The 72,089-nt window shown below is 38.3% G+C and overlaps 4 protein-coding genes across 4 annotated transcripts; 3 read left to right on the top strand and 1 right to left on the bottom strand.

Moving 5' to 3' along the window:
- Window positions 1-7,262: 7,262 nt before the first annotated feature.
- Window positions 7,263-12,408, top strand: LOC111906591 (uncharacterized). Its single transcript, XM_023902346.3, has 10 exons — window positions 7,263-7,652; window positions 8,307-8,350; window positions 8,448-8,565; window positions 8,657-8,777; window positions 9,380-9,921; window positions 10,102-10,387; window positions 10,580-10,844; window positions 10,937-11,083; window positions 11,158-11,637; window positions 11,729-12,408. The coding sequence occupies exons 1-10, from the start codon at window positions 7,466-7,468 to the stop codon at window positions 12,044-12,046; spliced, it is 2,508 nt and encodes an 835-aa protein (XP_023758114.1). The 5' UTR covers window positions 7,263-7,465; the 3' UTR covers window positions 12,047-12,408.
- A 1,158-nt stretch (window positions 12,409-13,566) lies between these two features.
- LOC111906590 (coatomer subunit zeta-1) lies at window positions 13,567-15,870 on the bottom strand. Its single transcript, XM_023902344.3, has 7 exons — window positions 15,712-15,870; window positions 15,023-15,182; window positions 14,770-14,917; window positions 14,623-14,700; window positions 14,173-14,257; window positions 13,891-13,946; window positions 13,567-13,797 (listed from the first exon to the last, which is right to left on the bottom strand). Exons 1-7 carry the CDS (start codon window positions 15,712-15,714, stop codon window positions 13,791-13,793), a joined length of 537 nt encoding a protein of 178 aa, XP_023758112.1. The 5' UTR covers window positions 15,715-15,870; the 3' UTR covers window positions 13,567-13,790.
- A 14,810-nt stretch (window positions 15,871-30,680) lies between these two features.
- LOC111906588 (NAC domain-containing protein 78) lies at window positions 30,681-54,160 on the top strand. Its single transcript, XM_052765535.1, has 4 exons — window positions 30,681-30,754; window positions 52,594-52,764; window positions 53,064-53,338; window positions 53,410-54,160. Exons 2-4 carry the CDS (start codon window positions 52,608-52,610, stop codon window positions 53,962-53,964), a joined length of 987 nt encoding a protein of 328 aa, XP_052621495.1. The 5' UTR covers window positions 30,681-30,754; window positions 52,594-52,607; the 3' UTR covers window positions 53,965-54,160.
- On the top strand, window positions 31,901-33,267 carry LOC111906589 (NAC domain-containing protein 82). Its single transcript, XM_023902343.3, has 2 exons — window positions 31,901-32,460; window positions 32,532-33,267. Exons 1-2 carry the CDS (start codon window positions 32,263-32,265, stop codon window positions 33,039-33,041), a joined length of 708 nt encoding a protein of 235 aa, XP_023758111.2. The 5' UTR covers window positions 31,901-32,262; the 3' UTR covers window positions 33,042-33,267.
- Window positions 54,161-72,089: the final 17,929 nt, after the last annotated feature.

The following is a 72,089-nucleotide window of genomic DNA, read 5'->3' on the forward strand; positions in this document are numbered from 1 at the left end:
CTCGCGTAACCAGAACTCGCACTTGGAGAACTTAGTGAACAGTCTCTCCCTCCTCAAAGTCTCCAACACCTCCCGCAGGTGCCCCTCGTGCTGTCCCTGCGTCTTGGAATACACCAAGATGTCATCGATGAACACTATCACTGACCGATCCAGCATCGGTCTGCACACGCGGTTCATGAGATCCATGAACGCGGCTGGGGCATTGGTGAGCCCAAATGGCATCACCACAAACTCATAATGGCCATACCGGGTCCTGAAAGCAGTCTTCTGAACATCCTCATCCCTGACCCTCATCTGGTGGTAACCGGAGCGTAGGTCGATCTTGGAGAACCAAGACGCTCCCTGGAGCTGATCAAACAAGTCATCTATCCTCGGAAGTGGGTAACGGTTCTTCACCGTTACCTTGTTCAACTCCCGGTAATCAATACACATCCGATGCGACCCGTCTTTCTTCCTCACAAATAAGATCGGCGCTCCCCAAGGCGAACTGCTCGGTCTAATGAAACCCTTGTCTAACAGCTCCTGAAGCTGTGTAGACAACTCCTGCATCTCAGGGGGAGCAAGTCGATATGGTGCTTTGGCTATCGGAGCCGCACCAGGAACCATGTCGATCCTGAACTCAACCTGCCTCTCAGGAGGTATCCCCGGCAAATCCTCGGGAAACACATCCGGGTAATCTCGAACAATAGGAACATCATCGATCGTCGTCTTGCCCTTATCCCGGGCATCCAAGACGTAGGCTACATAACCGGCGCAACCCTGCTGAACGTAGCGCCTCGCCCTAGCGGCAGAGCAGAAGGTCAATCCTCGCTGGGGCCTCTCGCCCTGAACCACTATCTCTCCCCCACTGGGAGCGCGAACCCTCACTAGCTGAAGCTCATAATCAATCACCGCCCCATTGGGGCTTAGCCAATCCATTCCCACAATAACTTTATTCCCGCGCAGGGGAATCGGAACCAAATCCACTGAAAACTGCTCCTCAAATATCTGAAGGGAACACCCTCTATATACTTTGTCGACCCTCACGGTCCTATCATCTGCTATCTCAACCTCTAACGGACAATCCAGTTCCCCCGGAGCTCTGCTAAATCTCTTGCTAAGCGCAAGCGATACAAATGATCGGGTGGCCCCCGAGTCAAACAATACCAAAGCAGGGATGCCGTTCACCGAGAACGACCCCGTCACCACATCAGGAGTCGCTCGCGCCTCCTCTGCTGTCATCTGAAATGCCCTGCTCTTCGCCACCGGCGCATCAGCTCGGCCCTGACGGCCATCTGTGATCCTCAAAGTAGCAGGGGCGGGTGCATGCACCTTCCCTGCTGCAGCTAAACTGGGACACTGGGACCTTTTGTGTCCCCTCTGATTGCACTGAAAGCAAATCAGATCCGATGTTGTAACTGTAGTGGCAGGGGCCGTACAATCCCTACTCATATGCCCGGTTCGACCGCACTTGTAGCAGCCGGAACTCCCTGCCTTGCACGCCCCCTCGTGCAACCTCCCACACCTGCCACATCGACCGTGGCTCTGCCGACCCCTGGACCTGTGATCTGAAACCTTGGGCTTTTTGCCCACACTGCCTGCACCCGAAACCGCCTCCGGTTTCCTCTTCCTCTCCATCTCGAGATCAATCTCCCTCTCTCTGGCTCTAGCAATCATATCGTCCAGTGTTTTGCAACTGGACCGGCTCACAAACATACGAATGTCGCTCCGCAACATCTCGTGATAACGGGCCTTCTTCATCTCCTCGTCTGCTGCATACTGAGGAACAAGAAGGGCCCGCTCCCTGAACTTGGCGGTGATCTCCGCCACTGTCTCGGTAGTCTGGGTAAGATCCTGGAATTCCCTGGCTAACTGTTGCACCTCAATGACCGGTGCGAACTCCGCTCTGAACCTGGTAGAGAAATCAGCCCAGGTCATGGCATCCAATGCCGCATCATTCCCGATGGTATGTCCTACCTCCTCCCACCAGTCACGTGCCCTGTCCTTCAGGAGACAGGACGCCAATCTGACCTTGTCCCCCTCGGGACATTTGCTAGTGCGGAATGCGTTGGCCACATCCGCCAACCACCTGGTACTCGCTATGGGGTCCCGTGCCCCGTGATAGTCAGGAGCCCCGCATGCCCTGAACTCCCTGAAAGTGAGTGTGCGCGACCCCATCACGGCCTCCATCTCAGTACGGAAGGTACTCAGTCTCTCATCCATCATCTCCAAAATGCCCTCCTTGATCGAACCGAAGATCACAGGAGTCTGCTCAAGTATGATGCGAGTAATCTCAGAAGAAAGGAACTCTCTGGTCTGCTCATCGATCTGTCCGACCTCCGGGTCGGATCCCGATCCTGATCCCCCTCCGGCATCTGAACTGCCGGCTGCTGGCCTCGGGCGCAAAACTACCATTCTGAAACACCACATAACACATCAGAACACTGGAATATTTCAAGGGGTCATGAAACGACTACTAGCTTCCTGGTTTAATCTTGGCCTTCCTTGATTCGAGTACGGATCCTCTGCTTCCAGTAGTATGGGCCCCTACTACCTTCCACATCTATCCGTACTTTCCTCAAGAACCGCCTTGACTTCCCCAAGTCACTTCTACCGCTGCTATCCTCTGCTACTCTCGTCCTAGGCTTGCCCTAGGGAAACTCGAGCTCAATACGACTGGTCCTCAGCTGCTGTAGGTCTCCTCGCACTGCCAGTTAGCCATCACCTGAACACCATCACATGTGATGAGGATCGGATAATCCTTCAAGTAAAAGATCCGTCCCTACAACGGTTGGACTCAAACAAGAGCTGCGCAGTAGGGCCAGTTCCAGCACTCTAAGATTATTCAAACCTGATTACATGTGGTGTGACGTGTTCACCTAATGGCTAACTCCCATTACTCGGAATCCCACTAAGCACTAAGCAAGCAGCATTTGAACAAGGGAAACAACTCACGCAAGCTATTCTTATAACAAGAAACTGCACTAGCATAGGATGCTAAGCTCATACTATCAGGCATAACCTAAACAGGCTATCCTACTGCTGTCTACTCAATTCTAGCATACAATATTCATAGAGCTGTAACACATAAGCAGGCACATAAGGCGTTCTCCTACACCCTTAGTCCTATTCTAGCATGCTGTTCTACTAAACTGAAATTGAACAAATACTTGTATGGGTAATTTGGGAGTACTTACTTGAGCTCGGTTGACCGCATGCACACACCTTTTTCTTAAAACAATTCTTTTCCTTCTAAGTGTTTTCAAAAAATTTCTTTTGTAAAAACATTTTATTGAAAATCTTTTATTTCCCTTTAGTTTGAGTTCAGATACACCCGAGAGTGTATCCGAATCCCTCAAACCAGGGCTCTGATACCAACTTGAAACGACCAAAAAAAATACGACCCAAAAATTTCGTTTTTAATACCATCAAAACTATAATCAGAGTATCATATAATAAACCATGCGTGATATGTCCCCAAAAATAACAAAGTACTGTGCGGAAAACGTAACATGCTATATCCAAAACAACAACTAGATCAAATCCAAACTAAAGCTGAAACGGTGGGGTGTGCGATGCCGTCATCCAGAGCTCTTCCCTTTGCTTACGGAAGTACCTGAAACCAAAACTGAAACTGTAAGCATGAAGCTTAGTGAGCTCCCCCAACTTACCACATACCATACAACAACATATAGACACATATTGGGCCTTGCCCACTGCATCGGGTCGGGACCCGGAAAACTGCATCGGACCGAAGTCCGGAACTGACTGGGACCTTGTCCCCTGCATCGGACCGAAGTCCGGAACCGACTGCATCGGACCGAAGTCCGGAACCGACTGCATCGGACCGAAGTCCGGAACTAACTGGGACCATGTCCCCTGCATCGGACCGAGGTCCGGGACTGACTGCACATAGCATAGCATATCATAACAATTTATACTGCATACTGCATCGGGCCGTGGCCCGGAACATAAACACATACACATAGCACATAAAACATGTCTGAACCACGAAGGCATCAAACGTACTAACTACTACATCGGACCGAAGTCCGGAAACTACTATTAACTGGACGGGCCGGCATTGTGGCCTTAGACCCGCCCCTACGGGAAGGAAACTCACCTCGTAAGCTAGCGGATGAGAGTGCGGCTCGGAAAGCTAACGGCTGCTGCTCCTGAATCTCCTCGGCTACAAATCCATAACACACTCAATCAATCACTAGCACTACACTCAGGGTAAAATGACTCTTTTACCCTTGGTCAAAGTTGACTTACTCAGGGCTGACTCGCCGAGTCGGGATACCCGACTCGCCGAGTCCTAGACTCTCCGTTCAACTCTTACCTGCTATTACTCGTCGAGTGTGGCATCGACTCGACGAGTACCCTCTGGATCCAAGAACTCAGATGATCTTCATCCGACTCGCCGAGTCAGATGAACAGACTCGACGAGTTGTTCTTAATCCTCAAGGAGATTGCCTTGGACTCGCCGAGTTGTATGAACAAACTCGCCGAGTCCCTCCATTACTGAGTCTACTCTTAACTCGCTGAGTCCACTCCCTAACTCACCTCGTACACTCGACACTGAAGAAACTGAAGAACTCGGGACTCGCGACCTGACTCGTCGAGTCGTTCCTCCGACTCGCCGAGTCGCCGCCATGCAACATATTTTTACTCGATTTCTCTTGAATCCAACACATGCAAAAGATAGATCTAGGTCCATTAAGCTGTTTTACCACGTAAAGTTTCCAACTTTACGTGCACAACCACATGAATGGGGGAAATAAGACTAAAATATGCACAATAAGGGTAGATCCATGGCTAATAAGCAATGTAACTCCAAAAAGACAGTGGATCTGGACTCTTCAACACCCCAACACTCAGATCCAAAGGTATTTCGGCTCAATAACACAATCAAGCAAGCATAAAGCTTGGAACAAGCATCAAATAGCCCTTAAAAGAGCTCTAATGGAAGTTTAAGCATGAAACCAGAAGGGAACTCCGAAAATACCTCAATAAGTTCACCCTTGACCTTGGATCTTGGCACTAGAACACGTTTCCTTGCTTCCTTCTTCTTCTCCTTCTTCACTCCTTCACAAAATGGGACAAGATCACATATAAGCTCACAAGAGGAAGGTTTAGGGTTTCTCACAGTGCTCTCAGGGGGAAAGTGACGAGATGGAGGCTATAATGGGGTTTAAATAGTGAGCAAACCCGGGGAGTTAGGGTTTCACCCAGACGGACGGACTCGCCGAGTCCAGGATATGGACTCGCCGAGTCGCCGGCTCCCGCGTGCACAAGATGCGCGACCCGACTCGGCGAGTCAGGCTAGAACTCGCCGAGTCCCTCTTGAAAACTTAGCCCAAAACAAATTAATTAACATACCGGAAACGGGTCGTTACACTCTGGACTCTAGATTTGCTTGAATCTCACATCCTCCTTGCTCTTGTCACCCTCTTCTTGCTAAACAAAGGATACAAAGATCCAAAAGTGACTTCTTCTCTCTCAAAGCGATTTAGCTCTCTTAGGGTTCTCTCAAGGGACTGGTAGCCGCAATAGGAGGCTATAAGTGCCCTTAAATAGGCTCCAAACCCGGGGAATTAGGGTTTCATTAAACAGCGTGGACTCGCCGAGTCCAGACGCGAACCCGTGCCCAAAACCACGATCCTACTCGGCGAGTTTGGGCTCCAACTCGCCGAGTCTCCTCACAAACCACCAAAAATACAAGAATAAATAATACCTGGGAATCCGGGGTGTTACATGAGGAATATGAAAGTGTTTCCTGTGACCAAGATTGGAGTTTATTCTTTATTGCTTAGTAGTGAGTTAAATTTAGAGTTGAATAATTGTTGCTACTCATCGGATATGGCGAGAAACATTATTTCCTTTCATGGTCTGTATAAACAAGGTTTTAGATTTTCATGTGATAATGAAATTGGTTCTATTAATGCTTTCTATAATGGTGTATTTTATTTTAAAGCATTGCCTTGTAATGGTAAATATGAAACTGTGATGGTTGTATATAACTTAGGAAATAATGTGTTGAATATTGATTCGTCCAATGGTTTGGACAAGGCATGCTTGTGACATTGTCATCTTAGACATATCAACAAGAAACACATAACTCAACTCCAAAAGGATGGAGTCTTGGAGTCATTCGACTTAAAGTCGGATGACACTTGGTAATCTTGTTTGCTTGGAAAGATGATTAAGTCAACCTTCACCGGTACTTGTGAAAGGGGTGGGGGCTGTTGGATCTCATACACACCGATGTGTGTGGACCCTTCAGATCCACCATAAGGGATGCTTCAATTTTTTTTGATGATGCTGACAATCCATTGTATACTTACGTTAAACAATACTAACCAAATTTCCAATCTCATTAGAAGTGGCATAAAAATTCATTACTAAATTCAACATTTTAAAGTTATTCCAATTTCTCTAGGTATTGAACCAATGATTTTGCTTCTATATAAAATTCTAATAGAATCTATGAATTTTATCATGTTCATGAAAGTAAAGTAAGATGTTAAAAAACATACAACTATTGTAAGGTCGAAACTTAAAAAAGAATAAACCCTTTTTAGATGACCCATAAATGTTCCTGAAAGATAAAAACCCACACTATTATGGTATTTGTCATATTGATTCTCCACCTTTTTTTTATCAACAAAATAGTTACCAAGACCATTAATGGGAAAAACTTATTTTTTTGTAGTTCTTTTTATTTATGACAATGTTGCATTACTCTTACATTATAGCATTGTATTTTTATTTTTTTAAATTTTTATTTGCGATAAAAATGTTGGACATTGATCATTTTACTATGTATTATTTTTACTATTTTAAGTTCTTAACCAGTGACAAACAAACGTTTTCAAATTTATTATTAAATGTTATGTTTTTTTTTTGTAATTTTATATTTTTTTTAGATTTGATAATCGTATAGTACACGAGTTATAACATAGTAAAAAATAACAACTATATAATATTTTTACGGTTGTCTCATATTTTTTTTACCAAACACCTGCGTCACATTTTATTTTATTTTAGGTTAATTCACTTTTTTATTTATGTTATCTTATTCAATTCCATTCCTCTAGCATACAAGATATCCTTGGCTCCATATCATATTTGAGCAGAATAATTTATATTTGGCGATTATCATTTAAAATAAATTTTGCTGTTTTTTACCAATAATATTTATCTAAATCAACTCCCCAAAACAGACCTTACTAAAAATAAGAAAAATAAATTAAAAATTAAAATAAATAGAGGGGAGGAGTGGGCGAGTGGAGGGTTTTCGAAAGCTTCTTATATCTCTTCTTCTGGTCGCGGCGGATTCCATCGCCACTAGTACTCATCACTCTCCTTCGAACTGTGTGTAACTGTGTTAAACACGAACGGATTCACAGATTCTTGCTTTGTTGGGAGTGGAATCGCTGGTGGTGCGGCGGCGGCAGCGTCGAGTTTAGATCTGATAAGAACTATGGGTAGCAGAGGCGGCGGCGGAGGTAATAATGGCGGAGGAGTACAAGGAATACCGGCGGCGTCTAGGAAGATGGTACAGAGTCTCAAGGAGATTGTAAACGGAGTCTCGGAAGCTGAGATCTACTCTGCGCTTAAAGATTGTAATATGGACCCTAACGAAGCCGTTAATCGGCTCCTCTCTCAAGGTGAAAAAGAAATTGCTTTTCGTGCTTTTGAATTTCTCATATCTTGTTTTATTTGTTACGATGATAATCTCTAGAGATTTCACAATAGTTGTCTATTTTTTTATTTGTGTCGTTCTCGCACTACAAAGTTTGAAGCAGTTTCTCTTGTCATACAAGCAAAAGATTATTGCTTTTGTGGGATTTAGGGTGTCTATCACTGCAAAAAAATAAAATTTAGAGGGTACTCAAAGAAACTGGAACTCTCTATGTGTAGAAATATTCAACTACATATATTCTTTAAAATTTCCTTTTCATGAGTTGATCATGGAGATTTAGAGCATTGTATGTCTTTTAAGTGGGTTTTGTTTTGCTGTTTCAAAATATGAGAAAAACTAGATTGATTTATTAATTATTATAGCTCTTTTCCTATACTTTTTTTTCCTAGAAATTCAGTAGCAAGACTTTTAATTTGGAGGTTCTTCTTAATGTATCATGGTAATGAAAGTTTTAAAACCAACATATGGCTCTGGATTTTAGTGGCAATTTCCAGAGTGTGTTTATGTTTTCTTTTCAATGGAAAACAATAAGTAGTACCATATGCAAAGTCCATATTGTATATGCATATTAAGTTTAAAACATCACTCCTAACATGAAATTTCTATTTTCATATTTTAGATCCTTTTCATGAGGTGAAGAGCAAGCGAGAAAAGAAAAAGGAGGTGTGTGGAGTTGCATCAAGTCCTATCCCATTAACTCCATTATATGTTATTCAATTTCTCATTTAATTATTTAATTATCACTTTTGTTTTTGTTTAGTTTAAGGATACCACAGAATCCAGGCCTCGTGGTGGTGGTAGCACTTCAAGCCGTGGTGGCAGAAGTGGTGCAGATCGTTATTCTGCACGTGGTGGTTCAACACAATTTAGCTCTTCTGGTATAAAAGTTGATATATATTTGTATGGTTTCATGTTAACTTGAATATATATAATTCTGCTTTAATTCTTATATAATGTGCTCTGTTTTAGAATCTGGTGGCCTACATGGGAAACCTAGGAGGGAAAATGGGACAAGTTCTTATACAAGCTCATCTGCTCCAACTTATGGGGTTTCTGCAACTAACACAAATCGGAATCCACCAACTTTCAGGTAACAATGTTATAGATATGAATAATGTTTAAATATTATTTGATAAAAGCAACACTACAATTGAGGACAAATTGTAAAAAGGTTGGACTTTATGGGGAAAGCTTCTTTTTCCATTACTTTCTCTATTCAGTCGTTCTTTTTGTATTTAGTTAAAAAGAAACACTCATATATAGATCATGTGATGCCATGAAGATTTTACTTTTTCTAAACCGAATCAAACCAAAAAGTTATATTTTGAGTTTCAAAAACCGTTTTCTTCGGTTTTTATTTTGTGTTTCTTAATCAACCATGTTGATAAAATTGAACAACAAAACTAATTTACTAAATTATAATAGAAGACAACTTTAACACATCTTCACTATTCTCTATTTTTCAATGAAACAGTAAATGTGTTTTACCTTTTTTAATCTTTAACGTACTTAATCAGTTAAAACTTATACATAAAGCGAACATCCTTTATCTATTTTTTGTTGGGTTGCTTTTCATACAATACAAAACCAAACTTAATCTCAATATTTTATATCCCAAAAACCAAAACGTTTTATATAAACCAATTTGTGTTTTTTTTGCACACCCTAATGTTTTTGGCTTTGCTAATGTAGTGGTTCTATTGGCTATGAAAATAAAGCATCAACTTTCAGTGCACCCGAGGGTCCCACAACCGTTTCACAACAACCTTCCACTGGATATCAATCTGCATGGATGGGTGGCGTCCCTGGTCAAAAGTCAATGGCTGACATTGTGAAAATGGGTAGACCACAAAACAAGACATATAACACTAACACCTCTGTTACACAGCCTCCATCAACACATTATGAGTTTGAAGATTATGGTTCTAAAGCTCCTGAAATCCATCAAGAACATGTTTCTGTTTCTCCTGTTGATGATTGGCCCTCAATTGAGCAACCACAAACAGTTGGGATACAAACAGTGGAGCCTCATGTAGAGCCTGAAAATGTGGGACATTTGGATTTGCAATATGAGAGAAATGATCATACGGATGAGGTTCAGGGTGAAGATGAAGGTGGTTTTGAAGATCATACTACAAATCATGTTGAGGATACATCTGGGAGTGTGCCTGTTTATGAGAATTATCCTCATGATTCTTTTCATCATGAGGATAATTCTTTCGAGCACAATGAAGGTATGTTTTACATTCTAGAAAAGAAACATACTATATGAATACAACACTTTCTCCAAACAGACATTATTAACCTTTCAACTACTTTCCTACAAACTAATCTTGAGTTGGTTTTATTGGTGGAATACATGTTTTTTGTTTTTTTTGTGTTTTTTTAACAAAAATCATCTTTGACTTATTCAGTTGAAGAAGGTGATGTGTCAGCAGCTTCAGTGAGTGCAAACATGCAACAACTTAACATACAAGAAGAGAGCCACGTGGATGAACAAGAAGAGGATATTCCTTCTGTAGTAATCCCAAATCACCTTCAAGTCCAAACTGCTGATTGCTCACATTTAAGTTTTGGAAGCTTTGGTGCCACAATGAACACTGGATTCCCAGGATCTTTCACATCCAGACAGATGAGAAGCAAAATAGAAGAGACACCTGTCGAACCAGATACTCAATCTGTTGGACCTTCTGAAACCAGGTAAATATAAAAATATACTGCAATAGACGTAAACGCCCTTCTCGTCCTCATCAGAGTTGTTCAACATGAGTGGATTGTGACTAATGTGACAAAAATTTTGTTTTTTTGTCCAACTTCTAAAGTTAGTTGGATAAGTACTTGCTTTAGATTTTTACTAAAAGACGTAAATGCCCTTTTGATTTCCATCTACAGAAATCCTGAGTACTACAATGATGAGTCTATAATGACATCGGAAAGCAATCAAGTCCGATCAAATTATGATTTACCTTCTGCCTCACAAACAGAGGTGCTAAAGCAAGAAAATCCTGAAGTGACACATGGCAATCAATATAGTTTCCCTTCATCGACACCTGGACAGGGTTATACCTTTGATACCACTCAGCTATTGAACCCTTCTTTCCCTCAATCTCAGACACTTACACAGATGCAAACTCCAACTCCTTTCTCTAATGTCATGGTAATAAATAATAATAAACTAATAATACAGATGAAATTTTTTTTTATCTACTTTTACTATTTTTACACCTTTTGTATATATTTCTGATCCAGCAAGCTGCATATACAAACTCATTACCAAGCACATTGTTAGCAGCAAATGGTCATCCTGTTGGAGAATCTGATCTTTCATACTCACAATTTCCTATTAGTCAACAGATGCCTACTAAATATGGTAGCTCAACTATTTCAATGGCAGAGGTATTTCACTATTTTACTCAATTATCATTTATCATTTATCATACATAAAATTACAAATTTACGATTTTGTCCAGGCTTTGAAAACGGGTGTTTTCTCATCATCTCAACCAACACAACAACAACAACAACAACAGACGCCACCTGGAAACACAATCCCAACGGGCCCCGCTCTCCCGCAACAACACCTTACAGTGCACCCCTACTCTCAACCTACTCTTCCATTAGGACCTTTTGCAAACATGATTGGCTACCCTTTTCTTCCTCAAAGCTACACCTACATGCCATCTGGTTTTCAACAAGCTTTTGCTGGAAATAGCACATATCATCAACAGCTGGCAGCTGTTCTTCCTCAATATAAAAACAGTGTTTCAGTCAGCAGTTTGCCACAGTCTGCAGCTGTTCCTTCTGGTTATGGTTCGTTTGGAAACTCAACTGCAATTCCTGGGAATTATCAAGTTAATCAGGCTGCGGGTCCCGCTGGATCCACTTTAAGTTATGATGATGTGTTAAATGCTCATTATAAAGAGAATAGTCAGTTGCTTTCTCTTCAACAGGTATTTATTTCTCTTTTGCAGTTTTTCTTACCCTGTTTCTGTTTAAAAAGACGTAAACGCCCTTACAATTTATGTACATGTATTTTTTCAGAACGACAACTCAGGAATGTGGGTACACGGGGCCGGGTCCCGGACCATGTCAGCTGTCCCCGCCAGCACATACTACAGTTTCCAGGGTCAAAACCAGCAGCCAACGGGATTCCGGCAAGCTCAGCAGCAGCCATCCCAGACATACGGTGGTGCCGCCTTAAACTACCCAAACTACTACCACTCCCAGGCGGGGATCTCGCCGGAGCACCAACTCCAGCAAAACCCGCGTGATGGTTCTCTTGTGGGCGTGGGTGGGTCCCAGGGACAAGCAAAACCACAGCAGCAGTCACAGCAGCAACTATGGCAAAACAGCTACTAATGGATGGATGGATGAATGAGAATACCTGACTCAAAGGGTTTTTCAGGGTCTTGTAATGAGTTTGAAAGTGGGGTTAATTCTTCAAGTATGAAATAATTGAATGAAGTAAGAGAGTGTATTACTACACACTTGGTTTTAGCTGCTGCTGCCCTGTGCCTTGTTGCCTTGAGAGAGGTTGTATTCTATTCGGTTAGTTTGATGTAGGGACGTGCGTGCTAATTCTCGTTAGTTTTGACTTTTTGTTTTTTGCTTTTTTTTGTTTTATTGTTGGTTTTTTTTAAAATGTTTGTTTTGTGGGTTTTTAATTCCTCGTTCATCGTCAAGTGATTTATAGTATTTGATGGTGATTTAGCTGTCTTAAATATGGTTTTAATATCGTGCTGGTTTTTTTTTTTTTTTTTTATAAGAAAATGTAGTCTTTTCCTTATTTATGTTGATTGTTGTGCGTCTATAAAGGCTGGCTAGAACCTGTTAAGAGTTTAAGGGTGTTAATGTCTTAATGGGATGTGATTTAATAGGCTAGGCTAAGTGTCTGTTGGATAGTTTCTTAATGGTTCAGTTAAAAGACGGCCTTTGAATTAATCTGTACAGTTTGAATCTCTGAATCTGAACCGTGCAGCTAAAAGTGGGTTTGAAACTAGTCATTGGAGTATTTATGGAAATGTGCTACTGGGATTTAGTTTTTTTGATAGTTAACTGTTATTGGAGTAAGAGATTTGTAGATTAAAGGTTAAAATAATAAATTTTCTCAACATATCTTGTAGCCTTAAAAAATAGCATTGAATCAGCTCTTTTAATGGTTTAGTAATGAATCATTTAGTTTCTACCAAACAATGATGTAGGGTTTCCATCATGTTTCTCACTTCTTTCTACCACTTGTAGTATCAATGCTATATTAGCTTTTTCTTTTCTTATCTCATTTTACTCATTCCATCTCACAACATAGGAACTCATATTTCTCATTCCTCGTGACCTGTTCAATTTTTTATTTTAAAATAAACACAAACTAATTAAAATCATACAAAACTAATTCATAAAATATTAACTCGTCGAAACACATTTATGGGAGGTACCTACATCTCCATGGTGGGAGTAGGTATCTCCCCTATCTTTCTAATGTCCACCTTAAGTGATCATGTGATGTTTATGTTTCTTTTTGACTTAACGAGAATATGATTAATATAGGAAGAAGCTAATGACTTTGATGAGATTTTTCCTAACACTTTGTAATGTGCACTACTAAGATGCTTTGTCGGATCAATGAAAATTTTCATGTGTGTTGTCTGCACAATTTTAAACAATGTATAGACCGCTAATATAGTTTTAGTGAGTTTAGTCCATTTCAATGAAATCCCAACTACTTATAAAAACCAAATAAGTAACCTTGATCATTTAATATCCAATGTTGTCCCCAAAAGCTGTGCTTATCTTATTAATCTATAGCCTCATTTATTCAATCAATTGTGTCGTTATGACTATTTAAACCATAGACTCAAAGAGCTTACATGGAAAAAAAAAAAAGAAAAAACATGTTCATCTTTTCTCACTATAAACAATAAACAACATTCATAGAATAATATTCAAATTCAGCAAAATGGTGTACTCAATACAAAAACCAATTTTATACCCTATAAGAAACACAACAAGAAGAATAACGATTAACATGCATGTCTAACTCTCAACAAACCACTGCATTTGATTTCCATATTCTTCCCAAACTCTATCATCATCATCATCATCATCTTCATACACTGAAATTAAGTAATTCATTTAAAGTCAGAATCTTTCAGTAATAATTAAAAAAGTTACAGTATATATTCCCATTAAGTTCAAGATCTTATTACTTAAGAAGAGATCTTGTAAGATGTTCCCGTGCAGTTGCCAATGCTTGACTTATTGTCTGCAAAAATAAAAATAGTAATATAATCAGTTAAGCTATTTCACTTAATACAGAAAGAGCGTCTTAATAGAGAAAGACATGGAATTAAGGCTCTCCCATTACATCCTAACTTTTTACATATTTGTCCTTATTTATTTTTCCTTCAATATCCCATAATTTTCTCATATATTTTTTGAACATCATTTATCCAAACAAGACTTAATAAAGAAAACACAAAAAAATGTACCTGTTCAGATAGAGGAGCTCCAGAATCTACACTGTGGCTTGCAACCTTTCCAGCAATAACACTTGCATCTGTTTCCAGGATGATTCTACAAAGCATAGTAGCAAGATACTTACATGTTTGTACTCATAATAGCAACATACTTACATTTCTTTACCAATAATAGCAATATGTGACATGAAAAATTATAAAGTGTACTTCACTTCTTACCCATAATAGTATCAAACTTTCTTTACCAATTATAGCAACATTCTTACATTTCTTTACCAATTACAGCAACATACTTAAATTTCTTTACCAATAATAGCAATATGTAATTCTAACAAATGTAAACAGTTTACATGTTTCAGGTTAAATGTTGCTATTATAGGTAAAAAATAGTAAAGTACATTGCTATTTTCCACAATTTGTAATCATATCTGTCAATTAAATTTAAGATCTTTAATCGCTCACCCGCCATCAACAATTTCATCAAGGCACAATAAAATGAGATCTAGATTTTCAAGAGCCTCCTTTTTATCCACATTTCCCCTGTAAAATAAAATTTTATTAACTTTACTAATAATTTTTTTTTATCAAAAAAGTTGATTTCAAAAATACCTAAGTAAAAGACCAACTGCATCAAAGAAACCTTGAAGAACTGTGGATATAATGAGCTCATTTTCCTCATCACCTCCAGTAACAAAAAAGTGAAGGTCTTGAGCAAATTTGTAGATGATAATGTTGTTCTCAAACATTGTTATTTCCGCTGCATTTAAATCCAAGATAAATCTTTCATTTTTTCCATTTGACTTTATATATATGTAGAATATAAACTGTAAGTACATACAGCAACAGACACTTTAATACATACATTCTGTTCGTGCATTTGTCTTCTGAGTCTTGGTAAACACAGACTTTTCAAATGCTTCCTTAGAGCTATTAGTTGGCCAGTCATCTGTATAATACTTCACAGCTACACGCAATCCTTCTGAATCCAAAAGTAAAATGTTCTTCACAGAAGGGCAAGACTCCTACAACAAGACGCATCAAACATAAAGATATCTGAAGCCCCATCAATAATTCGTAGCAATGCAGCATATATACATCATGTAAAAGTTCTACATTTTGCAACCACGAAATCTGTAAACAGATTAAGACTTTCCCTTAATAGGAGTGGATCTAAAATTTATTTTGACAATGCCATCGTTAGAATTGAAGTAATTAGAACTCTTATTTTGAAAAGAAAGATTGCATTAGTGCAGATCTGAGCCCCACAAATCTTAGAATTCCTAGAACTCAACAACCAATTGATCACAGATATGAAACAGCAAAACCCGATAACAGATCTTAGAACTAATTCGGATCTTCAACTGACAAAATAGCTAGTTGATCGCTAAATTTGGATAAATCCATCTTTCTAATTCACAGATTTATATTGAGGATAATTGAAAATGGCAAATGCAGTTATGATCGAAGAGAAACGAAAAAAAGGTAAAATGAATCGACCAATATAATGGCAACAATGTGTAATATAGTAATCAGATCTGATCATTCACTTACCATTGGAGAGAGATTCTCGCGTCAAGATTTATCGGCTTTAGTTTCTCGTGGCAGATTCAGATGGACAGACTACAAAGGCGACGGATGAAGAAAGCGAAGAGTATTTGTAGGGGGAGAAAGTTGAGTGGACATCTCAAAATGACCACCATATTTTACGTATTTGACGTATTCACCCCTTCTAGTTATTTTTCTTTGCATTTCTCCAATTTTAAAGCACCATCGAGGTTTTGCACATTTGATTCGGTGTGACGGGTGTTTATGAGGGTGATCCATGATGTAAAATTACTTAAGAGTAAATTACACGAATGGTCCCTATAGTTTAAGATAATTTATATGTTTGGTCCCTAACTTATTTTTTTAACTCGGAAGGTCTCTATTGTTTGTTTTTGTTACGCGTTTGGTCCCTGTCTTAGCTAAAAAGACTATTTTGCCCTTGATTTTTTAATTTATTTAGATAAACACACTCCCAACCCCACCCCCACCCCCTTCACCTTACCTTACCTACCCCATCATTTTTTTCCTATTTAAATAATATTATTTTTAGGTAAGATAGGGACCAAACGCGTAACAAAAACAAACAGTAGGGACCAAACACGTAATAAAAGCAAACAGTAGGGACTTTCCGAGTTAAAAAAATAAATTAGGGACCAAACGTGCAAATTACCCCAAACCATAAGGACCATTCGTGTAATTTACTCAATTATTTAAACAAATTTGATATTGTGAGCATTAATTTTAGGATTCACTCATTTCTGTTTTATTCTTTAATATTATTTAGTTGTAGTTAGCTTTTCCTTGGCACATTAGTTTTGTAGATCGACGAATAAACCATAAAAAAAGAACAAGATTGCTTTATGAATGAAGAAAAAACCATAAAAAAAGAACAAGGTTGCTTTATGAATGAATAAAAAGCAAAAAAAAAAAACGATATTTGACCTTATTGATGACCGAGTGGAAAGGTTGTTCAAAGGGTAATATAGTATTCTTGTATGATTAATTATAAGGAGATTAATAAACAGACTATTATAAATAAGTTTTTTTAAGAAAATATTTTTTTTAGTTTTTTGAAAAATGACCATTTCTTTTAAATGTTTCATTCCAAACTTTTCTTTTTGGAGTGTTTAATATTACTATTTTTTAATCAAATATTTGGTTTTAATCCATATCATTGCACATATTTCCTATTGATTATGTTTATTTAACGTTTTAATAAAACAAATTTCAAACCATATCATTCAAGCAGAACAAGATAATAATCTCACTCCCCCTAATTTTACACTTTTTATGGTAGAAGAGTGGCTTTTTGATGTCACAAATGGTTTGGTTTTGATTTTAAGTTTTTTAACAAAACAAAATTTACACTTTTTATGGTAGAAGAGTGGCTTTTTGATGTTACAAATGGTTTGGTTTTGATTTTAAGTTTTTTTGACAAAACAATTAGTGTGTAAGGTCAGGGTAGGATTTAGGCCCAAGGAACTTAGGGTTTAGACATTTCTATATATTTCTATGTAATTGTCATGTAAGCAATCAAACAAGTTATTATCTATCAATATCAGAGCTTTAGGTTAAACATTTTGCTGCTGACTACAACCGTTGGTTGTTGACCTCCACCTCCAATAACCTTATCTAGTATTCGCCAGAGGTGTCTTTCTTGTTCAATTATTCTCCCCCTCTTAAATCTTCTTACCTCTTTCTCATAAAGAAAATATCTTTCATAAATAATTGTTGTAACCTATATTTCATTCTCCGATGTTTTTCGGTGTCGACTTTTTCGGACCATCAATTCTTTCCCACCATTGATGTATCTAGTTTTAACTGATAAAGCTATAGCCATCGACATTGCCTCAAGTTCTAGCCGCCGCCTGCAGATGCGATCGTCGTCATCGCTAACGTTGATGCTTCCGGTTCTTGATCTCTGTCGGCCTCCTTCTTCTGCCCATAAGATTCGATGTAGTCAATATCAGCATAACCCTATCGTCTTCGGTGTCGATTTCGCCAAAGCTCTCTCTCTCTCTCTCTCTCTCTCTCTATATATATATATATATATATATATATATATATATATATATATATATATATTATGTTTTATGTTTTTCCAGTTAAATCGTCTCTTCCCAATCAAACTGTAGGGGATTTTAGTGTATAGGTTAGGGTTTAGGCCTAAGATCCTTAGGGTTTGGGTATTTCTTTATATTCATATGTAATTCATATTTAATTAATCAAACAAGTTATTATCTATCAAAGATGTAACGCCCCATTTCTGGTATGTAATCTAAACATAACATTTTTCCTTTTCTTAAGTTGTATTCGACGAGTCAGAAGCTCGACTTGTCGAATAGAGATGGGTTTTGCACGCGAGTATAGCCGGCGACTCGACGAGTCTATATTCTTGGACTCGGCAAGCCTGCCAGTCTGGATGAAACCCTAATTTCAAGGTTTGCACCCTATTTAAATAACCTTATGAGCCCTAAACCAGCCTCCATCACCTTTAGAACGTCCCTTGTCAAACCTTAGCATTTCCTTTAGCATTTTTGAAGTATTTTTCACCTTGTGAAGGATTTTGGTGCATTTTGGGGTTAGAAGAAGAAGAGAGAAAAGGGGTATTCAAAGAGAGCAAAGAGGATCCGAGTTTTTGGTCACATTTTAGTTCCCATTGAGGTATGAAACTCAAATCTTTACTTCCTAGCATTTAGATATCCTTAAAAGCTTGCTATTGTTAATTTGAGTCAAATCTTGACTTTGTTGTCGATTTGAGAAGTAGTTGAGATGAATGGGCTTCAGATCTAGGCATTTCAGAGTTCCATGAGCTCAAGGTTGCCACCTTTATTGAGCCAAGTTCCCATTCCAAACCTAGAACTCCACTTTTAGCTTATTTTGGATATTTAAGCTCTATTTGATCTTGCATGCACGTAAAGTTGGAAACTTTACGTGTAAAACCAACCATAGGGACCCAGATTTATGGATTGGATGCACTGAAATCGATTGTATATGAAACGACCCAAAAATACGACCCAAAAATTTCATTTTACAATATAACCAAAAACCATAATCTGAGTGTCATATCATAAAACCATACGTGATGTATCCCAAACAAAATAAAAACACTGTGCGGAAAACTGTATCATACTATGTCATATCAAATCAAAACTAAATCAACTCCCAGGATAAAAGCTGAAGTTGTGGTGTGTGCGATGCCATCATCTCGAGCTCTTCCCTCTGCTTGCGGAAGTACCTGAAACCAAAACTGAAACTGTAAGCACGAAGCTTAGTGAGCTCCCCCAAACTACCACATACCATACAATATATAAATAAAGCACATACTGGGCCTTGCCCACTGCATCAAACCGAAGTCTGGAACTAGCTGCATCGGACCGAAGTCCGGAACTGACTGGGACCTTGTCCCCTGCATCGGACCAGAGTCTGGAACTAACTGCATCGGACCGAAATCCGGAACTGACTGCATCGGACCGAAGTCCGGAACTAACTGCATCGGACCGAAGTCCGGAACTGACTGCATCGGACCGAAGTCCGGGACTGACTGATCATGGCATAGCATAAAACATAACAACTATTATAATCACATATACTGCGTACTGCATCGGAACAGAGTCCGGAACACATAACACAAACATGCTTGTATCACAAAGACATCAAGCACTATAACTACTGCATCAGACCAAAGTCCGGAACTACTAATAATTAAACGGGCCGGCATTGTGGCCGTAGACCCGTTCCTACTGGAAGGAAACTCACCTCGTGAACTGGCTGCTGTGCGTATGGCTCTGGAAGCTAACTGCTGCTGCTCCGGTATCTCCCCGGCTACAAGTCCATAAACACACTCAATCAAATACTAAACACTGCACTGGGTAAAATGACTCTTTTACCCTTGGTCAAAGTCAACTCTCGGTCAAGGTCAACTCTCGGTCAAAGTCAACTCTCGGTCAAAGTCAACTCTAGGTCAAAGTCAACCCACAGTTGACCTGACTCGCCAAGTTGGGCCGCCAACTCGCCGAGTCTCTAACCTCACTTCTCAATCCTACTCGTGGCTACTCGTCGAGTATGACATCGACTCGACGAGTACCCTCTCGAACCAAGGACTCAGACAATCTTCATCCGACTCGCCGAGTCATATGAACAACTCGACGAGTTGTTCTTGAGCTTAAGAAGATTGTCTTGGACTCGCCGAGTTGTATGAACAACTCGCCGAGTCCCTCCATTACTGAGTCTACCCTCAAACTCGCTGAGTCCACTCCACTACTCACTGGACCCACTCGACACCGCTCAAAAGGAAGAAATCGGGGACTCGCGACTCGACTCGCCGAGTCGTTCTTCCGACTCGCCGAGTCACCGCCATGCAACTATTCTACACTCGATTCTGCTCGAATCCAAAACATACACAAGATAGATATGAGTCCAATAAGCTGATTTACCACGTAAAGTTTCCAACTTTACGTGTACAAACACATGATCAAGGGAATAAAGGCTAAAAGATGCTTAAAAGGGGTAGATCTAGGGTTAATATGCAAAATAGCTCCATAAAGGCAATAGATCTGGGTGTTACAACTCCTAAATAAACAGATCTAAGGATATCTTGACATAAAAGGGCTTCCATATCAACATAAGGCTTGAGAAAAGCATCAACTAGATCTAGAGGGGGTTTTAAAGCATAAAAGGGAAGGAAATCTGAAGAATACCTCAAAGAGCTCTTGCTTTCCCTTGATCCCTGCTCCACAATCCTTCTCCTTGCTCCTTTCTTATTCTCCTTCTTCAAGCCTTCACAATTGCACACAAAATCACTTAGAATCACTCAAGAACGAATTAGGGTTTTCTCACAGCTTCTGAGGGTGAAGGAGGCGAGAATGGAGGCCATAAGGTGGCTTAAATAGTGGGCAACCCGGGGATTTAGGGTTTCTCCCAGACGGACAGACTCGCCGAGTCCAGAATATGGACTCGCCGAGTCGCCAGCTAACACGTGCTCGAAATCCCGTCCCTACTCGGCGAGTCAGGCTATAAACTCGCCGAGTCCCTCTTGCAAAACTTCAAAATAAAGGCCAAGGAATCATCATACCGGAGACGGGTCGTTACAATTCTCTCCCACTTATCTCAGACTTCGTCCTCGAAGTCTGCTACGGCTGAATCTGCAAATATCTCTGGGTAGTGCTCTCTCATCTCCTCCTCAGCCTCCCACGTCCATTCCGATCCCTTTCGGTGCTGCCACTGCACCTTCACTAACTGAATTTCCTTGTTCCTCAAGGTCTTGGTCTTCCGGTCCAGAATCGCGACCGGCCTCTCAATATAATTCAGGCTGCTATCAACCTGAATATCCTCTAGGGGAACGACTGCCGACTCATCTACCAAACACTTCCTCAACTGAGACACATGGAAAGTGTTGTGGATCTGACTAAGCTCCTCAGGAAGATCTAACCGATAAGCAACTCGACCCACCCGGGCCAAAACCCTGAAAGGACCAATAAATCTGGGGCCCAACTTGCCCCTCTTCCGGAATCTGATGACACCCTTCCAAGGTGAGACCTTCAGAAGGACCATATCCCCCACCTGGAACTCCAAGTCCGAACGCCTCCTGTCGGCGTAGCTCTTCTGCCGACTCTGCGCAGTCTGCAGTCTACTACGGACCTGCTGGATCAACTCGGTCGTCTTGAGCACCACCTCTGTGCTCCCGATGACCCGCTGACCGACCTCGACCCAACAAATCGGGGTCCTACACTTCCTCCCATACAGCATCTCAAAGGGAGGTCGATCAATGCTCGCATGATAACTGTTGTTATACGAAAATTCCGCCAACGGAAGATACGTATCCCAATTGCCACCGAAATCTAGAACACATGCCCTAAGCATGTCCTCGAGAGTCTGAATCGTCCTCTCGCTCTGCCCGTCCGTCTGAGGGTGGAAAGCGGTGCTGAAATGGAGACGAGTACCCATCTCGTCGTGGAACCGCTTCCTGAATCTGGATGTGAAACGGACATCTCGGTCTGAAACCATCGATACCGGCACTCCATGACGTGCCACAATCTCTCGCACATAGATATCGGCTAACTTCTCTGCCGATATACTCTCCTGGATCGGGATAAAATGGGCACTCTTCGTCAACCGATCCACTACTACCCAAATCGAATCCACTCCTCGTGCGGTCCTGGGAAGCTTGGTGACAAAATCCATGGTGATGTCCTCCCATTTCCACACGGGAATGTCTAACGGCTGCATCTTGCCGTGAGGTCTCTGGTGCTCCGCCTTGACCTTCTGGCAGGTCAGACATCTCTCAACATACCAGGCGACGTCCCGCTTCATGCAGGGCCACCAATAATCAGGTCGAAGATCTCGATACATCTTCGTCGCCCCTGGGTGGATAGAAAATCGAGACTTATGAGCCTCGTCCATCAACACTTGCCGTACTCCACCCCAGTACGGTACCCACACCCTCCCGTGCAGCGTCAGCAATCCCCGACTATCATAATCAAACGAGGCTACTTGGCCCACGATCCTCTCACACTTTTGTCTCTCCTCCTTGAGGCCCTCCACCTGAGCCTCCTTGATCCGCTCCAACAACGGAGTGATCACTGTCATCCTCAAACACAGATCTCTGATAGGGGTCGCCGACACTTTGCGGCTTAGGGCGTCGGCCACCAGGTTGGCCTTCCCTGGATGGTAAAGGATCTCACAATCGTAATCCTTTAGCACATCCAACCACCTCCTCTGCCTCATGTTCAGACTCGGCTGATCCATAAGGTACCTCAAACTCTTGTGATCCGTGTAAATAGTACAATGGACCCCATAAAGGTAATGCCTCCAAATCTTGAGGGCAAACACAACTGCCCCCAGCTCCAAATCATGGGTAGGATAATTAGCCTCGTGAGGCTTCAACTGTCTCGAGGCATACGCTATCACATGGCCTCGCTGCATCAATACTGCTCCCATACCTGTGATCGAGGCATCACAGTAGACTACGAAGTCCTCTACTCCCTCTGGCAGGGTAAGAATCGGGGCCTCGCACAATCTCTGTCTGAGGGTCTCGAACGCTGCCTGCTGCTCAGGCCCCCAACGAAATACCACCGACTTCTTGGTCAGTCGGGTGAGCGGCACTGCTATCTTGGAGAAGTCCTGAATAAATCTCCGATAATACCCTGCCAACCCTAGGAAGCTCCGAATCTCAGATGGAGACTTTGGGACCTCCCACTGCATCACGGCCTCTATCTTGGCCGGATCTACCAAAATACCCTTCTGGTTGACGAGGTGACCAAGGAACTGCACCTCGCGCAACCAGAACTCACATTTGGAGAACTTTGCGAAAAGTCTCTCCCTCCTCAAAGCCTCCAGCACCTCCCGCAGGTGCTCCTCGTGCTGCTCCTGCGTCTTGGAATATACCAAGATATCATCTATGAATACTATCACTGACCGATCCAGCATCAGCCTGCACACGCGGTTCATGAGATCCATGAACGCGGCTGGAGCATTGGTGAGCCCAAATGGCATCACCACAAACTCATAATGACCATACCTGGTCCTGAAAGCAGTCTTCTGTACATCCTCATCTCTAACCCGCATCTGATGATAACCGGAGCGTAGATCGATCTTGGAGAACCAAGACGCTCCCTGAAGCTGATCAAACAAATCGTCTATCCTCGGAAGTGGGTAACGGTTCTTCACCGTTACCTTATTCAACTCCCGATAATCAATACACATACGATGCGACCCATCCTTCTTCCTCACAAACAGGATCGGCGCTCCCCAAGGCGAACTGCTCGGCCGAATGAAACCCTTGTCTAACAGCTCCTGCAGCTGTGTAGACAACTCCTGCATCTCAGGGGGAGCTAGTCGATACGGTGCTTTGGCTATCGGAGCCGCACCAGGAATTAGGTCGATCCTGAACTCAACCTGTCTCTCAGGAGGTATCCCCGGCAAATCCTCGGGAAACACATCCGGGTAGTCTCGAACAATAGGAACATCATCAACTGTCGTCTTGCCCTTCTCCCGGGCATCCAAGACGTAAGCTACAAAACCGGCGCAACCCTGCTGAACATAGCGCCTCGCCCTTGCGGCGGAACAAAAGGTCGGTCCTCGCTGTGGCCTCTCGCCCTGAATCACTAACTCTCCCCCACTGGGAGTGCGAATCCTCACTAGCTGAAGCTCACAATCAATCACCGCCCCATTGGGGCTTAGCCAATCCATGCCCACAATAACCTTATTCCCTCGCAGGGGAATAGGTACCAGGTCCACTGAAAACTGCTCATCAAACAACTGAAGGGAACACCCTCTATGCACTTTGCCGACCCTCACGGTCCTATCATCTGCTATCTCAACCTCTAATGGACAATCCAGCTCCCCAGGAGCTCTACTAAATCTCTTGCTAAGCGCAAGCGATACGAATGATCGGGTAGCCCCCGAATCGAACAATACCATAGCAGAAATGCCGTTCACAGAGAACGACCCTAAATAAAACATACAATCATAAGCAATATTCAAACGATAATAATAATAATAAAGAGATGAAGGGAAGATACATACCCGTCACCACATCAGGAGTCGCTAGCGCCTCCTCTGCTGTCATCTGAAACGCCCTACTCTTCGCCACTGGCGCATCAGCTCGGCCCTGCCGGCCATCTGTAATCCTCAAGGTAGCAGGGGCAGGTGCAGCCACCTTCCCTGCTGCGGCTAAGCTTGGACACTGGGACTTTTTATGTCCCCTTTGATTGCACTGAAAGCAAATCAGATCTGATGCTGCAACGGCAGTAGCAGGAGCCGTACAATCCCTACTCAAATGTCCAATTCGACCGCACTTGTAGCAGCCGGAACTCCCTGCCTTGCACGCCCCCTCGTGCAATCTCCCACACTTGCCACATCGACCGTGGCTCTGCTGACTCCTAGATCTGTGATCTGAAACCCTGGGCTTTTTGCCCGAACCGCCTGAACCCAAAACCGCCTCCGGTTTCCTCTTCTTCTCCATCTCGAGATCAATCTCCCTCTCCCGAGCCCTAGCAATCATATCTTCCAGCGTTTTACAGCTGGACCGGCTCACAAACTGGCGGATATCGCTCCACAACATCGCATGATAACGGACCTTCTTCATTTCCTCATCAGCTACGTACTGAGGAACGAGAAGAGCCCTCTCCCTGAACTTGGCGGTGATCTCCGCCACTGTCTCTGTAGTCTGGGTGAGGTCCTGAAACTCCCTAGCTAACTGCTGCACCTCAATGACCGGTGCAAACTCCGCCCTGAACCTGGTAGAGAAATCAGCCCAGGTCATGGCGTCCAATGCTGCATCATCCCCAATGGCATGTCCGACCTCCTCCCACCAATCCCGTGCCCTGTCCTTCAGAAGACAGGACGCCAATCTGACCTTGTCCCCCTCGGGACACCTGCTAGTGCGGAAAGCGTTGGCCACATCCGCCAACCATCTGGTACTCGCTATGGGGTCCCGCGCCCCATGATAGTCCGGAGCTCCACATGCCCTGAACTCCCTGAAAGTAAGGGTGCGCGACCCCATCATGGCCGCCACCTCGGCACGGAAGGTGCCCAATCTCTCATCCATCAGCTCCAGAATCCCCTCCTTGATCGAACCGAAGATCACAGGAGTCTGCTCTAAAATGATGCGCGTAATCTCCGAAGAAAGAAACTCTCGGGTCTGCTCATCTATGCACTCGTCCCCCGAGCCTGAACCTGATCCCTCCCCGGCACCTCCACTGCCGGCTGCTGGTCTGGAACGCAAAACCACCATTCTGAAACACATCACAACTACATCAGAAAACTGAAATATCTCAAGGGATCATTGATACTACAACTAGCTCCCTGGTCTTGTCTCAGCCTTTCTTGATTCGAGTACGGATCCTCTGCTTTCAGTAGTACGGGCCCATACTACCTTCCACATCTATCCGTACTTTCTTCAAGAACTGCCTTGACTTCACCAAGTCACTTCTACTACTACAGATCTCTGCTACTCTCATCCTAGGCTTGCCCTAGGGAAACCTCAGACTCAACTCAACTAGTCCTCAGCTGCTGAAGGTCTCCTTATAATGCTAATTAGCCACCACCTGAACACCATCACATGTGACGAGGATCAGATAATCCTTCAAGTAAAAGACCCGTCCCTATAACGGTTGGACTCAAACAAGAGCTGCGCAATAGGGCCAGTTCCAGCACTCTGGGATTATTCAACCCTGATCACATGTGGTGTGACGTGTTCACCTACTGGCTAACTCCCATCACTCAGAACCCCACAAAGCACGAAGCAAGCAGCATTCGGATAAAGGAAACATACTCAGGCAAAACTATTCTCATAACGAGAAACTGTACTAGCATATAATGCTAAGCTCATACTATCAGGCATAACCTAAACAGGCTATCCTACTGCTGTCTACTCAATACTAGCATGCAATACTCATAAAGCTGTAACACATAAAGCAGGCACATAAGGCATCCTCCTAGATCCTTAGTCCTATACTAGCATGCTGTTCTACTGAAACTGAAACTAAACAAATAACTTGTATGGGTAATTTGGGAGTACTTACTTGAGCTCGGCTGATCGCATGCACCACACCCTTATCTCGTTTTAAAAATTTTCTTTCTTTCTAAGTGCTTTCAAAATTCTTTAGAAAATATTTTCCTTTTTTAAAAATCATTTTATCTTCCCCTTAGTTTGAGTTCAGATACACCCGGAAGTGTATCCGAATCCCTCAAACCAAGGCTCTGATACCAATTTGAAACGACCCAAAAATTTCGTTTTTCAATATAACCAAAAACCATAATCTGAGTGTCATATCATAAAACCATACGTGATGTATCCCAAACAAAATAAAAACACTGTGCGGAAAACTGTATCATACTATGTCATATCAAATCAAAACTAAATCAACTCCCAGGATAAAAGCTGAAGCTGTGGTGTGTGCGATGCCATCATCCCGAGCTCTTCCCTCTGCTTGCGGAAGTACCTGAAACCAAAACTGAAACTGTAAGCACGAAGCTTAGTGAGCTCGCCCAAACTACCACATACCATACAATATATAAATAAAGCACATACTGGGCCTTGCCCACTGCATCAGACCGAAGTCTGGAACTAGCTGCATCGGACCGAAGTCCGGAACTGACTGGCCGACTGGGACCTTGTCCCCTGCATCGGACTAGAGTCCGGAACTAACTGCATCGGACCAAAATCCGGAACTGACTGCATCGGACCGAAGTCCGGAACTAACTGCATCGGACCGAAGTCCGGAATTGACTGCATCGGACCGAAGTCCGGGACTGACTGATCATGGCATAGCATAAAACATAACAACTATTATAATCACATATACTGCGTACTGCATCGGAACAGAGTCCGGAACACATAACACAAACATGCTTGTATCACAAAGACATCAAGCACTCTAACTACTGCATCAGACCAAAGTCCGGAACTACTAATAATTAAACGGGCCGGCATTGTGGCCGTAGACCCGTTCCTACTGGAAGGAAACTCACCTCGTGAACTGGCTGCTGTGTGTATGGCTCTGGAAGCTAACTGCTGCTGCTCCGGTATCTCCCCGGCTACAAGTCCATAAACACACTCAATCAAATACTAAACACTGCACTGGGTAAAATGACTCTTTTACCCTTGGTCAAAGTCAACTCTCGGTCAAGGTCAACTCTCGGTCAAAGTCAACTCTCGGTCAAAGTCAACTCTAGGTCAAAGTCAACCCACAGTTGACCTGACTCGCCAAGTTGGGCCGCCAACTCGCCGAGTCTCTAACCTCACTTCTCAATCCTACTCGTGGCTACTCGTCGAGTATGACATCGACTCAACGAGTACCCTCTCGAACCAAGGACTCAGACAATCTTCATCCGACTCGCTGAGTCATATGAACAACTCGACGAGTTGTTCTTGAGCTTAAGAAGATTGTCTTGGACTCGCCGAGTTGTATGAACAACTCGCCGAGTCCCTCCATTACTGAGTCTACCCTCAAACTCGCTGAGTCCACTCCACTACTCACTGGACCCACTCGACACCGCTCAAAAGGAAGAAATCGGGGACTCACGACTCGACTCGCCGAGTCGTTCTTCCGACTCGCCGAGTCACCGCCATGCAACTATTCTACACTCGATTCTGCTCGAATCCAAAACATACACAAGATAGATATGAGTCCAATAAGCTGATTTACCACGTAAAGTTTCCAACTTTACGTGTACAAACACATGATCAAGGGAATAAAGGCTAAAAGATGCTTAAAAGGGGTAGATCTAGGGTTAATATGCAAAATAGCTCCATAAAGGCAATAGATCTGGGTGTTACAACTCCTAAATAAACAGATCTAAGGATATCTTGACATAAAAGGGCTTCCATATCAACATAAGGCTTGAGAAAAGCATCAACTAGATCTAGAGGGGGTTTTAAAGCATAAAAGGGAAGGAAATCTGAAGAATACCTCAAAGAGCTCTTGCTTTCCCTTGAATCCCTGCTCCACAATCCTTCTCCTTGCTCCTTTCTTCTTCTCCTTCTTCAAGCCTTCACAATTGCACACAAAATCACTTAGAATCACTCAAGAACGAATTAGGGTTTTCTCACAGCTTCTGAGGGTGAAGGAGGCGAGAATGGAGGCCATAAGGTGGCTTAAATAGTGGGCAACCCGGGGATTTAGGGTTTCTCCCAGACGGACAGACTCGCCGAGTCCAGAATATGGACTCGCCGAGTCGCCAGCTAACACGTGCTCGAAATCCCGTCCCTACTCGGCGAGTCAGGCTATAAACTCGCCGAGTCCCTCTTGCAAAACTTCAAAATAAAGGCCAAGGAATCATCATACCGGAGACGGGTCGTTACAGTATAGTATTAACATGTATGAGACTCGGTGAGTCATTCTTAGGACTCGATGAGTCGGTTCGTGATCCCCAAATTACTTTCCCATTTTTGTGCTACAAGTTGGATGAATGAAGATTAGACTCGGTGAGTTAGGAAGCAGAATTAGAAATGGAGGGACTCGGTGAGTCTACGCCATGACTCGGCGAGTCCAAGGCAATCTTCTTGCCTCGAGAACAGACTCGACGAGTTGTTCATACAACTCGGCGAGTCACAGACAGACGTGTTCATATGATGAAAGAGCACTTGATGAGGTTTTCATACAACTCGGCGAGTCGGATGAAGTTAGACTCGATGTTAGTATCGAAGAAGAACTCGTCGAGTCTTTGCCAAACTCGACGAGTAGATGATTAGAAAGAATGATAGGGACTCGCCGAGTTGGCGGCCCAACTCGGCGAGTCCGGTCAACTGATAGTTGACTTTGACCAGGGGTAAATAGTCATTTTACCCTGAGATTAGTTATCAATATTTGATTTAGTGTTTATGGGATTTGTAGCCGTGGAGTTCCGGAGCAGCAGTCAGACAGTTTCAGATTTAGCATCTCAGCAACCAGCGTTACGAGGTGAGTTTTCCTTCCAGTAGGAATGGGTCTACGACCATAATGTCGACCCGTTTAGTCAGCAGTAGTTCCGGACTTCGGTCCGATGCAGTGGTTCAATGTGCTTGATGTCTTTGTGATTCAAGCATGTCATTGTGTTATGTGTTCCGGACTTCGGTCCGATGTAGTATGCAATTTATATGTTATGTTAGTAGATATGATTATGTTATGCTATGTTCAGTCAGTTTTCGGACTTTGGTCCGATGCAGTTTCCGGACTTCGGTCTGATGCAGAGGGCAAGGCCCTGGTTAGTTTCGGACTTCGGTCCGATGTAGTTTCCGGACCTCGGTCCGATGCAGAGGGCAAGGCCCTGGTTAGTTTCTGGACTTCGGTTCGATGCAGTTTTTGGATTTCGGTCCGATGCAGTGGGCAAGACCTAGTATGTGCTTTATATGTTATGTGGTAGTTTGGGGGAGCTCACTAAGCTTTGTGCTTACAGTTTCAGCTTTGGTTTCAGGTACTCCTGCTAGCAAGGGGAAGAGCTCGGGATGATGACATGACACACACCACAGTTATAGTTTTATCATGGGAGTTTTGTTCAGATATTTTGATATTAATTTGACTTCAGTTTTGATTTGATACATTTACCATGACATTTTGAGACATACGATATATGGTTTTATTATATAACATTTGATGTTGTGGCTTTGTAATGTTGAAACAAAAATTTTTGGGTTGAACTTTTGGGATGTTTCAAAAGACTAGTCGGTGATTAGAGCCTCAAAACATTATTTTGTCAAGTATCGATTATCGGGGTTTATCGTATAACCTGTCATTTTCTATCAAATAAAAACATAAAGACTTTTTCCGTAATTTGAACAAAATATTAAGGTTGCGTTTGATTATGAAAAATTATTTTCATTTTTCTAAAAACATTTTTAGAAAGTAGAGTTAAGTTTTCATTTTTTGTTTTCAATGAAAGTTTTAGAAAACACGTTTATTTGTAACCGATGTAGTTTTCCTTTTCCATTACAGAAATTTTAAAAACTGTAAAAATCATTTTCTAATTACATACAATTTACAATTTGAAAAATAGAAACATTTTTATCTTGAAATATTTTTGAAAACTTAATCAATAAAATACATTTTCAAAATTTTTATTTTCATTTAAAATTTTCTTTTATAAAAAACTAAAAAAATTCTATAACAAAAGGCACCATAAATAATCTTTTATTTTTCTATTCAAATAATAAAAATTGAAATTTTAATTAAATAAATCAAAATAATGATCCATAAATATTGGTGGATTTGACGAAAACAAATATATATATAACTGGATATGAAATAGAAAAAGACTGCCGACATCACATCGTCTGAGAATCATACCTCGTAGGCTCGTATGACAGTGTCAACGGCTTATAACTGAGTTTCAACTTTCCACTTTCATCCTTCAACTACTTTAAACCTCCATTTTCAAATACTTTCGTTTTTAACAAGGACTAAAAGTGTTAGTTATTATAATATTGAGGGCATTTGTAAATTTCTTTTCATGATATAAATTCTTACATCGTACCACTCCGTTTCTAGCTAGTTACACTCCATAATCGGACCACCGCATTCTCCGGTTACCGGTTCCCGCCACCATCGACAGTCTCTCATTTCTACCGGTAAACGATCGAATTTTGTTTCTTTTATTGTTCTAATCTTGTTTTATTGTTTTTTATTCAATCTAACGCGGTTCGATCGATAGTGTTTCTACGTAGTGTTGGTTTCGTTTTTGCTGTTTTTATACTTCATTTTAGGTTTTATTAATCGCCTAATTTGGAACACCTGATACAGTGATTTAGCTAGGGTTTACCTTGATAATCTTGGAATCGCTTTGATTTCCGTTTACTAATCTCGAACACCCAATACAGGGATCGTATGTGAACGTAAATGTCATAAATAATGTAACTATTTACTAAATTAGAAGCTCTAATTTTAGAATGTAATTCTGACTTTAAATTTAAATGCATTTAATTTCGTAGATCAAGTAAGCAATCATAACTTAATAACTCCATTAAACAATCTCGTAATTGAATATTCCTCATCGGTTTTTGTCTGTATATCAATATTAAGCCTAGTACTTTTAGAATTTGAAACTAATATCAGTTTGAGACGCAATAGGTTAAACACTGGTTCCTGAATCTGTTAGATGTTCGAAAAGTGACTTTGCAAGTTCGCTGAAAAGTCTGCATAATATTCTAAGGCATGGAATATGGATTCTGTTATGTCCCAGGCAACCACCAGTGGCACTGGTCCACGCTGTTGATAGATCAACACTTAGAATATTTTCCATGTTTTGTAAACTTGTTCTGTTTTACGTTTTGTAATGCATTTGATTTAATATTTCCTTTATATACAGATCTAAACAATCTTGATCTTTGTTAATGTAAATATAATTTCAATCCATCTCTGTGTTGAGTCTTTTCATCTATAATTCGTTCATGATTCCGTATTTTGCTGCTTAATTGATTGAATCTGAAACTCTTCAGAACCAAAAATAGTCTTGGAAGCGTTTGGAGTTTCTATTAGTTTTCACATGAGATATTGTTTTATTTCTTAGAAATTTACATTTGGTGGACACTAGATTTTTCGTCTTCATGGGGAAATCATTGAAGTATCCAGGATTCAGTTTTAAACCTACTGATGTTCATCTGGTGATGTATTACCTCAAGAACAAGTTATTAGGGAAAAAGCTTGATCCAGAATTTATTGCAGAGATTAATATAAACGATTTCAGCCCATGGGATCTTCCAGGTATTAATATATTCATGAACATATGTCATTGTTATAATTGATTAGAGTTTCCAAGTATTTGTTATACTTTACCTATGTTAAAAGAGAGAGTTGACTAGAAGGGTTTAATGAGTTGACTTGTTATTGTCTTAATGCTTTGTAATAAATAAGCATCTAGGGGCTTTTATGTCATTTCCCTAGATTAGGTCGGTGGAGGAAGAAATGAAAGTAAGATGCTATAATAAGCCAATCAATGAAAGTACATTGCTATTTGTTGCATCTGACATTGGAAACATTTATGATATCTTAAATCTTACCAGCCAAATCCATCTTGAGTGGCGATCTAGAGTGGTACTTCTTCTCTTCAAATTCTAAAAAATATTTAAGTGGGCCCAGAATGAATCGTGTAACTAAAACTGGATTTTGGAAAGGCACTGGGAAAGATAAAGAAGTCAAATACAAAGGAAGAACTGTGGCAATGAGAAAAACACTGATTTTCCATGTGGGTCATCGAGAAAAGCGGACAATAACAAATTGGGTTATGCATGAGTACCGGATGACAGACGAGGATTTAGCTAACCAAGGGGTTGCTCAGGTACTCTGTGGTCTAATTGTTAAATTACTTTTCTAAACTTTGTAACAAGGTTGGGATGATGTGTATTTCAGGAGGCATATGTAATCTGTAGAGTTTTTGAGAAAAGTGGTCTTGGGCCGAAGAACGGGGCACAATATGGCGCACCATTTGAGGAAAAAGACTGGGATGGTGATGGTGATGATGATGATGATGATAAGTCTACTGTAACATCTTTAATGATGGTTGGTGTGTTGGTGAATCCTAATAATGCAAGTTGTTTAACATCAACATGTCCATCTACAAAAACGTCTGATCCGAATAATGCAAGCAGTTTGGGTCCCTCTGGTATCACATCTTGGGAAGATGAGAGAGTGACATATGTTCCTATTAATGATGATGTCATGCTTACCCATGGTGACCTTGCTTCACTCCTTCAAAATAACAACACACAGGAGGAGGTAGAAGATCGCAATGGGAAGAATGTGATGATTGATGATGGTATTGATATCTTAAATGAGTTGCTGGATGCGAGCAACCCACACGATTTGGGTCAAGATATGTTTAACATGGATACATTCCTGGGTGATGATTTTTGGAAGTAGTGGAGGACCGAGTCAACGTGGATACATTTCCACATACAATTTTGTATTACTCATAGATTTATACAATTATATGTTTAGGAATTAGGAATATGGCAAATTTGTGTTATAGTAGATATATATTTATAAAAAATACGATGTTTAGGATATAGTAGTGGAACATTTATGTTGTACTATTATTGTGTGTTATTTTAGTTTTACTATAGTAAATTATGATGTTGTGGTTAAAGTATTTTTTAATATATAAATTTAGAGACAAGTATCAAAATGGGAGGAAGAAAGAGAAGTGGTGCATTTGCAGGAGGATGAAATAGGAAAGATAAAATAGAAAGAAATTTTATTTTCCATAAATTTATTCCACAAATCCTCTTGATATTTACTTGTGCACTAGACTAGTTGCTTTGTCAATACTCATTTACTTAATCAGTTCTTCTTTTCATGCCACATTCGACTGGGCTTTGACTAAATTGGATTTTTCGGGTACGGTGACTGTGTTCCATGACTCGATGTTCAATTAAATAAAGTCAATATATCATCACCAAATAATACGTACACACTTTCAACCACTAATGGCATACTCGTTATTTGTACAAAATATATAAATTCACTACTCGCATTTTTTTATAAATAGGGTAAATTAAAAAAAAAAAAGGTTAGATTTGATTTTTTAGGATAAGTTATGACTTTAGTCTTCAAATTTATATTATATTTTCGGTTTATATTTTTTTTTGAACGGCGGGTTAGTATATGCATGAGATTGAACCCATGACCTCTTTATTAGACACCTTGTTAGCCAAGTGGCTAGCCCAAACTTGTCGGTTTATATCTTTTAATCTAAAATTTTTAGCTTTTTTATTTCATTTTATTTTTATACCAACTCTGTATTAAATTTTGAGTTATAACCTCTAAAACTCAAATATTTAGTCTGTTAAATTATAATATTTTTTTATTTGTATCTTGTACATTTTAAATTCATTAATTTATCCTTAACATAGAAACTACTCGATCTAATAGAAAGTAAAAATTAAAATGATCAGAAGAATTTATATGTTACTTAGAATAACTTTTATATAATTATAATTTATACCAATATTGAATATTAGTTTTTAAAAAAAATTGAATTGCTATTTCAACAGAAAAACAAGAAATCTATTGCAAAAGAAAAATAAAAAGTGATGTCATTATCTCAATAATAATAATAAAAAAATTGACTCGATGAATTATCAAATCATATCATTTTCCTTTCATTTTTACTCTATAAATTCAACTAATTGAATGGAATTTCATTTAATACTTTCTTCACAATCACTCGTCATTATCTCTTCTCTTCATTATCACTTCTTTCATCTTTCATTCACCTTTGCATCTACAACAATCCATGTTCCTTAACTATAAGGTATGCATTTTTGTCTAAAAGTCTTTACATATACCTGGTTTTAAATATTATATATGAGATAATAATTTATGTGCAACATTATTTTCGTACATTTTATCATTATAGCTCTATATCGTCCATTTTTTTTATCAACTTATATTGGGATGGTAAATAAAACAAATAGCAATATACTTTCATATACTTGTCTATCAATAGCATTACACTTTCATTTCATTCTATTACATCGTTGTATTTTTAATTCTTTTTGGATAACTGGTGGTTGTCGAGGCCAACAAAATTAATAACCCTAAATCTTGCATACTAAAATAGTGTATAATGGTAAAAGGATTGTATCCACGGAGAATGATTCAATTTTATAACTCTATGAAAATCTCTTTGTAAAAATACTTATAAAAATAACAATAAATTAAAGGGGGGGGGGGGGGGGGGGTCCTTTGAAATACTTGAAATAAACTAGGATTAAACTAAGATTTAAATAAACAATTTCACAAAAACAAGAATTTGATGTAAAATCAATAAGAGAAAGATGGTTGACTTGAGGTTTCCTCACTTTGACTTTTTGATGAACATATCATTAGAATCTAATGGTGCAATACTTGTTTTAAATCCTTAATTTGGCTATAGTAATCCAAGGAGCTTGAGATTACCTAGACTTTTCTTAATTGTTGAAATGGTTAGATAAGCTCATAACAATTTCCTTAGTCAAAGTCACCAATTCCATTAAGCATGTAATTAATGAAAGTCAACTAGCATTAAGAATTTAAAAGTCACCAAAGCCAAGAGGAGGCAAAAGCTTCCACTATCATGTTGGAGAAAATGTTTTTATGATTGTATGAAGTAAAACTAACACAAAAATCACTTGTTGCTTGCTAATTTGAAGATCCCTAACTTAATCAAGAAATTAGCCAACTAATCACCACAAACACATTTAAACTCATGAATAAAAACATATAAGTAATGATAAGATGTTAAAACACAAAACATTTTCATAAAGATTCAAACACAAGTTCATGGAGTCTTCAACATTCAACAATTAGTCAAAGGATTCCACAAAAGTCAACTACAATTAGTTTAGCCAAGCATGGCTAAACTTTAGAAAACAAAGTTAATAAAGATTGTACCAAAAATTTAAGAAGAATCAAGAGGTGAAATGATGAAGTTCTTGAGGGTTCTTGGCCTTCAAAGTGCTCCAAAACTCCAGATAGAATGTGTCAAAATCAGATGTTCAAGATAAGGCTAAAGAGGCACACTAACTTTCCCAATATAGAGCTCAAAACAAAATCCCGAAATTACCATTTCAGGAATCCACGCGGGCCGCATGAATATGATGAATTTTTGGGCTTCTTCAAGTCTTGGGCCCCCACAACTATTCCATTGGCCCAGTTCGAGTCTAAACACCTTCTAGCCCATTTTTCTTCAAGATTTCTTTAATTTGAGCCCAATTTGCCTTCTCCAAATCACTCATAGCTTCTGCACACTCTAAAATTCTCCCGCGCCTTGCAAATTTAAAGTTCAAATCTTCCAAGCCTTCAAGAAATTGACAAGCCCACTCCATGAATCACCTCCATAGCTATCAAGCCCAAAGTTCTCGTTATCCTCCAAGTCCAATCGCCTCCCGTAGATTCCCCTTCGCTAGTCTCCAAAAAGATCTGCAATTATGCTCAGGAAACTAGAAAGTCCCCAAAATGGTCATAAAATAACAAAAAGGAAAATATGCACGCAAATTTACTAAAATGCGAATGAAATGTGCTAAAATAAAGTATAAAAAGAAGTAAATAAAATGAAACTATCAATAACATTGTTATAAGTGAGTAGAAGGGTTTAATTAGTTGACTAGAAGGGTTTAATGAGTTGACTTGGTATTGTCTTAATGATTTGTAATAAAATAAGCATCTAGGGGCTTTTATGTCACTTTCCTCGATTTGGTCGTTGGAGGCTAAGTATAAGTTAAAGATCTGTGTTAGGTTGGGGAGATATTCATTTCATATTAGAAGTCAGTTGTGGAGAGTTACCGGTCTCTCGAATACCCAATTAATTGTCTGTAGTCATTTTTTTTTATTCATACAAGATTATACAAATACTGCAATAGAATGTTGTAATATGAATAAATGGAATTAAGATGCTACAATAACCCCAACTATGAAAGTACATTGTAATTTCTTGACTCCAACATTGGAAACATTTATGATATCTTATCAGCCAAATCCATCATAAGTAGCGATCTAGAGTGATACTGTTACACCCTCGAACCAGACGGCGGAAACGTCTAAGGGATCGTTTGACTATAAATTAAAATATCATCACAATGAATATACATGAAGCATAACACAATCACCACCAAACATTACATAATACAACTGGTATTGTTCACATCAAGTACATTGTTTTACATTACATATTCCAAAACATAAATTGTACGATGATTGCAATTGCATAAAGGAAATTGCAAAATACTCTTGATGATTCTTCAGCTTATCGATTACCTGAGAATGCAAGTTATTTTGAAAATGGTCAACATATATAATGTTGGTGAGTTCATAAGAATGTTTGATTGAAAGAATTTGTATTGCTCGTGAAACCCAGAAAATCCGATATTTTCTGTAAATTCTCTGAAAATGATGTAATGATCAAGTATAAATGTATGTGTGATTTCCATTTGCAAAAAAAAGGTTTAAGTAAACGATCCAAAATTTCCTTGTATTATATCTGTTGTAAGTAGAAGGTAATGAATAATAATATTTCCCTCAGAAAATCCGATATTTTCTGATTTATAAAAATGTTGTAATCCTTGCATTTTCGTATGAATTGTTTCGTATTAATATGATTTAAGAACTTGGATTCCCTTAATGTATTGATGGTAATGGATCTCTATGTGAGTCATTATAACCATGCATGATAGTGACTAATTTGTCTGTCTTGACATTTTTCCAAACGCTGGTTTTGATCAAGGTTTTGTCACCCTAGACTGGCCTAGTCTAACTGTAGCGAACAACTCAGGTGTGGGGGAGTCACCCCCATATAGATCTATACACAAACTCTCGCTCTCCCTCCATGAGACTATGATTATAACTACATGCTACGACTATACACTCAATGGTGTCAACCGACAAGTTTCACTAGATCCCATTTATTGCCACATGAATATGTATAACATTATATGTATTTAGAATTACGAACACCAGATGATACATGAATGTGAAAGGATAAGGCCCAACAAACATGAAAATGACAATTGTAGCCCATTAGACATGTAAGTTATTTCCAGGCTTGTTAAGTATGCACATGGACACGTTAAAGCCCATTAAGCATACGATGAATTATTCCAGGCTAAATTAGCATGTAAGTGGGCCACTAAGACCCAATAACACGTGAAGGCTAATTTAGGCTCATTAAGCATGTAATTGGATCGCTAAGGCCCAATAGACATGAAATGATTATATTGGTCTAAATAAACATGCAAATGGATTACGAGGGCCCATTAAGCATGTATAGTGAGTACTAGGCCCAATAGTCTTACCGTTGTTGTATTTCGTTTGTTTGTTATAGTATATTTCTTTTAGTCGAAACATTTATCCATAATGTTATAAAAAGTCTAATGTTTTGTTATAATGATATTTTTAATTCATTACGTCAAAATTATATAATTTGAACTTATTTTTAATAAAAATTTGAAGGCTTAAGGGTTTATTGGTGATTTAGGGATCTATTATGAAAGAAATTTATGGGATCAATGTTTAAAAGGTAAGTTTTGGATGCAGTTTATAAACATTTCTGAGGGCAGGGTCTATTTGGTATGTTTTGGATTTAGATTGAAAATAAATTGGGGTGGAGGGGCTGAAGTTGAATAATTCGATCATATGTTTGAAATAAGATACGGGATATACCCGTATCCCTTCCCCACGTCGCTTCCTACAACCCAAAACCTAAGAGACCATTTCTTTTACTCCAGCCGCCATCACCATGTGTTACTCTTTCAGCCGCTACCTTCCTCTTGTTCTTCAGACCAGTCAAGAGCGTCGCATGCTGCCTCACCGACGAGTACTACCACATCGCTGCCACAGGAGGAGCCACCGAGACCCACGAAGGAGGCGGTGAACGTTGATGTCGAGTATGAACAACCGAACTTCCGGTTAGTCCATCGTAAACCACCCACCTATCCTTCTTCTTCGTTCTTTCTGTGATTGGGTATTGTGTACTTCAGGTGCTGCTGCTAGCAACCCTATGGTCACCGTTTAGGGCCGCCGCCGCTGTGGGTCGTCATCTCTAGGGTTCCGTTCGTTGCCTGCCACCCAAAGTGGCTGAGTCGAAGGTGCCTCGGTCTTCAGGCCATGTTTTTGAGTCTGTATGTGCGTTGTTTGAGTGGGGTACAAGAGAACCGCTACCACCACCGTGAGGTGGTGGCTGTTATCGTAAAATCCGCCGCTGCTGCTGCCTTTTTAGTGATGTTGTCGCCACCGTGAGCCACCAAGGGAGGGTAGCTGGACCTTTGTGCAAATAGAAATCTTGTAGGTGTGTGTATGTGTGTGTTTTATTGTAGAAGGTATTAATGGCCGGAAAACGGAATAGATGCCTACCATGGTCGCCAGCCATGGTGGCTGCCGCCGTGAGCCACTGCCGGCCACCACTAGGGTGGTTGTGTACATGTGTATGTTAGTTAGTGTGTGTGTCGTTATTTTGAATTAAAGTAATGTAATTGTAATTAGCAAGATTAATAATAAAAAGAAACTCAAAACCACCACTATAGGGTGGTGGCCGCCGCCGTGAGCCGCCATTGACCACCACTACCCGAGGTGGTAGTGGGTAGTGCCCTACTAGCAAAACCTAATGGGCTTAGAGATTGGTTTTAGGCATATTGGGTCGTGTTTGGGTAGAAAAACCTAATTGTTAGCATTTGGGCCTTGGACTTAATTGGACCCACTTTGGGGCCATTGGGATTGGATTGTGTATTAAGCCCAATTATTCCATATAACTTATCTAGTAGAGTAAAGGAATTAATGGATTAAGCCCTTAATGGGTTAAGTAAGAAACACTTAACCCTAATTATCACGTTATGAGAAACCCTAATTTCACTTGGGCTTTGTGTTGGGCCATCCAAGAACAAGCAAATAGACTAGAATAATTTAATGGGCTTTAGGGTAAGGCCCATAGGAGGGTTTGGGCCCAATTTGGAAAATTGGGCCATAGTTTGGGCCTGGGCCCTTAGAATGAGACATATTGGATTGGATTGAACAATTGGGCCTTAAGGGAAGTCCATGTAGAGGTTGGGCCTAATTTGGAAAATTAGGCCATATTTAGGCCTTGGTCCATTATTAGACTTTTAGGCCTTTGGTTTGGGCCTTGGGCTGGAGTCAAGCTAAGATAGGGGTAAAGTAGTCTTTTACCCCAAGTAAGGACTTATGGTTATGAGTTGGAACCTAATTATTAATTGGGTGTTATTTTGATATTGACAGATCGGGAATCTATCATCCAGCAACTATGGTTTTGTTAGCAGGACTTCAGCTGTGTGAGGTGAGTTTCCTTCCAGTAGGAACGAGTCTACGACCACAATGCCGACCCGTTAAGTTAGTAGTAGTTTCGGACTTCGGTCCGATGCAGTAGTTCAGTGTGCTTGATGTCTTTGTGATTCAAGCATGTCTTTGTGTTATGTGTGCGGTATATGTGTTTATGCTAATAGATATGATTATGATATGCTATGTTCAGTCAGTTTCCGGACTTTGGTCCGATGCAGAGGGTGAGGCCCTGGCTAGTTCCGGACTTCGGTCCGATGCAGTTTTCGGACTTCGGTCCGATGTAGAGGGCAAGACCCTGGTTAGTTCCAGACTTCGGTCCGATGTAGTTTCCGGACTTCGGTCTGATGCAGTGGGCAAGGCCCAATATGTGTTTATATGTTATTGTATGGTATGTGGTAGTTTGGGGGAGCTCACTAAGCTTTGTGCTTACAGTTTTCAGTTTTGGTTTCAGGTACTCAGTTTTCAAAATAGGAGCTCGAGATGATTGCAGTGCACACACCATTTGTTCAGCCTGGGATGTTTATACTCTGATATACTTAATAGTTGGTATAATATTTTGAGATACATTGCTTATGATTTTTATATGAGGTTTATCGACGATGGTGTTTATTATTAAATTAAATGAAATTTTCAGACTGTGTTTTGAGGATGTTACAAGTTGGTATCAGAGCCTTGGTTTGAGGGATTCAGGCACACTTTTGGGTGTGTCTGAACTCAAACTAAGGAATTGGTATAGAAATTTTCAAAAGGAAAACCAGTTTTTGTAAAAAGGGAGTTTTGAGAAAAGAAAAGAGTTTTAGAAAAAGCGAAAAGAATTTTTAGAAAGAAAAGAACTTTGAAAAGAGAAAAGGGTGTTGTGCATGCAATCATCCGAGCTCAAGTAAGTACTCCCAAATTAACCATACAAGTTTATGTTATGATATGAGTATCAGCTTTATGAGAACCGCATGCTAGTTTATGACTAAGGATCTAAGGAAGATGCCTTATGTGCATGTTATATGTATCTCATCTATATGAACCGCATGCTAGTACAGATCAGACAATGTGATAACCAGAGTAGTATGTGCTTGATTATGTGTACTCAATGCCCGAATGCTGCTTGCTTTGTGCTTTTAGGAGTTCTGGACGTCTTTCACTAACTAGTAAACGAATATGTTAAGTTACGTATTGCAAGCACTAAATAATTTCAGAAGGTTAGGTCTAGCTCTATTTCGCAGCTCTTGTTTGAGTCCAACCGTTGTAGGGTAGGATCTCTCATTCGAAGAATTATCTAGTCTGAGTAATATGTAATAGTGTTCGCGAGTTAGTTAGGGGAAGAAAGCAGGGATTCCTTATGCATCTGATGGCGAAGAGTGGGATGGTGATTACCCTAGGGAAAGCCTAGGATGAAAGTAGCAGAGAGCAGTAGCAGTAAAAGGGACTTGGTGGAGTCAAAGCAGTTCTTGAGGAAAGTATGGATAGATGTGGAAGGTAGTATGGGCCCGTACTACTGAAAGCAGAGGATCCGTACTCGAATAAAGGAAGGTTGAGTTAAGACCAGGGAACTTGTAGTGTGTGAAGATCCCTCGAGTTTTGATAAGTATTATGATGTTAGTGATGGTATATTGCCGAGTATAGTGACGCTACGTGGTAGACCAGATAGTTGTTCTGGTGTCAACGAGGGATCAGGCTCGGACTCTGTTGTCGGGCAACTCGATGATAAGATGAGGGAGTTCATTCCATCTGAGATTATGTGTAGTATCACTGACTAGACTCCTGTGATCCTCAGTATGATCAAGGAGGGCATTATAGAGATTTGTGATGAGAGGTCGAGTGCTTTCGGCACTGAGGTTGCAGTCATGATAGGGACTCGTACGTTGATGTTTCGGAAATTCGGATTTTGTGAAGCTACAGATTGTCATGCGGGTTAGGGACCCCATTGTTAGCAGCAGATGGTTGGTAGATGTCGCCAACACTTTTCGTACTAGACATCTCGAAAGGAGATAAGATCTGACTTGCTTCCTGTCTCCTGAGGGACAGAGCACGATATTGATAGGAAGAGGTTGGTAGAAGGTGGAGTGATGATGCGATTGATGCTATGTCATGGGATGACTTTAAGACCAGATTCGGGACAGAGTGTGCCCAGGCGATTGAGGTGCAGCAGTTGGCGCAAGAGTCATTAGATCTCCACCAAACGACTGAGACTGTGGCAGAGCTCAATGGCAAGTCTCGGGAAAGAGCTTATATGGTACCACAGTATGCAGCAGAAGAGGAAATGAAGAAGGTAAGTTATCAAAACATACTGTAGAGTGATAGCAGGGAGATCGTGAGTATCTCGGGGGTGCAAGACCCAGAATGATATGATTCTAGAGCTTGAGAACGAGATATGGACTTGGAGCACATTGGTGAGAGGGAATCAGATCAGTTGCTTATATTGAGGGGTCTCAGGAGGAGACCCTAGATTTTGGATCAACTTTTGAGAGACCAGTAGGGTTAGATTCAGTATAACACTTGCGGGAAACTGCACAAGGGAGCCTTTCGTTCCAAGGGTTTGAGTAAGTGTGACTCTGGGTTATCCTCTATTTGTGTTTGAAATATATTTTCAAGAGATATCATATGGAAATTGCATGTCGAGAAGCATTAGCGAATAGTGATAGAGCAATTCCCTAGATTACGGGATTGGGAAAGTACAACGTCATCTTGGTTTATTCCAAGACTGAGGAACAGCACGAGAAGCAACTAAGGAAGGTGCTAGAGACTTTGAGGAGGGAGAGAATTTTTGAAAGGTTCTTCAATTGTGAGTTCTGGTTGCGCGGGGTGCAATTTCTTAGGCACTTTGTCAATCAGAAGGATATTCTAGTTGACCCAGCCAAGATAGAGGCCGTGATGCAGTAGGAAATTCCGAGGTCTCTAATTGAGATTCAAAGCTTCTTGGGTCTAGCAGGTTATTATCGGAGATTTATTCGGGTTCTTGAAGGTGGTGTGACCTTTTGGACTGACTAGTATTGAAACACTAGCAATGGTAAACGTGGTTTTTAGTAGATTGGGCATAGAATGGTATTGGATTGAGAATCATTCCAGTACTGTGTGCTGAAAGATGTTAGTTGAAGCAAAGTGGGGGAGAATCATCCAAGGATTCAGAAGTAGGAGAAGTTTTGAAACTGGGATAAGTTTCGCATCCTTGTTTGGAAGGAAGACAGCCTAAGCGGTTGTATGGTTTGAGGATAGTGTGAGATGGAAGTTCAGAAAAACTTGCCAATAAGGAGATCGTTGTCCCATAATGTTTGCTAGCAAGCCTTAGGGAATTAGGTTAGGGATTCCAATCAGGACATGAGTTCAGCTGAGTGCGGGTCAAGGGCGTGTTCGATCCAGTATGGAAAGTGTTGTAAGTCTGCGGGTGTAGCCGTAGCATTCACTTGCAGCCAGATAGTGTTAGAGTGTTGTAAGTCTGCGGGTGTAGCCGTATCATTCACTAGCAGTCAGATAGTGTTAGAGTGTTGTAAGTCTGCGGGTGTAGCCGTAGCATTCACTAGCATTTAGATAGTGTTAGAGTGTTGTAAGTCTGCGGGTGTAGCCGTAGCATTCACTAGCAGCCATATAGTATTAGAGTGTTGTAAGTCTGCGGGAGTAGCCGTAGTATTCACTAGCAGTCAGATAGTGTTAGAGTGTTGTAAGTCTGCGGGTGTAGCCGTAGCATTCACTAGCAGCCAGATAACATTAGAGTGTTGTAATTCTGTGGGAGTAGCCGTAGCATTCACTAGCAGCCAGTCAGTGATAGAGTGTTGTAAGTCTACGGGTGTAGCCGTAACATTCACGAGGTTGGTAGATAGCGTGAGTGCGTTGTTAGGACGTAGGAAGGACAGTAGCACCCACCAGTTTGGGTGTAGCAGTGAAGAGATGGAAATCCACAGTTTGGATTTCAGAATTACCCAAACGGGTTAGATCTGGTTAAGCTAGAGATAAGACTATAGAAGCGCCCCTACATCTATGAGAGCAAGGAAGCAGTGGACTGCTTAAGGTCATTTATGACATAAGGCTACCAATGGTCATGTAGCAATCACTTTTAGCCTTGGGTTTGGTGATGTCAGGATTCGACACATGGAACCAATCAGTTAGATCAGAAGGCTGTTAGGGCCATAATGACAAGATAGCCAGTAGCAACTAGTTCCAGAGAAGGATTTCGTTCAGAAGTCGTGTGAGGCGATTAAGTAGGGAGTCCTTTGGCTCCGCAGTCGAGCTGGAACCAGGTACTTCAGATGATTGGCGAATAAGTTGAGACCAGGAATGTCTCGATAGATGTTGGAAAGCAGCCATGTAGCAGCATGCTGTTTCAGGCAGTTCTCTATTTTAGGCAGTTCAGTAATTCAGGCAGTTCCGTGTTTCAGGCAGTTCAATAATTCAGGCGGTTCCGTGTTTCAGGCAGTTCAGTATTTCAGACAGTTCAGTATTTCAGGCAGTTCCGTGTTTCAGGCAGTTCAGTGTTCAGACAGTAAATGTTTCAGGCAGTTCAGTGTTTCAGAAATTTCAATGCTTCAAACAGTCAGTGTCTTAAGCGGTAATGGTATTTGGGGATTTCATGTATGGTTAGAGTCATAGATAGCTTGGGTTATGCTAAGTCACTTACAGCAGGATTATATGAGTTTTGGCTACATATAAGTGAATCGCAGGGATAGGGGGTCTATGATTCTGTTTTTTAGTGGGAGCCTAGAGTTATCAGAAGATAAGTAGGCAACTGAGAGACAAGTGGATTGGAGTCAGCAATAATGATTCAGTATGGGCGGTCAGTTAGAGGGTCAGATCATCCTGAGACTACAAATTTCAGAGTGAGTAATGTGATCGTAATGCAAGAAATTCGTTTATCTTTGGGTTCTAGGACCTTGCGAGGGATAATTTTGGTTGCCCTGGGAAAGCTTCGGTGTGCCCAGGATTGTGGTCATGATACTTGAGCAGTTGGGCATATAAGGAATGGTAAGAAATGATTTCGAGGACGAAATCTAATTTAAGTGGGGGAGAGTTGTAACGTCCTGTTTATTTAAATAAATTAATAAATGTAAGTCCCGGACTAAGTTGTGAAGAATTTTGAAAGTCGAGGGCTAAAAGTGTATGTTCGGGACTTAAATTGAAAAGATTTGAAGGCTTAAGGGTTTATTGGAAATTTATGTCACACCCCCGAACCAGACAGCGGAAACGTCCGAGGGCTTGTGTTACTTAAATTGAATATCATCACAATGATTATACATGAATCATAACATAAACATCACCATGCATCAATACATTACAACTGAAATTGTTCACATCAAGTACATTGTTTAATCATTACATATCCATAATATAAATTGTTTGATAGTTTTTCCAAAAGTGTAACATCCTAACATACTCGGTGTTACTCCTCGACTTACCTATTACCTGAGAATACAAGTTATTTTGAAAATGATCAACATATGAAATGTTGGTGAGTTCATAAGCATGGTTGTTTTGAAAATGTTTGTATAGTTTATAAAACCCAGAAAATCCGATATTTTCTGAAAAAGACAATTGTTCATACCAAAGTGTGAACATCCATCAGTTTATGCATGAATGATTTCAAAGCGTATATAAATGAAAAGTTTTGCATTATAGTTATTGTAAAATACAAATGAATGATGTTGATTTCATCGAAAAACCCGATGCTTTCCGATAAAGAAAAAAATATATAATTGTTTCAAATTGTTATACCGTCAAGACGAATAATTTTTAATTTTCCCTGATTACTCGGATAGTGTTAGATTTGTTTAATTGTGAGTCGTTAGAACCATACATAATAATGACTAGTTCGTCTGTCTTGACATTCTAACGAACGCCGGAATTGATCTTAAGATTTTGTCACCCTAGACTGGCCGAGTCTAACTGTAGCGAACAGCTGAGGTGTGGGGGAGTCACCCCCGTATAGATCTATACACAAACTCTCGCTCTCCCTCCAGGAGACTTTGATTATAACTACAGACTACAGACGACCCATAGAGGTGCCGCCCACTATTACTCACTAAATCTAACATGAATTTGATTACCATTGATTAACGACTTGTATATGTTTACTGAATTGAAGGTAGGCCTAATAAACGAGGAGAAGAGTTAGGTCCTACTAATCCCACGTATTATTTATGGCTATTGGGTATACGAAGGACACGTTGACCCATTTCATATTTGATTTACTTGGACCTTACTAGCAATGCTAATGAGCCACTAAGGCCCAATAGCACTTAAAAACCATTGAGGGTCCATTAAATATGAAATTGGGTCATTGAAGGCCCAATAACATTTATTATTATCCCTTGGGCCCAAAAATCATGTTACTGGGTCACAAAGGCCCAACAAGCATGATTGGTATGGTATAATTGTTGGAAAGTTTTGAATGTTTACTTGTTTTAGGTATGATATAATTGTTGGAAAGTTTGATTGGGTAATTGTTAATTTCGCACTGGAACGAGGCCGGTCGGTTATTTATAACGATGTTTGAAGTTCTACGTATTTTCATCTTTCCATTTTTATGATTTGTAGTTTGGTATTTTTTTTTACTTTTAACTCAAATATCTTAAAAATAAAATAATTGACAAAAAAAAAAAATTGTTTTGAACCCCTTTCAGCCCTTCTTTGGCAAAATTGACAATTTTAGTCCTTTATAAAAAAAGACATTTTTGGGCCCTTAAAACATTTTCTTGACATTCTTGATCCCTAGACTTGTTTAGATGATGTTTTTGGTTCAAAATTTACTCTTTGGTAGTTTCAGCCCCTCCAGAAAAGAATCTTTCAGTTTAGGCCCAAACTTTTCGTAATTTTTACAATTTTGGCCCAAAATCCAAAAAGTTTACAATTTTGATCCTTGTTTGGAAAATACATCATTTGAACCCCTGAATTTGTTTTATTCACCATTTTACCCCCTGTTTTTGTGAAGTTTATCATTTCAACCCCTTGAAAGTTGTAATTTTCGCATGTTTTGGCTCATTGGGCAGAAAAGCACAAAATTTGGCCCATTAAGCCATAAATTTCATTTCTAACCTTTAAAAGAGTATGATATTCATAAAAAAACTTATTTGTACTGTTTTGACTCTTTTAGTCCTTGAGAAAACCGTGAATAGCAATTTTTCAACCCAAATTTTGTTTGTTTGACAATTTTAGCCCAAAAGTGAGTTTTATGTTGCAATATGTATACTTTAATCTTAGAGGGTAATTTTTCTTGACTTGTCTTAGTGTAATACATCTTAGATCATATTTATCTTACTCTTAAAGCCATAGATCTCGAATTTCTATTCTTTTTGTTACACATTTACCACAAAACACATGAAATCATATATAACATACACATACACATAGATCTACACATTTTACTTGTATTCTCCCCCATAAATCATATGAAAACCGAAAATAGAGGGGTATGAACTCACCTTGAGGTTTGGATTTGGTTTTGATGAAGATTTGAGAGAAGATTTCGACCTAACAATCTTCTTTAGAAGTCTTTGAGCTTAGATTGCTTCTAAGGAGTATGATCATGAATTTGAATGAATTAAAAAGATGATTTTTGATGAGGTATAGAAGTTAAACTTTGGATTTAAGTAAGAAATTACCAAAGATTTGTGTTATGAGTGAAAGATCTTATTGGCATGCAAGAAAGTCTAGAAATTTTGAAGGAAGAATGGGGATGTTCTTGAGAGAATTTGATAGTGTTGGAATGGCGTTTGGTATGTGTGTGTGTGCTACTACCTTCAACCGAGAGGGATAAAGAGAGAGGGGAGGATTTCCAAGTAGGTTATTGCATGATGGATTAGCATCATAATCTTGATACATGAGGTGTAATTTGTATGGAAATCCCATATGTAAAAATGAGGTGTCAAACCCTTTCCATGCAAAATTTCTCTTTTTTTTATACACATGGGCCGAAATTGGCCTAGTGGGAGATGGTATGAATAAGTTTTGGCCCACTTCTAACCTAGGTTCGAAATTATGAGGTCCTCAGAAAGGTTTTCGGACCATTGGGCTCCTTTGGATGGTTCACGGCCCAATTTAGCATAAAGGGATGGATTTGAGTCCATTATAGCTAATTGAATTCTTTTATGGCCCAATAAGGCCCATTATAGGTAAACTAAGCCATTTTAGATCCATTATGACCCAAAATGTTAAGTTTCATGAAAGTGGGTCCAATTAGGGCTCATTTAAGAGTTCTAAGCCCAAAATAGTCAAATTGGAAGCTTATTGGCCCATTAGGCCCAATAAGGAAATCCTAGTCCATAATGGACTTAAACCGAGATTTCTAGGGTTTCCAATTCTTTGTTGACTATTTGAAGTGCTTGTATAGAGTGTTTGATGGGGATTTTGTTGTTATTGAATAAGCATCATACATGCTTTCACATTTTTTGTTCACAAATGTTATCATTGTTGTTGTTACAAAGTATCAAAATTCCTAGTTGTGATATGGATTAAGTCCTTAATGGGTTAAGTAAGAAATACTTAACCCTAATTATCATTTTATGAGAAACCCTAATTTCACTTGGGCTTTGTGCTGGGCCGTCCAAGAACAAGAAAATGGACTAGAATAATTTAATGGGCTTTAGGGTAAGGCCCATAGGAGGGTTTGGGCCCAATTTGGAAAATTGGGCCATAGATGGGGGATGGTTTGGGCCTAGATGGTTATATGATATTGGTCCCTTAGAATGAGACATGTTGGACTAGATTGAACAATTGGGCCTTAAGGGAAGTCCATGTAGAGGTTGGGCCCAATTTGGAAAATTGGGCCATAGTTAGGCCTTGGTCCATTATTAGACTTTTGGGCATTTGGTTTGGGCCTTGGGCTGGAGTCAAGCTAAGATAGGTGTAAAGTAGTCTTCTACCCTAAGTAAGGACTTATGATTATGAGTTGGAACCCAATTATTAATTGGGTGTTATTTTGATATTGACAGATCGGGAATCTGTCATCCAACTGCTATGGTTTTGTCAGCAGGACTTCAGCAGTGTGAGGTGAGTTTCCTTCCAGTAGGAATGGGTCTACGGCCACAATGCCGACCCGTTTAGTTATCCATAGTTCCGGACTTCGGTCCGATGCAGTAGTTCAGTGTGCTTGATGTCTTTGTGATTCAAGCATGTCTTTGTGTTATGTGTTCCGAACTTCGGTTCGATGTAGTATGCGGTATATGTGTTTATGCTAGTAGATATGATTATGATATGCTATGTTCAGTCAGTTTCCAGACTTCAGTCCGATGCAGAGGGTGAGGCCCTGGCTAGTTCCGGACTTCGGTCCGATGTAGTTTCTGGACTTCGGTCCGATGTAGAGGGAAAGACCCTGGTTAGTTCCGGACTTCGGTCCGATGCAGTTTCCAGACTTCGGTCCGATGTAGAGGGCAAGGCCTTGGTTAGTTCCGGACTTAGGTCCGATGCACTTTCCGGACTTCGGTCCGATGCAGTGGGCAACACCTAATATGTGTTTATATGTTATTGTAAGGTATGTGGTAGTTTGGGGGAGCTCACTAAGCTTTGTGCTTATAGTTTTCAGTGTTGGTTTCAGGTACTTAGTTTTCAAAATAGGAGCTCGGGAAGATTGTAGTGCACACACCATTTGTTCAGTCTGGGATGTTTATACTCTGATATACTTGACACTTTTTATAATATTTTGAGATACATTGCTTATGATTTTTATATGAGGTTTATCGACGATGGTTTTTATTATTAAATTAAACGAAATTTTCAGACTGTGTTTTGGGGATGTTACATATAACTTTTGTTTAGATTATTTACCATAAATAATATTCTATCAAAAACATTTATTTATTGTCGTGACGAATAATTATTCTTTTATTCTTTAATTATCTAGCGCTATTTTACAGGCGTACACATATCAAGGCTTACAACCTTAGATCTAATTCTTTTTAGTGACTTAATGGATAAAGTTTCCAACTTTATCAATTCCAAGGGCTAGATCTAACTAAATCTAAATTCCTAACAAGATTAAGTCCATAAAAACTCATAATTCCCTGCATGGTTGAATAGAACACAAACATCTAAAATTTTCTTCTTCCTTAAGTTCAAAAACATATACATTAGCCATCCAAAGTTCTAGAGTGCTCAAACTCCAAGAATATAAGGTCAAAGTGACAAAAAACTCATATAAATGTTAGATCTATGCACAAACTTAAATAAGGTTGAGATCTTGAAGACTTACAATGTGGAATAGAGGGTTAGGAGATGGTTTCTTGAGATGAGGATGGGAGCAAACACCACCCTTGAACATTTGAGAGCTTCTTAGACCACCAAAAGCTCTAAGAACATAAACACTCATGGAACCTAGGGTTTCGAGTTGAGATCATTGAAGGATGGTGAAATGAAAAAATCCTAATCCTTACATTCCTTATATAGGGCCCAAGGATCGAGACCTAGGGTTTTAGGATGTGGCGGCTACCTGTCCGTAGAGGGACAAATTGCGACTTCATTAAAATATGTGGCCACACTGCGACACCTTTATTTTTGCGCCACGATTGAACGTTTTTCTCCAAAAAGTTATTCTCTCTACCCCAAACTTTGTAGTTGATCAATCCAAAAAATGGGTTTTACAAGTAATAAGACTAAAACATGGAAGAAAATAATTTGATCATGGATATCGAGCCATTGTTGTTATTTATAAGATCAAAAGACAATCTGTTCTCCCCATACGTTTAATCTATGGTCTTATGATGCAAAAATATTTATACAAGGTTTCATGAGATTGTTTTGATTTATTTAAATGTAGAATGAGCTCAATATGTTTAAAAAAAAGTCACGAAATATATGAAACTAGTATAGTAACAATGTTTCAAAGCCGATTCAAATATTTAAATGAGATGTTTTATTGTGGAATCATAGTCTTTGACATATAAATAAGAATTGCATTACCAAATATATCATTGTATATGATTTTGAAATTCATTTGACCACAAGTCTTGTGATAATAATAAGATCACTAACATCAGACAATTAAACATATTGTGACACCAAACACCATATACTTCTAGTGCAAAATGATTTTGGCTTGTCAACTAACCAAATGTGTATCATAATTCTAATCCTTTTGGATTCAACTAGAGCTCGTACGATTGTGGTCAAATTCTAGAAGAAGATATGAATTTAATGTGGCGGAGTATTGTGATCCCATATGGAATGAGGAGGCGATTGTAAAGTTGAAGATTTGAAGCTAGAAGAACCATATATTTTCCTTCTAATTTTACATTTTGTTTTTATTTTGGTGATACAGGAGGGGTTTTAATTGCTTTGAATTTATTTTATTTTTTTATTAATGAATGGTTAGGGACTAAGTTTTAATTTAATGATAATTAGAAATTTTGGTCTAATTTTGATTTTAAAGTGTTGATGCGATTTATTAATTTGATTAAAAATCGAAAAGTTGATGACGACCGAAATCCCCTCGTAGGAACCAGGAAAGTCATATACACTATGACAGGGTTAACGGCTTAACGGCTTAACGCACTGAATTTCAACTTGCAACCTCCATTTTCAAATACTTTCCTTTTTAAACAAGGACTAAAGGTGTTGTTTATTGTAATATTGAGGGACGACTTTTGTAACTTTCTCTCCATCATATAAATTCTTAACCCGTATCCCTCGCCTTCTTCATTTCGCTCCATAATCACCAATCGGACCACCGCATTCCCCGATTTCCGCTACCGTTGCCTCTCTCTTTTTCTCAGGTAAACCACCGAATTTTGTTTCTTCTATAGTTCTAATCTTGTTTTATTGTTGTATTATTCAATCTAATTGTTCGATCAATAGTGTTTCTACTCAGTGTTGTTTACCGTGATCTGGTATTCATTTTTGCTGTATCTATACTTCATCTTAGGTTTTGTTAATCCTCTAATCTTAAACACCTGATACAGTGGTATAGTCAGGGTTTACTTATCGCTTTGATACCAAGTTTTACTAATCTCGAACACTCTATATACGGACCCGTGTGTGAATGTAAATGTCATGAATGATGTAACTATTTACTAAATTAGAAGCTGTAACTTTAGAATGTAATTATGACTTTAAATTTAAATGCATTTAATATTGTAGATTAAGTAAGCAATCATAACTTAATAACTCCATTAAACAATCTCGTAATTGAATATTCCTCATCGGTTTTTGTCTGTTTATCAATATTAAGCCTAGTACTTTTCGAATTTGAAACTAATATCAGTTTGAGACGCAATAGGTTAAACACTGGTTCCTAAATCTGTTAGATGTTGAAAAGTGATTTTGCAAGTTTGCTGAAAAGTCTGCAAATATTCTAAGGCATGGAATATATATGGATACTGTTAAGTCCCGAGGTAACCACCAGTGGCACTGGTCCACGCTCTTGATAGATCAACACTTAGAAATTTTTTCCATGTTTTGTAAACTTGTTCTGTTTTAAGTTATGTAATGTATTTGATTTACTATTTCCTTTCTATACAGAACTAAACAATCTTGATCTTTGTTAATGCAAATATAATTTCAATCCATCTCTATGTTGAGTCTGTTCATCTATAATTCGTTCATAACTCTAATGTTGCTGTTTGATTGAATCTGAAACTCTTCAGAACCAAAAATAGTCTTGGAAGCGTTTGGAGTTTCTATTAGTTTTCACACGAGATATTGTTTTATTTCATAGAAATTTACATTTGGTGGACACTAGATTTTCGGGTCTTCATGGGGAAATCATTGAAGTATCCAGGATTCAGTTTTAAACCTACTGATGTTCATCTGGTGATGTATTACCTCAAGAACAAGTTATTAGGGAAAAAGCTTGATCCAGAATTTATTGCAGAGATTAATATAAACGATTTCAGCCCATGGGATCTTCCAGGTATTAATATATTCATGAACATATGTCATTGTTATAATTGATTAGAGTTTCCAAGTATTTGTTATACTTTACCTATGTTAAAAGAGAGAGTTGACTAGAAGGGTTTAATGAGTTGACTTGTTATTGTCTTAATGCTTTGTAATAAATAAGCATCTAGGGGCTTTTATGTCATTTCCCTAGATTAGGTCGGTGGAGGAAGAAATGAAAGTAAGATGCTATAATAAGCCAATCAATGAAAGTACATTGCTATTTGTTGCATCTGACATTGGAAACATTTATGATATCTTAAATCTTACCAGCCAAATCCATCTTGAGTGGCGATCTAGAGTGGTACTTCTTCTCTTCAAATTCTAAAAAATATTTAAGTGGGCCCAGAATGAATCGTGTAACTAAAACTGGATTTTGGAAAGGCACTGGGAAAGATAAAGAAGTCAAATACAAAGGAAGAACTGTGGCAATGAGAAAAACACTGATTTTCCATGTGGGTCATCGAGAAAAGCGGACAATAACAAATTGGGTTATGCATGAGTACCGGATGACAGACGAGGATTTAGCTAACCAAGGGGTTGCTCAGGTACTCTGTGGTCTAATTGTTAAATTACTTTTCTAAACTTTGTAACAAGGTTGGGATGATGTGTATTTCAGGAGGCATATGTAATCTGTAGAGTTTTTGAGAAAAGTGGTCTTGGGCCGAAGAACGGGGCACAATATGGCGCACCATTTGAGGAAAAAGACTGGGATGGTGATGGTGATGATGATGATGATGATAAGTCTACTGTAACATCTTTAATGATGGTTGGTGTGTTGGTGAATCCTAATAATGCAAGTTGTTTAACATCAACATGTCCATCTACAAAAACGTCTGATCCGAATAATGCAAGCAGTTTGGGTCCCTCTGGTATCACATCTTGGGAAGATGAGAGAGTGACATATGTTCCTATTAATGATGATGTCATGCTTACCCATGGTGACCTTGCTTCACTCCTTCAAAATAACAACACACAGGAGGAGGTAGAAGATCGCAATGGGAAGAATGTGATGATTGATGATGGTATTGATATGCTAAATGAGTTTCTGGATGCGAGCAACCCACATGATTTGGGCCAAGATATGTTTAACATGTTTAGTGTCGATGGATTTGATGATGATAGCATGAATGCATTCTTGGGTGATGATTTTTGGAAGTCATGGAACGACTGAGTCAACGTGGATACATGTCCACATCCGGTTTTGTATTACTCGTAGATTTATACGATTATATATTTAGGAATATGGCACATTTGTGTTATAGTAGATATATATTTATAAAACAATACGATTTTAGGATATGGTAGTCAGGTAGTGGCACATTTATGTTGTACTATTTTTGTGTGTTATTTAGTTATACTATAGTAAATTACGATGTTGTCTCAAAATCAAAGGATGAAATAAAAAAAAGAGAGGTGCATTAGGAATATAGGAGGATTAAATAGGATGATAAAGCACAAGGAAATTTTATTTTCCATACATTTATTCCACACATCTTTGATATTTACTTGTGCACTTGTTGTTTTGTCCATACTCATTTACTTAATTGGTTTTCTTTTTCATGCCACATGTGGGCTTTTCTAAACTGAATTTTTGGGGTCCAATGACTCCGGTCCATGTTCACCTAATAATACGTACACACTTTATTTAAAAAAAACAAAATTACAAAATTGGTCTCTATGGTATGTAATTTTTTGGAGTTTTAGTTCAAATCCCGACTTTGTTGGATTGGTGGTCCTTTTGAGCTACTTTGCTTGCAGTTTTTGTCCTTGTCCAAACTAAAAAGACTATTATACCCTTAATGAATTTATTTTTCATTTTTCTTTCACCTTTTAATATTATTATTATTATTATTATTAAATGTAAAAGTGGCTCTCTCTCTCTCTCTCTCTCTCTCTCTCTCTCTCTTATATTTAATAATAATAATAATAATAATATTAAAAAGTGAAAGAAAAATGAAAAATAAATTCATTAAGGATATAATAGTCTTTTTCGTTTGAACAGGGACCAAAACTGCAAGCAAAGTAGGTCAAAAGGACAACTAACCCAAAAAAGTCGGGATTTAGACTAAAACCCCCAAAAAATGCATACCATAGGGACCATTTTTGCAATTTTGTCTATTTAAAATTACTAAGTTTTATATTTTTATTTAGACAAAATTGCAAAAATGGTCCCTATGGTATGCAAATTTTTAGGGTTTTAGTCCAAACCTCGAGTGTTTTGGATTCATGGTCCTTTTGGAGTGGTTTGTATGTGAAAATAATCCCTTCAAAAATTAAAATGACTATAATACCCTTGGGGTATTTATTTTTCATTTTTCTTTCTATAATACCCTTGGGGTATTTATTTTTCATTTTTCTTTCATTTTTTTTAAATTTAATATCTTTTTATTCATTTTAACAATTAAAAAAATAACAGAGGACCCACCCCTCTCTCTCTCTCTCTCTCTCTCTCTCTCTCTCGGCTGTGAAACCCACCTTCTAGATATGTGCATCGATCGTGCCAATTGTGCCTACTGGAAGTCGCCCCCCCCCCCCCCCCCCCCCCAATCTGTCACTGCCACCGTCGCCCTCTATCTCCTCTTCTTCTTCGACGACTTCACCTCTGCAAACCCTACATCGATGAACACGACAACAAATCTGACTCAGTTCGTCCCTCTTTCTCATCCTTCACCGTTCGCCCCCTTTCTCAGATCTGCGTCCCTCCCAAACGACGAGTTAAAGATCAGAGTGGTAATGTTTTCGTGTTGCTAAGGTTTGCAGCGTCTCGTTTCTTCTTCAGATCTCTGAGCAGACACATATACTCCATATGTGACTCGACGAAGGCGGCGAAGGTGAAGCCAAAGAAACCTTTTCTATTTACGGAGGTTCGCCCACGAAGACTTCCACTCTCTCCTTCTCCGACAAATCCTTTGCAAAAACCCTAATGCAGCCGCCCTTCTAGGGTTATCATCGAGAACGTAATCCACCTGAGGCGGTGGGCAATAGTTAAGTAATCGGAGTAGACAGAGAGGAGGAAAGAGGCGATGGTGGATTTCAGATTCATACACGCACATATCGATTACAAAAACGAAAACATACACATACAAATCAATTTTTGGGGATGAACATACATAAATAGTTTCCAGAACGAAACTTACACATGCATACATACATAAATCGATTATAGATTGGATTTATGAGTTTTCTTTTGAGTTTCAGAAAAAGATTTAGATTTATGAGCGTGTGTTTGTTTTGAGCACTATATGTTCTTGAGCACTTGTTCTTGAGGCTGGAGAGATTGAGAGTATGTGTGCAAGAGTGTATTACCATTTGTGTTCTGAGAGAGATAGAGAGAGAGGGAGGGAGGGAGTTAGGGAGAGAGAAAGAGAGATGGACCCTCTCATTTTTTTAATTATTATAATGAATAAATAACTATTAAAGTTTAAAAAAATGAATTTAAAAATAGAAAATAAATACCCAAGGGCATTAAAGTCATTTCAGTTTATCGAGGGACCAAATCCACAATGAAACTAGCTCAAAAGAACCACCAATCCAAAAAAGTCGTGGTTTGGACTAAAACCCCAAAAAAATGCATACCACATGGATCATTTTTGCAATTTTCTTTTATTTATATAAGTACTACATTTGATATGTTTTACTTTAGGGTAAATTACATGAATCGTCTCTCGTGCAAGTGTCAAAAACATATTTTATCCTTATTTTTTAAAAATAACAAACCATCCCTCATTTGTTTAACACTTACACGCTTAATATAAAATGTTGTATGTTTTAGTTTATTTGGTTTTTTTTATTTGATTTACCATAATTAATATAAAATATAATAGATTTTTTTTAAAAATTTCACAAATGGTTTTTATATGAATTTTTGAAAAGTTCCCAAACAGTAATTATGGGGACTTAACGTCTCTCTCTCTTTCTCTCTCTCTCTCTCTCTCTCTCTCTCATGTTATACATAATGATCATGCAACTTTTGTCGTAAGAGGTCATTGATGAAAAAAAATAAAATGAACGTTTGAAGGAAACCTTTAAAGCAAAAGGACCATTCGTGAATTTTTGATTTAATAACAATAAAATATTTAGAAAAGAAAAAAGTTAGAAAATAAATATAATAATGACAAGTTAATCATTTTAGTTTTAGATGAGACCAAATCAACAATAAAACTTGTTGGGAAAAACTATGTTTCTGATTTTGAAATTTTGGGGACCAAAATTCTGAAAAAATGCAAACTACAAATATCATTTTTGCAGTTTGTCTAAATATAACTAAATATAAATAAATGGTATGATAAGATCCAAAGTAAAAAAGATTAAAAAGTTAGAGGTGTAATATATACCATTTATTTCTGTTGGAGGACCGTAAATGAAAATAATTGGATGATGGATTGACGTTGCACTACAACAATAAAGCCCTATGGTGACGACAATTTCGGACCCTATCCCGATGACTTGTCGTCGGTATACCGTATGCCGACGACTTGTTGTCGGTATAGAGTCGTCGACATAGGTCAATAGAGTCGTCAGTATAGATGTCGTCGCGATATCGTCACCTATTCCGACGACTAGTCGTCGGGATAGAGTTTGTCAATAATATTTTCGGGGTTAAAAAATAAAGTTTTATTAATTACCTATAGCGACGACTTGTCGTCGGCAAACCTTTAGCGACGACTCGTCTTCGCCACAGGCTTAATCTATTACGATGAGGTGTTGTCGGTATAGGTTTTTAACATGCGGAAACGACTTACCTATAGCGATGACTTGTCGTCGGGATAGGTACTGTTTTTTTTTTTTTTTTTTTTTTTTTTTTTTTTTTTTTTTTTCTATTTTACAAATTTAGTACATTACCATTCCTATATTTTTAACAAATCCAAAACACATTCCAACATATATCAATTAAATGCATTAACTAAGTACCATTGTTCAAATTCAAAACATCAAATTCAAGTTCAAATTGAAGTCTAGTAGTTAACTAACATTGTTCAAATCACTAAAAAAACATCAAACATCATTATCATAATCTTCTTCTTCTTCTTCTTCTTCTTCTTCTTCTTCTTCTTCCATCCTTTCAGCAACTTGTTGAGAGGTACTTGCTTGTGTGTTAGAGTTGAATAGAAAGTTAGGAAATGGAGGTGGTTGGAAGCCCGGAATACATGCCGCCAATGATGCATTATATTGTTGCAAGTATTCTTGCATTTGTTGTGCATCAAATTGGGATTGAGATTGAGCTTGAGATTGTGACGATTTTGAAGTGGAACATCGTTCATTTGGAATTAAACCGAAGTTGGCGGTTGGTCTCCTACCCACCCTGCGAGCATGCCCGCGTCTCGTCCCAAGGGCACGTTCTAAACATTCTTCCTCGTCTACTATTCCGCCTTCCCCAACCTCGCTTTGCATTTTCTCATATTCTTCTTGAATTTTTTCCTAAAATAAAGAAAACAATAAACATACGTTAATTAAAACAAACAACTAAACTTAAACATTAAAATAATAATAATATTCCTTAAACAAAAAACTATAATTAATAATAATAATATATTTAAACAACACATTCATTTCGTTTATCACTTACCCAATCTTCTTGTGCTCGACTTGTACACCAACCCGAACCTTCTTTGTAGCGCATTTGTCTCCAACCGTCAATATGTTGTGGCTTCATTCCCATTTTTTACTATAATAAGTGAACTCAATAAATATATTTATACAAATGTTAATAACACTTTTAACTAATACTATAATATTTTATTACCTCTAAATAACGTCGTTGAGCATATGGTCTACATCCGTGAGCACTTGCGTGCGGACGTTTCGACCTACAAATTTTATTTTTGTCTAACGTGCGTCTGTATTCATCGGTCAAAAATAACAAATCAATCATTTTGTTCCAAGCTTCGACGGACCAATCAGTCAATGGACATCTTCTTGCCCTTTCCACATCATGATATCCACCAACTCTATCAAAATGGTTTTTCATATCATGCTTGCGGTCTCGATAAGCTCTTTGCATGTCTGCTTGGATACCCGCTCGAAGGGGTTCCCACAAGTCTATGCCCCGGTACCTATTAATATCAAAATAAGTCTGCAAAAGGAAAAACATATTTGATTAGTAAAAAATATTTAATAAGTGTAAAATTCAATACATATAAAATATATTGTATACTTACCTCTAGCTCGGGATATAAATCATTTTTGTAATCAATAGGAACACGATGCCAAGTATGATAATGCAACGATACCTTTGATCCCACCAGATTTGAGATCAGTCTGACAAACATTTGCCCGTTGTCCCCCACAAATCGGTACGTCCGCCAGGAGATATCAATATCCAAATCCAAAGGGTTACACTTGTTGTTTTCATACTCATCGTACAAATTTAAGTTTCTCCCTTTGCCACGCTTCTTCACATTCACATTCTTTGCTTGTGCTACATTTACATATAGAATTGAAAATTTAGAAATTTAAAACTTTAATATGCAACAACTTTGCCAAAAAATTTAATGAAGACATCTCACAATCAAGGTATAACTTGGTATTGAGCTTCTCAAATAAAGCATCAAATTCTGGGTTCATGCCTCGTCCTTCATCATATGTATTTTCTTCATTTGTATTTTGTTCCGCCATAACATCATCAATTACATCAAACATCTCATTATTTGTTGGAATGTTTATTGGAGTCGAATTGTAGCCCAAATCCGAAACAGAATGCTTCTCACCGTGATAAATCCATATAGTATACGATTTTAGAAACACACAGTCATGTATATGGGCATAAATCGTACTCAACAACTGTCGATACATATTCACACAATTTACGCACGGACAATGCACTTTGTCTTCAGAGTCAACATGTTTCCTAACAATCTCCATAAAGTTTGTAAGACCTTCCAAGAATTTTGGGGACGTTCGGTGTTCCCGAATCCAACTCTTATCGATCGTCATTACTGTTTAATTATAAAAAATTAGATTGTATACATAGTTACAATAAATGTACTTTTATTAGTTTAAATATTTTTATATTTTGTTTACTCTCAATAAACATACTTTTATTAGTTTAAATATTTTTATATTTTCTTTTATATTGCTATTAGTAACGTTTGTTCTTAATGAAAAACATTTTACAGCATTGTACTTTTAATATTATATTTTTTATATTTTGTTTATTTTTTTTTCAATTACAGCATTGTACTTTTAATATTATTTTGTTTTTTTTTTTTGTTTTTTTATAGCACCATAGTTTTAATAACAACGCGATTTTATTATTTTGTTTTATGTTATAACTTTCAAATAGAAATGAAAATAAAATACTTTAATAAACAAAATAAAAAAAGTATGTTGTTATTAATAACTTTGTAGTTTAATTATTTTTTACTTAATAAACTTTACTCTCAAATAGAAATGAAAATAAAATACTTGAATTAAATATTTTTGTAGTATATATACATTTTATTTTGTTTTATGTTATAACTTTCAAATAGAAATGAAAATAAAATACTTTAATTAACAAGATAAAAAAAGTATGTTGGTATTAATAGCTTTTATAGTTTAAATATTTTTGACTTAATAAACATATTTTTATTAGTTTAATATTATTTTGTTATTATTTTGTTTATTTTTATCTTGTATATTGATATTAAAGTTTATTAGTTTGTTTAAAACATTAAGATAGTTCATTCCAAATTCCAAATTTTTAAGAGACGTCAATATTTTTAATTATTTATGATCTCTTATAATAATAGATGAAAAAAAGTTGGTCAAGTGACCCATCTTTTATATACATAGACTCGCCAATGCCTTTAATTATTTATGATCTTTTAATATTACTTTTAATAGCACCATAAACAAGATAAAAAAATACTTTTAATATATTATTTTATTTTTTTATAGCACCATAAACAAGATAAAAAATACTTTTAATATTACTTTTAATAACAACATAATTTTATTATTTTGTTTATGTTATAACTTTCAAATAGAAATGAAAATAAAATACTTTTATTAAAAAGATAAAAAAAAAGTATGTTAATATTAATAACTAAACAAATCAAACACAACCATACATATTTTAAATTTTATACATAAAATTTTATACCAACCTAAACAAAGATCACAATCATACAAAATTTTATACCAACCTAAACAAAGATCACATAAAATTTCATACCAACCTAAACAATTTCAATTTCATATACCAACCTAAACAACATCAATTTCATAAATTTCATACACCAACCTAAACAATATCAATTTCATACAATTTCATATACCAACATAAACAATATCAATTTCATACAATTTCATATACCAATCTAAACAATATCAATTTCATACAATTAGTTTGTTTAAAGTATAAACCTAAACAAACAACAACACAATCACATATATATATATATATATATATATATATATATATATATATACACACACACACACACACACACAAAACAAACAATACAATTATATAATCAAAGGAGGATCAATTTCAATTTCAACACGATTCAATTTCAATAAAAATCCCAACACAATTCAATTTCAATTTCAACACAATTCAAATTCAATTTCAATAAAAATTAGAAGAAAAAAAAAACTAACCTCAGTTTTGTTCTTCTGTGATGTTCTAACTTTTCTGGCTAGTCAAAGAAGCAGGTAATCCTCCGGTGGTGGCTGGTGGTGGCCATAGGCGGCAACATCAAATCAGAAAAAAAAAAAAACGCACAATGTTTCTATACATACCAGTGAGCAAGTCCAGTGGTGGCAGAGAGGATGTCGCCGGCAATAAACTCCCGGTGGAAGGTTGAAGCAGTCACTAGGCGGTGGAGCTTCAGTGCTTCACCACCGGTTCCTACACACCAAAAAACCCCAAATTAGGGGTAAAAATCAATACCAAACAACAATAAAAAATAAATTAGGGGTAGAAACAACCTTGAATTTGGTTAATCACCGGATATTTTCGTTGAGTAGCCGGTTTTGTCGCCTGGGAGGAAAATGATGAAAGAAAGAGTTGCTGTGTGCAAATGAAAGAAGTCTGCGTATCTGTTTTAGGGTATACCCCAATGCCGACGACATGTCGTCGGTATAGGGTTGCCATAAACGACGACGTATCATTTATTCCTGAAATAAATAAATAAATAAATAAATAAATAAATAAATAAATAAATAAATAAATAAATAAATAAATAAATATATATATATATATATATATATATATATATATATATATATATATATATATATATATATATATATATATATATATATATATATATATATATTCAAAACCCTATGTCGACGACAAGTCCTCGGGATACCATTTACCAAAACTACGTCGTTCAGTTTTTCTGGCACATGGAATAAAAATAAATGGAAAATAGTTTTTTTTATACCTATACCGACGACATGTCGTCGACACAGATTTTCAGATTACCTCCAACATTTTCATCGTTCCCGCCAAACATATGGCGACGACGCATCGTCGGCACAGATATAGCGGTCAAAGGAAATTGGTCAAAAGTTTCAAAAGATATGGCTACAACTTGTCGTCAGCATAGGGTGACCTGTAATGACGACTTTTGTCGTCAGGATAGCTGTCGTCGGCTTAACTTGGTATTCTTGAAGTGTTGATGAGTAACTTTTATGTAATACACTAATTAATGGTGCATATAGGAGTACCTTTTTCTTTTTCTGAAACAGCAAAAGTTTTATATAAAGTCATCCTGCTATGCTAGAAATATACCAAAAACGCCTAACAAGACATGGAAACAGGAAGCAAAGATACAAAACTTTTGACACTTGTTTATCAAATATCAATGTGTTAGGTACTAATTATTGTTTTATGTCTGCTTGAGTGCTTGTAATTACTGCACGAGGAAATATAAGACGATCACACCTAGACTCCTTACACATGCATCATCATGTGAGTTTTCAATCAAATGCTTTATTTTGAAAATATTTTGTATCAATCGGATTTAATTTTATTTTTCCAACAACCATCTCTAGCTTTTAGGAATTGGAAAACGTGGATCTCGTGAAATGTTTTAGACATGCCACCTCACCTCGTTCTAACTCCTCATCTCGTTCTAACTCCTCCATTCAATTATACAACCCTAAGCTGGTGTCTATATATAGTCAAGCACTTAACGGACTAGACATACAAACAACTTCAGTTCCACACAGACCAAAATGGTACATACTTTCACCATATTCTGAGAGTTTGTTATCCATATTTGAATAGGGAATGTGAGGTTTACATCGTTTCTTCATTGCTAAAGTTCTTTCAATCTCTTTTAGTGATATTTTATTCTGGATCCATATGCAGGCAGCCAATGCAGAATGTGTATGGGGTACAACTTGGGGAGGAAAGGGTGGATCACGTACCTGGGAATTCATAATACCTGATGGTTCAACACTTACCAAGATAGCTTTAAGCAGTGGAGACGCTTTAGATTTCATCAGCTTCACTTACAAGGATGGGTATGGCCGCACCCATACTTCTGAAAATTAAGTATCGAAGTTAGGTTCTTATTTTATAATATAGCAGTCATGATATTTATATTTGGGTTTCAGATCATCTTCGATGACAATGAGTATCTCATCGGGATTAGTGGGCGTGTCGGATCATTTGGTGACAACACCGTGATTACGTCAGTGACTTTCCAGACCAACATCAGAACTTATGGGGAATACGGCACAAACCCCGGGACTGATTTCTCGTTTGGGGTCACATGCGGTAAGTTTTCGGGATTCTATGGAAAGTGTGGCAGTTCCGTAGACTCTTTGGGTGTCATTCTTCAGGCGTGACATGATATATATGACAGCATGCATGCATGTTGTGATTGATGGAAACAAATGTTAGATATCATTTTGGTTTCTAAATGTGGTAATCCTATGTATTTTATATGTTTTAAGATCGTGTCTAGTTTCTTTAAATGTGAAACTAATAAAATAAGGTAGCATACCAAGTCAAGTACAATAAGCACCCTTGTTGTGCATGTGCATTACGTTTCTCATGTACCCCTTAAGCTTCTAAATGGATTTTTCTTGCTTTGTTCTTTGCTAATACTTCAACCATAAATTTGTTTGGTTTTAGTTTCTAGCTAGTGTTGATTTCTTTTTTTTTTACACAATAATTGTTTCTTAGGGACAGATCCTTGTCTTTTGGAGTATTTGAAAAGGACTCCAATTTATCCTTTCATACATGTAACCATATAAGGAAAAATCAACATACAACTAAGCAGTGTCGCTCAATGGGATCTATGGGTTTAAGGCACTATAAAATTGACACATTTACGACAGTCAAATCCGTTGCAATCAAATATCTGGAATATGAACTTGGGGAGGGAATGAAATATAGGAGCGGAAAATAAAAAAAATATTAAACTTTAATTCCGTTAAATTATATTAAAAGTAATTACATGTTTGGTGCCTATGGTTGTTGTAAATAACATCTTTTTGTCCATAAGATTCATTTGTTGCACTATTGATCATTCATTGGTTTTTTTGGCTGTCACGTTGGCCCCTAAATATAACCGTCTTAAAGATGGAACCATTAAGACCCTTTATGTGCGATGACCATAAGTGTATTTTGTTCTTTTCGTCTTTCCTTCTGCGTTCATTAATATTTACCAATTAAGAATACCAAAAACATGCTGACCATAAGAACATAAAGAACAATCATCTTCTTCCTAACCTATATATTAATTTTTCATATACATAAACCTTCGAATCCATAAGTTTTGATCTTTGCAAATCGTTGTTGAATTAGGCTTTGCAAATTGAATTGTTGTTAACGTTTAGCTACCATGATCATTTTATTTGAGGTTAAATCAACAAATTGTTAGGAAAATATAACCAAAAATTGTACGAAAGAACAAAGCATAAAGTTCTTGACTGAGGTCTGTGTTTAATACAGTTCCCTTAAAACAAATTCGCCCTATATGGGTGTTTGTTTCCCAGGATACAACAGTGGAAAACAATTCTTCTGGATTGCCCGAACCCTCACTTGGCCCGGATTATATTTTGGCTGCAGCAAGAGAGAAAAGATGAAACAGAAGCGTAAGAGATGAAGAGATTGATTTCGTTTCATTCGGTGTGTTTAACCAGTCACATACATAGGGATTGTATATATACTACCAAATGTAACTGATGTCATTAAAACGGAATTGTAACATTCGCAATTAAATAAGAAAGAATCAAAACCGAAATCTATGATTAATATCTCTTAATTCGTTTTTGTAACAGTTAACCAAAAGAAAAAAAAATGCAAAAAAGGTCCTTGAACTTTTCTGGTCGACCAGTGGTGCATTCGTGCCTGCAGGACGCGCGCTCGCACACAAGTTCAGTGGCCCGAAGCCAATTTGGCTCGCATTTGCACCCCCCCTGCGTGCGCGCGCAAGAGAGAGCCTTGGTTCTAATTAGTCTTACAAAGGTAGCTAGTTTTTGTAGTTATAAACCAATTTTCTTTTCCTTTTTCCACCAATGTGGGATGAGTTTTAAAAACCCACTTGACTCCTATATCTTCTCTTCAATTGCCTTACTTTGACAAGTAATTTCTCATTCATTTTTAATCCGTTTTAGACGTGTGATATATCGAAACGTAGATATCACGGAGGAGAACACAAATATATAATCAATAATTCATTTTGATTATATTTAGAGTATTAAATTTGTGCTAAAAAATGGAGAAAATCCAAGTTTGGAAATTAATAAAGTTAATTTTCCAACAATCCCCCACATGAATGAAAATTGCTTCGGCATCCGCAATTCCAAGCTACTTTAGGTAAAATCCAGCTGTTGAATCATGCACAGGATAGGTAGGTATTACCCTTTGAACCTTCCCTTAAGATACATATTTATTTTACTAGCAAACCAGTAGACTCGATTGTCTTGAACTGTTCTTCCATTTGTGTAAATAATCAATACATGTCTCACATGATTCTCCCTGACCTAGTTAGGTTCTCATGGATGTGTCCGTTTTGGTCATGGGCACTTGCCTGGTTCTGTAAGAGCTCTTAGGAACTTGCCCATTCATTTCCCTTTGAAGCGACCTCACTTCTCTCTCTCACATAGGTGATTATATCCTAATCATTAAAAGCTAAAGTTTGATGATTTCCAACTTATCACCAACTACTATAAGCTTAACCTGCATCACTGTTATTTATAGGAATGGGTTGGGGTTGACCCCCACAATGATCCACATATGTTATATTCAAGTAGGTTGTCCCATTGAACCTAGATCTTGGGATCTCCAGTCAAATAGGTTGGGTTTTCCTTCGCAATAACTTATTCGTTCATGGGTTTTAATCCCATTCCTTTTGACGATTTTGCAACTAACTCCCTGTTTAACCCTTTGGTTAGCAGATCCGTAATGCTATCCTTGGACCTTATGTAGTCAATTGAGATAACTCCTGTTGAGAGTAGTTGTCGAATAGTGTTGTGTCTTCGACGAATGTGTCGAGACTTACCATTATACATAGCACTTTGTGCTCGTCCAATTGCCGATTGACTATTGCAATGGATTGAGATTGCAAAAACTGGTTTAGGCCAACCTGGTATATCTTCCAAAAATTGTCGTAGCCATTCAGCTTCTTCTCCACTTTTATCAAGTGCTATAAATTTAGATTCCATGGTGGATCTAGCTATAATTGTTTGTTTTGAAGATTTCCATGATATAGCTCCACCTCCAAGTGTGAACAAAAACCCGCTGGTTGACTTGGAGTCTTTAATGTCAGATATCCAATTTGCATCACTATACCCTTCTATGACCTCGGGATATCTTGTATAGTGCAACCCATAATTGCGAGTGTACCTTAAGTATTGTAATACTCTTTTAATACTCTTCCAGTGTTCAACACTTGGATTACCGGTATATCTACTTAGTCTACTTATTGCAAAAGCTATGTCGGGTCTGGTACAACTCATAAGGTACATCAAGCTACCAATGATTCTTGCATATTCGACTTGTGCAAGCCCTTCACCTCTATTTTTACTTAGATGATGACTTGTATCAATTGGTGTCCTAGCTATAGTAGTATCACCAGAGGTGAACTTCTCAAGAATTTTATCCACATAATGGGTTTGATTCAAAGTAAGTCCATTTTCAGTCCTTGTGATTTTCACACCAAGGATGACGTCTGCCAGACCCATATCTTTCATGTCGAATCTTGCCTTTAGCATGTTCTTTGTTGATTGAACCATTTTATCGTTGCTACCAACAATAAGCATATCATCAACATAAAGGCACAAGATAACATAACCCTCACTTGTGTTTTTAACATAAACACACTTGTCACATTCATTAATCTTGTATCCATTTTCCAACATCACATGGTCAAACTTTTGATGCCATTGTTTTGGGGCTTGTTTCAACCCATATAATGACTTCACTAGTTTGCAAACCTTTGATTCTTTTCCTGGGGCAACATACCCTTCTGGTTGTTCCATGTAGATTTCTTCTTCTAAATCCCCATTTAAAAAAGCTGTTTTAACATCCATTTGATGTACTTCAAGATTAATTTCTTATAGAAGCGATTGCAAGTACCAATCTAATGGATGTAATACGTGTGACAGAAGAGTACGTATCAAAATAATCAAGGCCACTTTTCTGTCTATAGCCTTTAATTACTAGTCTTGCCTTGTACTTGTCAATGGTTCCATCCGCTTTCATTTTCTTCTTGAAAATCCATTTATAGCCTAGTGGTTTGCAACCTTGAGGTAAATCCACTAGCTCCCATGTACGTTTTTCAAGATTGAATCCGTTTTGCTTTTAATTGCCTCTTTCCATTGAGGTCCTTCTGAGGAGGTGACTGCCTCTTTGAAAGTTTGAGGCTCTCTTTCAACCATTTAAGTGTAGAAATCATCTCCAAATGACTTCTCCACTCGTGCCCTTTTACTTCTATGGGGATCTGTTTCTTCTTCTATTTCTTCTTCATAAGAGGATTCATTGTGCTCAATTAACTTTGAAGCATTTGTCTCAACCTTATGAATACATGGAAACACATACTCAAAGAACGATGCATTTCTTGACTCCATTATTGTGCCTTTGTGAATTTCTGCAATTTTTGAGTCATGTACAAGAAATCGATACGCACTACTGTTTTGTGCATATCCAATAAATATGCAATCAACAGTCTTGGGTCCTATTTTAACCACCTTGGGTGCAGGTACCACGACCTTTGCAAGGCACCCCACACTCGAAGTATTTGTAGGATGGTTTTATACCTGACCATAACTCGTATGGTGTTTTATCCGATTTCTTTCGTGGGACCTTATTTAAAAGGTAGTTAGCTGAAAGTATAGCTTCCCCCCACATTGAGGGTGGCAACCCAGAACTTAACAACATGGCATTCATCATTTCCTTTAAGGTCCGATTTTTCTTTTCTGTCGTACCATTTTGTTGTGGTGAATAAGGTGCAGTAAGCTCATGTATGATACCATGAGTTGCACAAAATTCTTGAAACAGTGATACATATTCACCTCCACGGTCACTTCTTAGTACTTTAATTTTCTTATTAAGTTGATTCTCAACTTCACTTTTATACACTTTAAACTTCTCTATAGCCTCATCTTTACTTTTAAGTAAATAGACATAGCATAATTTAGTGCAATCATCAATAAAAGTAATAAAGTACTTATTTCCACCTTTAGATGGAATTGATTTCATGTCACACACATCGGTGTGAATTAATCCAAGTGGTTCGGTTGTCCTTTGAATGGACTTGAAAGATTGTCGTGTTAATTTCGATTCAACACAAGTGTTGCATTTGTATTTTGAGTCAATGTGAAAGTGTGCTATGTGATTGAGTTTAATTAAACGACGAAGAGTATCAAAATTAACATGTCCTAATCTAGCATGCCATATATTTGAAGACTCAAGCAAGTAAGTAGAAGAGTTATTCATTTCATTATCATTGTCAGTTGGCTTAAGAGCCATTACACAAAGTTTGAACATACCCCTATCAGCATACCCCTTACCCACATACACACCATTTTTGTTTAACACAAATTTATCTGCCTCAAACACCAAGCGAAAACCATGCTTGTTCAACAACCAACCCGACACAAGATTCTTACGAATTTCGCACTACAAGAAAAATACCCTTTAATGACACGCGAACAATGACACTCGTTGATTTACGATACTCATTTGTGTGTGTTCTTAAAAGTAGTGTCACCCTTCCAAAATTTGAAGGATAAAGGATACGCATTTCTGCGTGCCCTAAAATTGTTGTCCCACAAAAAAAAATTACAATCACCGAGCGCACCTAAATTAAATGGGTGTCGTCTACAAATGTCGCCTTATATTTTTTCATTTAAATGCGCGTTTTTAAAGAGGGATCCTCTTAAATTAAAAAATTCTAAAATTTTGAAGTAATCTCCTTATCTCTCATAAAATCGCACAGAGAGCCGTTTTTTTCCCTCCTCCTTCTCTCTAACCCTAGACACAACCACCGTCAATTCGCAACGATGTCTTCCTTCTTCCTTGCTCTAGATTTGTGACCTTCTTCGAAGCTATCTTATCCTCCCCCATCTGGTACTACCACACTCGAAATCGATGAAACCCTACCGACCCTAAATCATCAACAATCAACGCCTCCATCAACCAGATAGGGCTTTTATGAGAGACCTCCACAAAATTAATCAAGTTTCATCCTCATAGTGTCGGCGACTCCTTACGCTCACACACGCCTATGCCGACGACCGTGACTTCTTACACTCACGATGTTGGCGATTGGGGTTCTAAGTCCTGGATCCACCTCCTATCAACCCTACTCCATCTACTATGGCTACCAGGCCCGACCTACTGTGCTCAAAGCCCTTAATTTCGTATCTGATTGGCTTGGGCAATGACTGAGGGCATCATTCCTGAGGTACATTCTCTCTCTCTCTCTCTCTCTCTCTGGAAAACCATAATCACCCTTCTGGTTTTCTGTACCAGGTTCATCCGCTCTTGCCTCTGCTCCTATCTTTGGTGATGTAAGTATCTGCACACATGATTACATATAATGGCCGGAGTTGGCGAAATAACGGCGGCAGCTGAAGTGGGTTCTCATGGCAGAGGTTCAGGATGTTCTCTGGGATCTTGCACCATGAAGCTTAATGCAACTACATAGATGATGCCTGTGACATGGCCAACCTTTGCAGATATGCATCCTTTTGCTCCTACCCAATAGGCACAGGGTATCAGGTAATCAAATCTTTCTAATTTTGACTTACAATTCCAAATTATATTTCTGTTGACTTTTCTTTTTTAACCTGAGAGCAACATAAAAACATATCTTGCAGGAAATGTTCAAGAATTTGGGGGACATGCTGTGTACCATAACCTAATTTGACTCTTTCTCTTTGCAACCAAATGCTGGAGCTGCTGGAGAATATGTTGGGCTGATGGTTATCCGAGCTTATCATATGGTATTCTAAATTATACCCTTATATACATATACATATATATATATATATATATATATATATATATATATATATATATATTAGGAAACATAATGAGGGACGTGATAATCACGGCCTTAAAGAGTTGATTAATTCCCATTTACTTAATGAGGGCTAGAACCTTAATTTCATTTCTTCCTAGCTGTATTTTGAAAGTTTTTTTAATCAGATGTTGTTGCTGTTAGTTCGTCTCTTCTTTTCCAATTACGATTCAATTTCTGTCTTTGTTATGTGATTTTGGTAAAACTTTCTCATTTTATGTAGCTACTTATCTTATTAAACTACAGCCCTTTTCTACATTATATATATATATATATATATATATATATATATATATATATGTATAGATATATGTATATATATATATATATATATATATATATATATATATATATATATATATATATATATATATATATTTTCTGGAAGCAGTTAACAAGTTCGATAATTGGAGCTCAGGATTCATCTTAAGTTAAGAGGGGGAGAGGCTGAGGGGCGTCGGTCGATTTTAGGACCGTTAAAACCGATCGATAAAATTGAAATATTTGAAATGCTTGTCATGTTTGTTTCTTCATTTGAGAGCAAGACAAGAAAATGGGAGCAAGAGAGGATATGATAAGAGAAAACTTTGAATTTGAGGTTTATGGGAGGAACCCTAGGAAACGACAGAAAAAAGTCTGAGGTAATCCAAAACCAATCAATTGTTTGTGCTTATTTATTCAAGTGTGAGCAAGGCTGCAAAAATATATTTCTTTCAGAATATGTCTGGCAGCACCTGCAAATAAGTTAATAAAGACCCGATAATAGGCCATCATGAATTCACCTAGTAATCTTTCTTCTTTCCCACTTCTTCCTAGGTCCTATATAAATAAAATTTATACATCTCTTAGATTTCGGCCACATTCAGGGCATATTTGTAAAAAACTAAAAATTCATATTTTCATTACATTCGTTCTCATACCTCTTCCATACAAACAAAATAGCATGAATGTCATAATTTCATGACATTTCAAATTTAATTAAGAAAAGTGTAAATGCTATAAATTTCTTCATATAGTGACCTATGTGTAAATTTACCAAGGACACCATTACCAATTCAAAATATTGCTATTTATTTCCATTTTCTCTTTATCATGGTAAAACCAAAAATCCGAAACAGTAGTTTCCTTTCTATTTCGTGATAATCACGGCCCTAAACATAATGAGGGCCGTAACAATTTTAAACCATGTAACTTGCTTGACCAAACTGCCCCTATACCTCCTTTTCTGTTGTCATCAGACCGAAGATATGACCTGCTGCATATTTTTATGCTATTCACTACTTTTCAGACCTGTAGCTACTCTTGGTTATTGCTTTCCATAACTTTCTTATTTCCGCCTCTAGCTTCCATGAACAAGATTGAAGACAAGACCAATATGCCCCTGATATACATTTGCTCTGTTTTCTTCGGTTTCCAAGACATGATGAAATTTTTTTTATTCAAAAAGTCCATAGCATAAATCAGAAAATACCCATAATACCCTTGTTAGCCTATGACTTGTTTTTGTCTAGACCTGAAAGTACCAAGCACGTGAAGATCAAGTTAGATTTCCTTTGTTCAGACCCATGTCAGCCCTTTATATAGATACAATAAGACAAAATTTGACTTCTGATCACATATTTACTTTCCTTTGTTCAGACCCATGTCATGCCAACGATGTTTTGCTTTGATTCCATTCCTTGAATAAACAAATCAGTGCATCCTTATATCCTTATATATTTATCCTGTTAAGGAACACATTATTTTCAAGGTCCTGTATCCAACATTAACAGACTATGATATTTGATATTACATTTATGAGTTTCTGAAGGTAACTTTATCT

This window comes from Lactuca sativa, chromosome 7 (assembly GCF_002870075.4).
Source record: "Lactuca sativa cultivar Salinas chromosome 7, Lsat_Salinas_v11, whole genome shotgun sequence".
NCBI lineage: Eukaryota > Viridiplantae > Streptophyta > Magnoliopsida > Asterales > Asteraceae > Lactuca > Lactuca sativa.

Excerpts from the sequence above, each read along its gene's own strand:
- LOC111906591 (XM_023902346.3), top strand. The coding sequence starts at position 7,466 with ATGGGTAGCAGAGGCGGCGGCGGAGGTAATAATGGCGGAGGAGTACAA. Across the intron at positions 8,566-8,656 it reads AACACAATTTAGCTCTTCTG|AATCTGGTGGCCTACATGGG; the intron begins GTATAAAAGTTG and ends GCTCTGTTTTAG. Across the intron at positions 11,638-11,728 it reads AGTTGCTTTCTCTTCAACAG|AACGACAACTCAGGAATGTG; the intron begins GTATTTATTTCT and ends GTATTTTTTCAG.
- LOC111906590 (XM_023902344.3), bottom strand. Across the intron at positions 14,918-15,022 it reads GACAAATGCACGAACAGAAT|CGGAAATAACAATGTTTGAG; the intron begins GTATGTATTAAA and ends ATTTAAATGCAG. Across the intron at positions 13,947-14,172 it reads GAGCTCCTCTATCTGAACAG|ACAATAAGTCAAGCATTGGC; the intron begins GTACATTTTTTT and ends TTATTTTTGCAG.
- LOC111906589 (XM_023902343.3), top strand. The coding sequence starts at position 32,263 with ATGAATCGTGTAACTAAAACTGGATTTTGGAAAGGCACTGGGAAAGAT. Across the intron at positions 32,461-32,531 it reads CTAACCAAGGGGTTGCTCAG|GAGGCATATGTAATCTGTAG; the intron begins GTACTCTGTGGT and ends TGTGTATTTCAG.
- LOC111906588 (XM_052765535.1), top strand. The coding sequence starts at position 52,608 with ATGGGGAAATCATTGAAGTATCCAGGATTCAGTTTTAAACCTACTGAT. Across the intron at positions 52,765-53,063 it reads CAGCCCATGGGATCTTCCAG|CCAAATCCATCTTGAGTGGC; the intron begins GTATTAATATAT and ends AAATCTTACCAG. Across the intron at positions 53,339-53,409 it reads CTAACCAAGGGGTTGCTCAG|GAGGCATATGTAATCTGTAG; the intron begins GTACTCTGTGGT and ends TGTGTATTTCAG.